Below are 71809 nucleotides of genomic sequence, written 5' to 3' on the forward strand. Positions count from 1 at the left end.
TCGGAACGAAGATAGTGATTGTCCGCTCTCAGGCATTTCACTTTGGCGGTCAATACATCCAACTTTGCATTCATCCTCTGCAGCGCAGATTAAGATTCGTAGGCGTGGGTGGGTCCGTTGTCGGTGTCACGAACTGATTCGCAATCGGTGTCAGAACCAGACGCATCCGTTGTCTCTTCGCCATGATTAGGCTTATCATCGCCAGCGCAGCGATGTCGCCAGGTGCAGTCGTTACATTTGTATGTGCTTTTGCCGGATGCCATTAGCACGTTGTATTCTTCGAGACCAACTTTTATACAGCCGCAGTGAAATTTGCGTTTGTATCCACCTGAACATATGATGAATTGCTGCTTACCGACAAATGGTTCGGAGCAGCTCCCGCACACGACCTTCTTCTTCGGCGGCAGGAGAGACAAGCAGCCAGAAAGGTGTAAACTCTCCCTCAAATCTTCCTCTTCATTCGAGAAAGAGGGAGACCCTCCTAATTTTCGCGGAGAGTAACTCCGAGACCCACTCCTGTGCGGAGTGTAGAGAACCAGTGTAACCAGAAGCTTCATACCAGCCACACTCGAGGCTAGCGCTTAAAGTGGCTGGCTGAGCATTAAGTGCAACGCTGGCTCCACTCGGTTCCATCAGCTCTGCTTCCAAACTTTTGCATGTTCCAATTCTGCACATTGGTAGTGACGATGTCATGCAGAGGCGGCCAGGGTGGCTTGCACGCGATGTCTCACAAGTGTGGCAAGCTGCCCCCCCCCCCCCCCCCCGATAAGGTGCGCAGACCACTTACCGATACTGATAGCGTCGTCACTACAGAGCGCTCGACGGTCGCATGTTCATCTTTGCATCGATCAAAGATGTACAGCTTGTGAAGTATGTTCAGTAAAACACTCTTCTTGAAGTTGGATAAATCTGTGGTTATGTGAATGTGTTGTGTACTTGAGTGTATGAGCGGTTACAAAAGCAAGAAAGAAAAACATCACTTATTTAAGCCACCAGCAGACATCCAGAAAACAAAAACCTTGGGACCTCGCGATACTACTCACACGCCAGCCTCTCTCGGCGAGTTACCATGTGCAATCTCCACTTTAACGGTGGGCACGTTCCGACAGTGTACAAACACAAAATAGGCAACGGCAAAAGCGCAAGGAAAATGGGAGCTCGTTCGTGGTGCCGTGCCTCGCATCTCCCCTGTAGACCCAACTGACCATTTTAAACCGAAGCAGCGCCAACGGGCATGGCCTAAGAAGTACGAACGTAAGCACAGTATCTCTAACCCTGCCATGTCCACGATGTGTGAGCGTCGACAGCTGCTAGAGGAAGCATGACAGGTTGAATCTTGCTTTCCCTTGGAGGGGTGGAAAGAAGATTTGTTTTTGAAGGCCTCGAAACTAAACGCTTATCTAGCATGCTGCAAGGGCTTGATCGTGGACGGCAAGTTCGAGGCGTCTAACGCATCGTCTTGAACGAAAGTATAACCTTCGCAATTGTCTCGAATAAAAACTGGTTATCTCAAAAAAGCAACCCGTGCATGCACAGCATGCAGGACCTAGAAATCCTACTGCACGAACTGGAACATTTAGGATCTGCAGTGGATGACCCTACCAAGGTGTGACGACTAAAACTGTCGATTTCATTGATGAGATTTGTCCTCGCAAGGACCGTCTCTGATTTTGCTAACCGGAGAGATGCATAAACTGTGCAAAACTTCAGCCCCACCTAACCATCAAGCAAGTGGCAGAAAGGATGACTAAAAAAAAAGCAGCGGCATCTTGAAAGCAGGTAAGGAAAAACCTAAAGCTGCGACTGAAATGTGCAAAGGCTGCGAAGTACAAGTTCTTTTTTCATTTGCAGAAAGAAAGAAAAAAAAAGGTGGAGTCATTAGACATGATGATAGATGATAGAGTTCAAGATCTCCTGCGCATACGTTGGCGGCGACCCGCCGGCCGCTAGGCCTAACCCGTCGGCGATCATGTTCAAAATGATGGACGAGACAACGACGGCCACGTCAACAGGAGAGGCTGTAGCTCCATCGCTACGAGTCGGCAACGTCGACGGGCGCACGTTCATCGAGGTTCCCGGGGAGCGTATCGAACCGGAAGAGGTCGAGGAATGGAAGGTCTCTGGCAAGCGAATCAAGGAGATCACGAACGGCACAGAAAGCCGTGAGTTCGCTGCGACCAACCGGTCGTCCAGGCCCAGAACTAGGGCCAAATACGCCAAGAAAGTCACATCGGCAATCACGAAAGGGGCACGGATGCCAGTAAGCATGCCGAAGGAGGATATCAAGATAGTGGTCAGGCCACGTGGCGGCCTCAATATAGCAAAGATGGGAGGCCCGGCTGCCATGGCGGCGGTCACAAGGGCGGCGAAGGTCACAAGGGAGGAGGCTGGCGAGGATACCGTTGGCATAAATACGCAGCAGAACATTATAGTGATTAGCACCCCAGACGAGCGGCGAGCTATGAGATACGCTAAAATGACGTCCATTAGCGAGGGAGGCAAGACGTATGATGTCAGCGCCTATAGAACGGCACCTGACGGAACAGTCAAGGGAGTATTCGAGGCATAAACATAGAAGAGACGGCGGAGGATATCACGGAAAACATAGTGAATACGAACAACCCCTCGGCAGTGGAGGCGCATAGAATCGGAGAGACGACCGCGGTCGTAGTGCTCTTCGCGGGGCAGAAGGTACCGCATTACATCAAGTACGGCATAGTTTTGATCAAGTGTGGATTATATCGCAAGCATTTCGATGTTTGCAAGACGTGCGGTAAACTGGGACATAGACGAGACGTGTGCCCGAATCCCGGAAACAAGTCCTGCTTCGGCTGCGGCATGGCGAACCCGGAGGAAGGGCACGAGCTGAAATGTCAACCGCAATGCAAGCTATGCGGGAGCCCACATCCAACAGGGGAGAGGGGCTGTAAAAACAAATACAAGATGCCATACATAGTTAAGCGACGCCAATGGGAGCGCAAAGCGGAGGCCGCGGAGCAGCAAGTGGTAGCCGCAGACTTTCCACCGTTTAGGTCGCGCTCCATCGAGAATCCGCGCAGCATATCAAGACGACGAGCCGACAGTCGGAGAAGGAAAGTCAGTAAGGAAGGCAGAAGCAACAGTCACCGCCGCGACGTAGCGCGGCCGAGGGAGGGAACTTCCTGGGCAGACGCTGTCAAGACAACTAGGTCCGAGAGCAAGCAACCCAGTGTGAATAGTTATTACGAGAAGAAGAGGCAGGAGGACCTGGCAGCGATGAAATCCCTCAAGGACGAAAACGACAAGCTCAAGCGCAGAATCTCGGAGCAGGATGATATAATCAAGGAAATCAATGCGAAGCTGGCAATCTTGATTGGGGAGCGACAGCAACAGGCACCACAACCCGTACCAGAAAAGACGACGGGGACCATAGTCGAGGACGAATCAGAGACCGAAGTGGACCCCAGAGCCGATAGGCCAACGGAACCAGCCCCCAAGAGGAGGGCCATAGAAAGCATCAGGGATCGAAAGATCATGGATAAGCTCAAGAGACACGATGAAAGATTGGACAGAATGGAGGAAATCTGCAAGGATACTAGCGACCGCCTCACATCGCTCGAGGAGAACATGCAGAGTATGTTGGCGCAACTACAGGTACAGTTACAAGCACAAATACAAGCGCAGATACAGAGCATGGAAATCGGCATCATTACCAAACTCCAACAATCATGGACGGGACAGGGCGTGCAGCAACAACCACTCCGCCAGTAAAAGGCCTCCTAGTCTGGCACTGGAACTGTAACGGTTTTGCACACAAGAAAGCGGTACTACAACAGCACTTGCAGAAAGTAGATAGGAAACCAGATGTGATCATGGTACAGGAATCTAATGCCACGGAGACACCCAAGCTCGCGGGATACCGATCGCACAACAGGCCTCCGGATACCTGCGAAACGCCCAAGGGGAAGGGTAGGGGAGTCTGTATCTTCGTACGAAAGGGTATCACATTCGTAGAGCACGAAATACTAGAAAAGAGCACCATAGAACACTGCACGGTGGAGGTTATCACGGAAAGGAAGAGAAAAGAAAGTACCTTCTTAGTTAATGTGTACAGCAAGCCAGCTCACACGCAACAGAAATTCAAAGCACTGTTTCATAAAGCATGTAGGGTAGCGGGAGGAAACATGCTGATGGTATGCGGCGACTTTAACGCAGCGAACCAAGTGTGGGGGTACCGCAAGACAACAGCCAAGGGAAGAGACTTATTGCAGGACGCGCTGGACGCAGGGTTGAGTCTCGTCACAGAACCCGAACAACCCACTCGAACTGGAACATCGGTTTCCCGGGACACCACCCCGGACCTCACCTTCGTCAAAGTGGCGGGGAGGAAGAGAGCGGTCACTTGGAACAACACGGGCTATGACCTAGGAAGTGATCACTACATACTAGAAGTCCTCATCCCGCTGGAGGGGAAAGGTGGTAACACTGAGAAGAGAAAGCACCGCGTCACGGATTGGGACGCCTTCAGGACGGCACTCACTAGCTGGCAATCAGAAATCACGGATATCGATCAATGGACGGATAACGTTAATAGGACGATGGAGGGAGCCACGAAGGAGATAGAAACGGACGAGGGTATAGACAGAGTGGACAGCAGATTAGCTCACCTACTGGAAGCTAAGCAGTCAATCAAAGCAAGATGGAAGGGTCAGCGCACAAACAGAAAACTACGGAAGAAGATCGCGGAACTCAATCAGTGTATAGAAGGCCATTGCAGGCTCTGCGAGCAGGCTCTGCGAGCAGCAGTGGACCGAGGTATGCAACGAGGCGGACGGTCAAATGAACAAGAGCAGGACCTGGAGCATGCTCAGACATCTCCTCGACGAGACCAAGACTAAGGGGTATCAGCCCGACAACCTTGCGAGGATCCTACACAAGGCCATTAGCAAGGAAGGGGAAGTCGAGATCAAGAGGCGTCTGGACGAGAAGTATCTACCGTCCACTCCTACAACGGAACACCTGGAGTACCAGGGTACCGACAACGCGACCTTGGACAAGGACATTGCAACGTGGGAAGTCAGAGCAGCCATGCAAAAACTCAACAGCAGATCGGCAGCCGGTCCCGACCGAGTTACTAACAAGGCGATCAAGAACCTCAGCGAGGCGGCTATCGAGAATATCACGAAGTACTACAACAAGTGTTGGCGAGAAGGGAAACTACCAAAGCAGTGGAAGACGGCCAAAACGATCCTCATCCCCAAGCCGGGCAAGCAACCCAGTGTAGAGAACCTCAGGCCGATCTCACTTACGTCGTGCGTCGGCAAACTTCTCGAGCACGTACTGCTGGACAGGTGGCAACGATATCTGGAGGAGTCGGGCCTCTACCCGGACTCCATCACCGGGTTCCGGAATAAGCTGGGGACACAAGACGCAATGATTCTCCTGAAGAATGAAATCATAGACGTATCACTTAGCATAGGTGGCAACAGGGCCATCCTGGGGCTGGACCTACACAGCGCCTTCGATAAGGTGAGCCACTCTGCCATCCTTGCCCAGGTCTCGAAACTTAACATGGGTTGGCGATCCTACGATTATATCAGGGACTTTCTAACTGGACGAACCACTAGAATCTGTGCGGGGGACTTACAACTAGACGAGAAAGATTTAGGCAGCGTCGGAACTCCACAGGGATCGGTGATCTCCCCACTGCTCTTCAATCTTGTTATGATAGGGGTGGCTAACCGATTACAGGAAGTTAGGGACGTCAGACACACCATTTATGCTGACGATATCACATTATGGGTCAAAGGAGGCAGCGATGGTCACATAGAAAACCAATTGCAGGAAGCGGTCGAGGCCATAGAGGAACACCTAGAAGGGTCCGGGCTCGTTTGCTCCCCGACAAAATCAGAACTGCTAGTGTTACCACCTAAAAGGGCAGGCAGGAGAAGAAAGGACGCGCCGATCACGGTGGAGAGACCTAAGATCACGGTCAAGACCGCGGGCAGGCGGTTAATCCCGGAGGTAGACAAGATCAGGGTGCTCGGTTTACTACTCGAGCGGAACAGAGTAAATGGAGAAACAATCACTAAGCTCAACACCAAGGTCATGTCTGCTACGAAGCTCTTACGGAGGATATCCAATAGGAAAGATGGCATGAAGGAAGAAAGTTTAATCACGTTAGTGCAGTCCTTTGCGATCAGCCACATTGCGTACGTGGCTGCCTTCCACAAATGGACTACAGGGGAACGAAACAAAATAGACGCCCTCATTCGCAAGGTATACAATATTGCACTGGGACTCCCAGGCAACGTGAGCACACAGAAACTCATGGAGCTGGGGGTAAACAACACACTGGAGGAGATTGCAGAAGCTCAACGGTCGGCGCACCTGGAGCGCCTCTCCGGCACGAAGACGGGGAGGAAGATCCTACAGGACCTTGGCATAAATCCTAATGGCAGCGGCTCGGCGGCTACCGAACCCGTTCCGAGCAGCTTAATGACCGGAATCAGAGTATGTCCAATACCGCGGAACATGAACCCCACGCACAACACGGAAAGAAGAGCAGCGAGGGCGGGTGAACTCGTGGATAGGCACGCGGAAGACGAGGGAGCCGTCTACGTAGATTCGGCTGAATATCAAGACCGCGTCGAGGCGTACACAGCAGTAGTGGTGAGCGCCTCGACGGGAGCAGTCAAAACGGCGGCCAGCACCCGCACCAGGGACACGCATCAAGCAGAGGAGGTGGCCATTGCCTTGGCCATCGCCGACCCCGGCTGCAAGACGGTGTTAAGTCACTCAAGGAGGGCGGTGTTGAGTTACGCTAAGGGCAGAGTATGCAGTGCGGCAGCCCGCATTTTGCGGGCCGCCGAAGAAGCAGGGCGACAAGGGGCGGTGGTGATCAAGTGGTTCCCGGCCCACATGGGCAATGATGTGTCGGGGCGGGGCAACACCAACCACAACGAGACGGCCAACGCCGTGGCGCGAGGACTCACCAACCGCGCGACGGCAAACGTGGCCCCCTCGGAGGGCGGTGCGTGGTATAGTTCCAAGGACCGGATGACTACGTACAACGAGATTGCGAAGTGGTATAGGTTAAGTAGAAGAACTATGCCTCCCCCTCACTCTGGACTCAAGCGGGGGGAGGCTGTGATCTTTAGGCAACTACAAACAGGGTCCTTACTAACACCAGTGTTAGCTAAGTACATATACCCGGGACTTTACGCGGACGATACGTGTAGAGTCTGTAGACTGTGCATGAAGGCTAGGGCCACCGCGGTGCACGTACTCTGGGACTGCGAGAAGAACCCGAGAGAGGCAACCGAGAAGACAACGATTCCCCCTCAGTTCGAGGCTGCGGCGAGGAGCTGTGACTTGGAGACTCAACGTAGGGCCGTCCAACAGATCTCGGCTGCCCTGGAGAGGCAACGGGCAGACGATAGTAGGGGGGGTAAGGGAACGCCCGGAAAACCGGGCGGCTCTCCCTCCCGATCCCGGTTAGCTAAGGGGAATGCTCGGGGCCGGGGAGTAGAAGGCGCGAGATAGACGTGGGGGCCGCGTCGCGTTGTGGTCACCACCCCCAGCGCGGGGCGAGGTACCACCGACTGCTGGCATTCAAATAAAGTTTTTCCTCCTCCTCCTCCTCCAAACGAACGTCTCGAGTGTGCTACAGTTGAGACCGGCTTATGTATGGCTTAATCTTGAGATTTACTAGCCCAAAGGGTTAAGATGAGAAAAAGAATGAATCTCCTTCCCCTGTCGTCCCAGCAAACTCTCACAGCTCCTTAGCGGAATGCCGTCAGAGTATGGGTTCAATGCACTTGCTTTGGCAAGCATCTCGAATCAACTCAAGGACAAGTCTGACACCTACAAAGTAGGAACATTATTGATAAACGAAATCAAGCTGCGTAAAAGATTGAGCTTTGGCAAGTTGACAGGAAAATTTGACATCTTGTACACCCGAAGATGGGGAAGAATAAAAAAAACGACGAAGACTACAAAATTTGAAACGCAGCTGCATTTAAGATTTTGTTCCCTTCGTCCGTTTTTTTTATTGTTCCCCATCTCAGGGTTTACAAGATGATGATTCATTACCAGCTCGCCTGCAATCTATCACTGCTTACAAGGCAAATTTGACGGTTTTGTCAATTACAGCGAGTTTACAGATGACGACGCAACAATATAGCTGGCAGATAATGCGTTGCTCCTAACGTTTACTCCCATCTTTGAGAGTCGAGTCCAGCCAATTGCTGCTTTTACAACTGAGGAAGCGGCACCTGGGTGAGCACTTCCAAGCACGTCTTAGAAGCCGTAATACAGTTACTATATAAAAATAATAGAACTGTTGTTGCGGTCATCAGTGACGGCGCTCGAAACAAGAAATCGATGTAAACGCAACTGGGTGTATCAGAAAAATTGAGCTGAACCAACTGCAAACTTCAGCACCTGTGCATCCCTGCAGGAAATACCATTTACATTGTATGTATGCATGCACATATGTCTATATGAATACATTTTGTATATGCATCTATTTGGAAATGCAAGTATAGTAGGAATAGACATTTTTGGTTTACCATGAACGTTTACAGGCGGCTACACTTTCCCATGAAATGGGTATCCCTAGTAAATTGAGGCAAGCATGCATTTCCATCACAGACGCTTTTGATGCAGCTATCAGGACAATAGAATCGCTCTGCCTGCATCACCTACGGTGCAAGTGCTGGGACAGCAGCACCTGCACCATAGGTGACCCAAGAGCTGCAACACCCTATTTAACGTCCGTTTAAGGGGCCCACCAGGATTTCTAAAATGTTCCGACGTGCCCATTAAAAATGTTGGATGTTAGAAGTGCTTGAGATGACCGTCAAAGTTTTCTAAGGGGCCTGAAGTACCCTTTAAGAATTCCTGAGAGACCCATCATAGCTTTTTGAGAGACCTGTGGGGTCTGTCCCAATCCTTTCCGTGAAACTACAGCCCTTATCAAAAATTATTTTACCGGGTCTCTAGGACAGATCGTGCGACCATTCAGGATACATTCCGTCGGGGAAGCCACTCGGCCATTTTGCACTGGATTGTGCAACGAGTTTTAGAAATTGAGGAGATGTTCCCCAGCCCCTTCCCGTCGTGGCGCGGCCCCAGCGAAGGGAAAACGGGCATACACGAAACAACCCGTTGTGGAAAGGATGTTGCTCCTCTCCACTTCAGCTCTTAGTTTCCGCCATTTCCCCCTTCGCACGTTTGGCTGTTTGATTGTAGAAAACCTGTTTTAGTCAGTCAAATTGCAGCCTTTGTCAGAAGCTGATCGTTCTGTTTTTTCTCAGTTTTTGGAGACCAAGTGTCGCGTTTCCCGGGTTCAGGGTCTAGTTGGAGGAGTCCCGCGCACGCTTATGACAGAGAGCTCTGCTTCCGCTGATTGCTTATGGGCTTGCTTCGGTATCAAGGAGGCAGCCGGGCATGCTGCCTATATTTCGTGTGCAGGCTTTTTTGCCCCTACGTGCCGAACCTTCGTTTTCCCACGAGAGGCTGTTTGTTACTTCCAGGATTGCATACGTCTGCTCCTTAAAAACCGACGACCAGTTTGCGCTTGCCACTATTCCCTCGCTTCCTCCTCTCCCCCTTCTACACTGCCCACCGTTGCCGGTTTCCTCCTCCCCCATGGTGAGGAGGGTATTCTGCCTTGCAGAACCTCGAGTCTGGTCGTCGGCCTTTAACCCCGAAACACAGGGCCAAACGTAAAGATTTACAGAGGAAACCAGGTCCAGGAGACAGATGAGTCGATGGCCGTGGTAGTTATTCAGCATATGTAGCAAGGGCTAGTGCATATACCCAAAAGCTAGCGACTGGAAAACCCGTGAACTCGTACGATTCCGTACTCGGCGGCCGCCGCCGTGCCTGCGCTATGCCGTACTCGTCGCTTGTATACCCAAAAGCTAGCGACTGGAAAGCGACTGAACTCGTTCGGTGCCGTACTCGGCGGCTGTCGCCGTGTGTGCAGTCTTCCGTACTCGTCGCTAAACCTAAATTGTCATCGGTGCTCTGTGGATGGAGCGGCGTTGCTCTAGGCTGCGCTGCCAGTGACGTACAGTACTGGGGGCCCTCTCACTTTCGCGCTGCGGGTCAGTCCCAGACACGAAGCTTTGAGGCTCTACGGCGCGAGCTGCGGCGGCCGAACACACGAGTGCTGGGCTGTACAATTCTGTTTTTTCGTTCTTTTTTCCTCGGGCGCATAAAAGCCGAAGTCCAAAGTCCACTCATCGAACAGCGTTCACCCACACTTTCTTCAATTTCCGGTTTGTTGGAAACTTGTGAAGAAGCACCTTCGGGTTGCGCAGCGGGTTGTTTGAGCAGCCCACAGCGCTACAAGTTGTACTCGGCATCTTTCGAGGAACATCTAGGCAGTCTTGGGCGCACCGAGTTGCTCGCTAAAACGAGTCTTGAAGTCCTCACAAGCAAATAAACAAAATTCTATACCGAAGCTACACGGGCTAAAGATAAAAGCAACGGCTAAACACGCCAATCACAAGCCGAAGTAGCGGTGGTAGTGGCTCAAAGAAGCGCATTCCGTGCAACTCCTGGACCGGAGGAAAAAAAGAGAACGATACTGACGTCACGGCCCAATGTTCCCTTGGCGATCGGCAAACCGCTCGCCGCCCGCTAAGGAGCAGTGACTCGCGGCGAGTCACATTTTTATTATCGGCATTAGGTGAGAATGCGGCCTCCCATGGATGTAATATTTTGGCTCGGGTCGTATTTTGTGTCACTACAGCGATACCAGAAATTTATTTCATTGTTAGTTTTGGCCGGAGTTACCCTTTAAAGAGGAGGCGACATTCACTCCAGCACTGGCTCTGCTAAAGTGGAAAGAGGTGGGAGCTGCTTCCACTTCGTTCTTGACCTGTCATTGACCATAGTGTTGAGCATTGTGTAACACCTGGAGGGATTGACTTAAAGGATTAAGAAAAAGATATTAAAACATTCAAATTTCGTTCGGATATGAGTCAAGCATGACGGATAATAACCGTAAATGATAATCGCATGTTTGTATTCTGAGCGAGCGGCTATATTTTTCGTTCCGAACGGTGCACTCGAGCTAACGCTCGAAGAGAAGCGAACGGAAAGCGCGATGCGTCGGGGGATACCCGGCGCAAACAAAAACGAAAAAAAAAGATTCCCCGCATTCGTGACATAGCAAGGCTGGCGTGGTTATGGGCTTGGCCATTGCCAGCATTGTGACGGTGTCAATAGCGTCAACGCGTTACAACCGAGCCGTTCGAAGCACCCGTGGGGTGACACCGTGTGGCAGGCCCAAGGAGCACGTAGCTTCCACAGCACTGTCAGCTTAAAGGTGAACGGGGTGGGAAAAGCAACTTTTGTCCGAGTTTTGAGCAACAAGCTAATCTTCTAGGGGGAGAATGGCTGTGTCCGGGTACACTAATGAGGGTCTATCTTCTTCAACTGTTTGCTACAAGGTGCGATTTCTGGGTTGAGGAGGAAAGCTATGAAGGAAAATGTTGAATTCCAAAGAGTGGCACTGCTCCGATGGAACTTGCTAAGTCATGACTTAGACTACGATGCAAGTTCCCCAACGATGCTAGATTACCTCCCAAATAGGCACCATATGCAACCACTAGGTGCACATTGAAAGATTGGTTAATTAGCATTAAAATTAGTTTTCTCGTGCCTTTCAACAAAAGTGGTATTTTTGAGGTTATGCTGCAACATGCAACACATTAAAGCTAAAAAATTAGCACTGAAATTTCGTTTCCGCACCACTTTAATCGTGCAATGAGCCTAAGTTATGCTTGACTCCCAACTTAATATTTCTTTAACTCTCGCGTGTCGTATGTTGGGAGTTCATGTTTTAGACCTCAGTGCAAATGCATAATGTAGAAAGAGCTTTTCTTCCCGTCTTTATCAGAGTATAGTTCTTCCAAAGCAAGGGTTTTTTGGTGATGTGGAACAGCCTTTGTATTACTGCTTTCAGAAATGTGGCACATGTACAGAAAAGGCTTGCTATTATTGTTTTAGATGTCATTCACATAGCTTGTAAGCGCATGATGAAGCACCTAGACATTATACATTACTGACTTTGCAATAAGATGGTTTTCCACAAACCCGGATTTATGTTTCAATGCAGTAACAGCTGCTACACCAACTTCATGGTTTCATTGCATTTATTACACCTTAAGGGCCCATTTAGGAACTACATAAGGGAGGGCGGGGGTCATTCCCATTATACACTCAAATAAATACAGGCTGTTAGTCAATGATGGCTTGTGGAAGGAATGATCGGTTGAAGGCGTTGAGCCAGAAATGCGTTTGATGGTACAGGCATTGTTAAGGCGAGACAATGTTCGGTCGGGAGATGATAATGAGGTTGCCTTGAGGTCGGGACAGTGAGAATAGATTTCACGAAGAAGGCAGAGCTGCGAGACTTTTCTACGAAGTTCTAGGGGGAAAGGGTTACTTTACTTTATAAGGCGGAAACACTGACAGAAAGGTTGTAGATGGATAGAATGAACCGAAAAGTCCTGTTTTAAACCGCTTCTAGATTATTGATGAGGTAGACTTGATGAGGGTTCCAGATAAAGGCGGAATATTCGATTTTGGTTCAATAAATTTGTCGTATGCCAGGTAGCAAACAGGTGATGGTACAAATCTAAGGTTTCATCAGAGAAGTCCAAAGGTTAAGGACCTTTCGCTGAACCTATCGGCAGAAATGGCTTCGATGTGGTTATTCCAGGAAAGGTCTGATGTTAATCTGACGCCCAGATATTTATACGACGGAGCGGCATCTATCAAATCAAAATCTAGGTAGTACTGGTAGGATAGGATTTTTTCCTAGTGAACTGGATTAGCTTACAATTAGATATACTTAACGGCAGTAGCCATTCTTTGCACCATTTGTTCATTTCTGTTAAGTCCTCCTGAAGTTTAATGTTATCATGCACACATGTTATCTTGTTATAGACAACGCAGTCATCTGCAAAGAGATGTATATTAGAGCAAATGGCGGAAGGTAGGGGGTTTATGATTATTTAAAAAAGTGGTTAAATAATTAATGATCACGATTACTTAAAAAAGATTCATGATCATTATTAACCACATACTAAACGCGGAAAGAAAGTCACATATCCATAGAAAAACCGAGGGTTCAAGAAGAAGGGATGCAAGTTTAGAGAGCAGTCGATGATGAGGAACACAATCAAAAGCTTTAGAAAAATCCAAGAAAGTGGCATCTGAGCCGACACTCAAGGTTAGTGTGCAAGTCATGAATGAAGTCACAGAGGTGCGTATCACAGGAGACTCCCTTTCTAAGTCCATGGTGCTGTTTACAGAAAAATCTATTTGTTGTTAGGTGAGTCATGATAAGAGACTAGAGTATATGCTTAAAGGTTTGAACGGGAATGGAAGTTAAGAATATTGGACGATAGTTGGAGACAGATGAGCAACTTCCCTGCTTGAAGACTGAGATGATTTTGCCAACCTTCTAGTCAGAAGGGAGGCAGCTTTCAGGGAGGATTTCAAGACCTCACCAAAAATTATGATAGCATTTTTTTAATTTTTTTGTTGATGTTGTCAGGGTCAGCGGACAACGATAGCTTGTTTAGAAACAAGATTTTGAATACCAGGTGTGTTTATATTGATGGGAGGCATGGGCTTGTAAGGCTCTTCAGAGAAAGGGAGAACAGTCTCCAAGCACTCGTTATTAAAATGGAAGAAAAATGTTCGTTAAAAACTGCAGAGCAGTCGATTTCTTCTATGGGATCGTCATTGTCGCGGCTTAGTTTGATGGCAGTTATTGCTTTTTGGTGATACCAGGTTCCAAAACTTGCTTGGGTTACCATTCAGAATAAACAGCGAGTCATGAAGAAAAAATTTTTTTAGCCAATTTCAGCTTTTTATTGTAGTTTTTACGGGCAAAGTTATAAGCACCCAAAGCTTGAGGTGTTAACACATTTAGCCTTTGCAAAAAGCCTTTTCTTGTTATGCAAAAAGAGCAGCATTTTGGTCAACCATGGAATATTTGAATCGAAGATGACAATTTAAATGTAATGGTCAAACAAGATTGTCAACCCATGATCTATTCATCTATAATCAGCCTCATTGTAATTGTGAATGATCTTGGAAATAGAATGTTCGATCAGAATGGAGAGTGACAACTCGACATGTTGTAACCTATAATCACCGAGCCCGTCGCAGTACTGAATGGACTTGACAAGATCCGGTGACGTAGTTAGTACAGGGGTGGAACTCACGAAATGTACTTGGGAACAGCCACGGGAGCAGCTGAAAAAGCTGTTTCGGAGCAGGTTGGGAGCAGCTAGAACTACATTCTGGAGCAGGCTAGAAGCAGCTCAGATCAGCTTGCGTCTTAGACACGCACGGGAGCAATTTCAATCGCGCTTAGCAGCACAGATGAACATGAGTGGCTAGGGACCTAGGTAGATGGGATAACAGTGTAACAGATGTGAAAACTTGAAACTTTGTGAGCCTTAATGAAAGCCAAAATGCAAGTACCCTATGTTTCTGAAGATAACGTCCTCTATACTTTCCAGACTTGTACGTAACGCGTTACAAGATTACTTGTAATTGACTATTTTTACTTTAATTTTGTGACGCTTCAATTACTTCCTTTAATTTAAGGGGTAATGATCTTTTTAATTTAATTAATTTTTTGCTGTACTCGATTACAAAATTACCCCCCATTACAATCTTCCTCATTTCTTTTTTTTTTTTAGGGGGGGGGGAGGGGGGGGGGGGAGGGAGCTGGAGTCATTCAGCTCCGAACAACGGTCTTTTTCTTTTTTTTTCGAAATTATTAAGCACGAGGCTGTGAGGATTAGTAGGCCACTTCACTATGCTTCTTTTTCCTGGGTACATTCTTTTTTCTTACACCGGAGACTACTTATCGGTATGAAAAATTACTTTATCCAGCCTCTTGTGAGGGATTAGGTGTGTGCCATCACTCACTCAGCTTTAAGCAAAAACAGTCGAGGCTTTCTTCTTTTTTTTTTAACAACTGAGCGCGGGATTCCACGGATTATGCTATCATAAAAAAAGTTTGAATGAAAAGTAACGTGGGAAGTAATTCCTTACTTTAGAGTAATTTTTCGATTACTTGGTTGAAGCTGTAATTGTAATTGTAGTCGGGTACTTTTTACAGCAAAGTGGTTGTAACTGTCATTGGTTACTTTTTTCAGTGACGGTTACAAGCCTGATTATTTTCTTAGTGGCTTTCAGCTGCTCAAAATGCAAACCAGCTCTGCTTATCACACAACCCACACATGCTCGACATAGTACTTATGTGTGCGAACCACGTGACGTGCGTAAGCAACGGACGCGGAGTTGCGCGGAGGAACAGGGCACCAAGTTTCGAGTTTATCCTATTGTGCAACTGAATATCGAAGCAGCAGACTACAATTAACGAAGTTATCGTATTCGAAGCGACAAGCAGGTGCAAGGTTAAAGTACGCCGAAGAGATCTACCGATCACGTGAAAGCTGCTGGCCGGCAAGGTTTCGGATCGGACCCCGTTTCAGTTCTATCAAATCACAATTTGTCATGCGGGAATGCGGTTCCAACTTCTAACGATGAAGTACTAAAACAAATCTTTTGCTCGTTTGTTTTCAACTGGCCGACGTCCGGATCCCGGGCCGCAGAGCTCCAGGCAATGCGACGCTTAACGACTCAACCTCACCTCGGCCGACTTGCTTAACGGCTTATGGTTGAAGAATAACAATCCAGTCGCAGGTGGTGTAGCACTTGGAATTTGACCCCCAAGTTTTTTTTTGCGCGCTTCCGACTCGGAATACACATGGAGAATAAAAAGAACAAAAGATTGCAAGGCCGATTAAGCTAAATGCGCTCCTTGCTGCCAATCAAGTCGATAAAAAACGAAACCAAGATAAAATTTAAAAAAATTGGCGCACGTTGTGATTTGGTGCATAATGGCGCAAGGTATTGGCTGTGGCACAGTTTCCGCAACATGGTGCAGAATGGCACAGACAAATGCGTCTGGCGCAAAATGGCACAAATGGCGCAGCCGTTCCACCCCTGTAGTATTAGTTCAAGGATGTTTCTCAAATGAGTCGGTCGATCAACTAGCTGCGTGAGGTTAAATATAAGACATATGTCTAGAAACAGTGCAGAAAGGGTTGAGCCTTCGGTTGATAGATTCTGCCAGTTCATTAGAAAAAAATTGAAAGTGCCAAATAATTGCATATCAGCCCTAGGAAAACAACCTTATATATCAGCTAGGAAAGATCAGTATGGAATGTTAATGTACCTTTTTGTGGCCTATAACACACGCCTATTATAACCTTATTCGGTGGCGTACAAGCACATATGCAAGTAAATTCTAAGTCATGATTTGCTAAACAGATATCAAAAGAAGATATAGAAGAGAAAATATAGAATATATAAAAAAAAAGAGACAGGGGTGGTGGTGTGCAATGAGCACACCACCACCCATTCCGAAAAACATTACAACATGAATTCTCGGAAAAAGGTCCTCATCTTCAAGATGCGGTTTCAACCAAGTTTCTGTTAGGATGACTATGACTAACAAACTGTCCTCTAATATGCTCTAAAACTCCTTATGTTTTGGCATGAAGCTGCGAATATTAGTGAAGAGGACAGAAATACTTTGATTTTTATCGCACACAGCAGTAGCTTGAGGGCATGGAGGTAACAGTTTATTTTTATTACAAGCATGTAGCCATGACACGTCAACTACAGTCTGAGACACGAGGTCAATGACGAAACATTTGTAGCCAACATTTGTTGAAATGAACCTTAAATTGTACGTTCATACTTTTTCTGTACTCAAAAGGTTTGCTGCGGGCAAGTCGTACAGACGCAGAAATATCCTTGCATAGGGAATAAGGGGCGTCTTTCAATTTGAAACCGGAGGCCAAAATGCTTTCTCCGTCTTATAAATGGGCAAACTTAACGATGATCGGCCTAGTTTTCTCGGGCTGGAATTTCCCTAGCTGGTGCGATTTCTCCAGATTAGAGGGGCCCAGCTGTACACCTAACATATGCGCACAGAACTCGACAACTTCTTCTTCTGATTGCCCCTATGCTTCAGTGCAAGTATCCGAAAAGCCAAACTGCTGCATATGAGTATTTCGCCACCAGGGGGCCAGCGTCTTCCGATGGACTTCCCGCGCACGCCGCGCCATTCCTTTTCTTCTTGTTCCATGCAACTGCCATGAGGTCTCAACATGTAACCTAACCTGTTAATAAACAATATGTGACTACGTGACAAGAACATTTTTTCCTCACCGACACAACACAAACAATAACAGATTAGACCTCCTAAGCCTATTTTCATTGTCATCATACTGTTTTTGAATATGCAGTGGTGGAACTGACAAGAGGTGATTTGGAGCAGCTCTTGTAGCAGGGAACAACACATTTTGGAGCTGACTCCCACTTTTAGAGCAAACAATGTGGAGCTTTCACCTCAAAAAGTTTTATGCAATCTCTTTAGGAGGTAGCCTGCGGGAAAAACTGTAGTTGTTGGTGTTGGAAAACTATTTAAGGCACCATACCTACAGGGACCTGGCCACTACAGATATTTATTTATTTATTGAACAATCATACACCAGTAACTCTCCAGATGTCTCAATTAACCTGTTAGGAGTACCGATGTCGTCTTCGGTTTGTGTTTGACGCAAAAAATATGTTTGGCTACTTTGTAGGGTTTGTATCACGGTGAGGTAATTGCCACAAGTTCGACAACAAACGGACACTTTTGTGTTGAATGTCACGCTGCCCTCGCTCGTATTCAATCTACTACTGTCCATAGAGCAGCTAAGCAAAGCACATAGTTACTTTAACTGATAACAATGAGTAGCGCTACCTATTCATTGCGATCGATGTGAGCACCGTTTGCTCAAAAAACAACAACTCTTCGTTAGGCACGTGCAAATAATGGGTGTTAGGTTCAAAGCGAATTCGAATTAAATAGAGGTTTTGGCCGAATATTCTTTAATTGAATATTGAATAGTTGCTGCGTCTTTCTCCACGCTTTTCACTACTAGTACACCACGCTAAACAAAAATTCAGCTGTACTCACAAAGCTTGTTCCCAAGCTTCTAATTGCCCGCTTATGAGCTCTGTTAAATTTAATCTAGCTATATTTATAGACTGTGGCCTCAGGCAGTCCAATACCTACATTGGGGTGGCAAGTAAATGACAGATTTGAATTAAAATGAAACCTATAAGAGAGCCCAGCCACACCTAATTGAGGGGATTTGTAAATATTCTTGCCGTATACAAATATATGTTCTTCATACCTGAATTAAAACAAAACAAGCATAAATAATGGACACAGGTTGCTAAAACATTGCTGCCTAACATATACACTTGCATAACAACCACAGTTAAATTTTGAAGATTTTACTGTGATGTAAATATCAACAATCACAACTTTTTTCTTTTTATTACACCAGGCGCACGCATGCGTTATACCACTTTTAACGTGTGTTTTTCGCCTCCGTGTGCGGCTGAGCTGCGGCAAAGCGAGCCGGAAGATCGTGGTGTCAGCTCCGCAGGTATTGCTTCTCCGCAGTGCATCAATTCTTGAGGAGAAGTGCACTCAAGGAGTTAACCCACCACAATAATTAAAATATTCGCTCAGCCCTACTCTTTGCACATAGTACTGGCACATGGCATTCTTGGCAACGCAAAGAATGCCACCTGCCAGACACTTTCAGTCTCGCTTTCAAGAACAACCTTTGAAACAGCATGTAGCAGGTTATTTGTTCTGGCACAGTTTGGTGCAAATGGAGCGGCAGTTCCACCACTGAATATGCATTCATGCATTTGCTAACACGTACCCAGCTGAAATGTTTATCAGCGCATAGTAACTTCCTGTCACCGGTAGGTCAAGTTGGTAACTATTCCAAACATCTGGAATCAGTTGACAGACATTTTCACCCCAGGGTTCTATCGAATCAATAAGGGCTCTCAACATTACATAGTTAATTTAAGCACTGAAAGTATTGCATTTTCTTTTTAGGGGGGGATGGGGGGGGGGGGGGGTTTGAGGACACATGCAAAGTAAAAAAACATTTTTTTGTAAACAGACCAGGTGGAAAAAGAATGTTATAAAATAAAATTAGAACGAAGAAAAAAAACATTTTAGAGCTATATTTACGGCACAAAATGAATTTGTAGTTGCGCCCGTGGGAGCCGCCGCAAGTCATGTGGTAGACCTGTGCGCCGTCTCAAAGTCGACTCAAAGTCACGCCGCCACTGTACGCTGAGCGTGGTGCACCGCCGTCAACTCACTTCTCCACACCGCCACCGCCGCACAAGTTCGTCTACTCCGCAGCGCTGCCGCCGTCATCTGACCGGCACACAGGTCTATCCCGTCTGCTTCCGCTTTTTCAGGAGCTTTCTTTGGGTTCGAAAAGTTACCTATTAATCTTTGTGTTTTGTTGCACTTGAAATAAAGATGAATAACTAACTTTCAGAGACCATAGGAAGCTTCCGATAGAGCGGAAGCACCACGTGACAAATAGCGGCCAGTCACGTGACAACTAGCAGCCACTTTTCCACAGCGCCCGCCGGCGCCAACTACAAATTCGTATAGCGCCGTGAATAAAGCTCTTAAAATTTTTATTTTTCGTTGTAAATTAGTTTTATGACTTCCTTTTCCCAACCAGGCTGTTTAAAAAAACTTTATTTGTCCTTTGCATGTGTCCTTTAAGAAGTGCTCGAACTTCCTTAGTCTTTCTTGCTGGAAATCCTTTGTATTCCTGTTACTAACAAGTGCACCAAGTGAGACACTTCGGCCATTATTGAACACTTTGAATAAACAAATATGAATAGTTGGAAGATGTTACAAAGCAGTGTACATTGATAAAAATTCCTTCTTTATGCATGTCAAGTTCTCTTGTGGCATAATCTAAGATTACTACAACATACCAGTTAAGGAAAGTTGGTCTTCAAACGCGGACACCACACGCGAGCCACAGCGAGCTACAATGGGGAGCAGCGCCACGCTTGAGAAGCCCATCGAGGCACAGACATTGTTTGGTCTAGCCACAGTTTACAAAATGGCCGCTGCAGCAAGAACAGCGGGACTGCGACTCCGTCTCGCTCCTAACAATTCTGCAAAGCGGACACCTATGGCAGTTTTTCAACTGAGATGTTCAAGTAACGGTGGTGTAACCCGTGCCAAAAATGAAATGGAGCATAGAGACCCACTTTATTCGGCTGACGGATGGAGATTCTGCACATCGACGAGCTGGAGCACTAGCGAAGTCAGTGCGGACGACTGGTGCACACTTGCTGCTGCTTGTCCCTCTACAGCCTGCAGGGAAAGGGGAGGGCATTATGCACAAAATACAAACTGTTACACAACACATTAGTAAAGTTAAAAACACGCCAGAGGTTTTCAGACGCGTTGCAAGCAATACTATAGGAAACTTTTGCCAAACAACTTTTCACCTTGGTAAGCTCTGTGCAGTCATGTTGCTGAGCAGTTTTCACCATTCACCTTATTAGATTACTCGTAGACAATGAGTTACTGGCATTTTAGGCACTCCTAAAGCGCAGAAGAAAAGAGAATGGCTGTGTTAACGAAAGAAGTCGAGAAGTCTGATCAAAGGCGTATGTGGGGCGAGTAAATCCACCCTTACTCGGTTCTTTTTCCATTTTGGAGCCGCCTTGGTGGCATCCTTGCCTGCGCTTGCGAATGATGCATTTTAGTTACACTGACGGCAGAATTGCCGCGTGACAAGTCCTTCAGTAACGAGGCCAGTTCCCTATAATTACACAAACACACGCTGGTGGCGGAATATTATTTATTTGTTTCTTTAGTTACTTAGAATTACCCTCAGGGCCCCGAAAGGCATTAATTACAGAGGGGAGTGCATGGTTAGTACAGTTCTGATTTTAGCGTTATCGGTGATGGTGACAATATCATCTGGAAGGTCATTCCAGTCTACAATAGCTTCTGGTAGAGGGAATGTTGAAATGGTCTTGGGAAGGGCAATCTTGCACGAATGATCGAGTCTTGCAGAGATATAGCTGGGCTGGCTGAGGAGAGACTGTCGTAATGGTTCCGAATAGTACATTTTATGGAAAAGGCAAAGACGGGAAATTCTGCGACGAACGGAAAGATCAGGAAGAGCTAATTGACATTTCATTGCAGTGACACAAGAAAAGCGAGACTAATTAGAAAAAATAAATCGAGCAGCACGATTCTGGACAGATTCGATTTGCGTTAGTTAAAAAAAGACTGATGTGGGTGCCAGATAGCTGAAGCATACTCTAGTTTAGGGCGAACAAGCGTCGCGTAAAGGAAACGTTTCAGGATAGAAAAGGCAGACTTGAAATTGCAACAAATATAACCCAGTGAGCGGTTTGAGGAGGATATTGTCTCGTTGACATGAGCATTCCTGGATACATTAGTGGTTAAACGAACGCCAAGATAGTTTTACTGTGTAGCAGTCTGAATGGTAGTGCCATTGAGTGTTAACGAGCTTAAGGGCTGGAAGCAAAAATGTGTAAAGCAAAGGTGTGTGCATTTGCTAATGTTGAGACACATCTGCCATATGTGACACACTGCTTCAAGAGCTTTTTTATATAACTTGTGATTCAATTAAAATGAAATTTACATGGCTTATTTTTGGCATTACAATCTGACTACAAATACGTACTTCGTTTTCACGTAACCTAATTAGATTTATTAATATTAAAAATTTAATTTGCAAAGATTACGGGAAGGATTAAGGCAAATTAAAATACTGAGCTAAGAAAATAAACATAGATCAGTGAACTGAGAGGTATGTGCAATCCAATAAGATATAAATGAAAGCTCTAGGATGATTTATAAACTACGTATGACACTTTTGAACTATCCAGTTTCAAAATTATTTTTTGCCGGATGCCTAAAAGGCACCTACAAAAAGCCTGACAGCCTACTTAATATATTTGTACCCCGTATTGCATACGTCACACATACAGCTAGCAGCGAAAGATATGCAAATGAGATATGCGCAAGTGGAGATATGGTTCCGTAAAATAGTAGAGGGTGTAAATAGTTCACTCAGAAATAATATTTTTAAAAAATCCACAGACCCATTTTACTTTGTTTCCAAGACAATACTTCAAGATAAGAGAGACTTATTTAACAAAAATCCTTCAGGACAAGATGATAAGTAAGTGCTTGCCAAACTTCAAAAAACACATTTTTTAAAATGTGTTTTCTTAGTAAAATTTTGCTTCAAAGAGCAGTGTCTCCCCTTAAATGCCATTCTGGAGTGAAATATGGTCATATGGGGTTTTTATTAGTCTATAAACAGCACAGGTCATCAGTGAAAAGATGGACAGAAGACGAGATGTGAAGAGGGAGATCATTAATGTAGATTAAAAAGAGCAAAGGCCCAAGTACAATTTCCTGTGGAACACCGGAAGAAACGGGAGAGAAAGAGGAGGATGTGCTGTTAGTGAAAACGAAATGAGAGCGATGAATAAGGAATGGCTCAATCCACTTAGGAACATGAGGATCTAGTTTTAGTGAAGAAAGTTTAAAAAGAAGGCGATTGTCCGGGACTTTAGCTAAAACTTTGGCGAAATTAAGCAAAACAGCGTCAGTAGGAAAGCTGGTGTCAAGATTTTTAAACAAATCGTTAGTTAGAATAAGTAGTTGGGTCCCAATAGAAAGGCGTTTCCAGAGGCCATGCTGCACATTGGTGAAGAAATTGCAGGAATCCAGGAAGTTAATTAGGTGCCTGTAAATGACATGCTCGAGGATCTTGTAGAGGCAGGTGAGTGATATTGGCCGATATTTTAGTAGAGATGTCCGACTGCCGGATTTCTGGATCGGAATGACCTTACCAATTTTCCGGTCAGAGGGTAACACCCCTGTGTCCACGGACTGCTCAAATATCTTTGAGGTAAAGACCGGATAAACATTTAGTGTTAGTGAGAACCTTCGTAATGATTTCCTCTATGCCACACGATGGAGATATTTTGAGGGTTTCTATACCGCTGAAAACACTCTGAATGTTTAGAACAATTGAATCCATTGGAAAATCATTCTTTATAACAGGAGGAATTCCAGTAATGGGTGTAGAAATAGTGAAAGCATCAGAAAACGCACTACTTAAATATTCACACATTCACTATTCAATATGTTATTACAAGAGCTATTCACTAGATTAATTTCAGAGTACAGATCTCTAAAATTTGCGAGGGTTATTTATTAACATATTAGGTAGAGTTTGCAGAAAGAATTTGTGCTTAGAGTTATCAGAAAGAATGTGTGCTAACACACTTTTAACATAGTTTTTTATTTGGAAGAGCAAGTGCCATGCTTAGGCCAAGTATTTCCTTTTTTAGCGCTCCTGAAACATCTTTTCTTTTTATGAGATAAACGATGAAGTGGATTATTGAACCATGGTTTAGACGTAGTAGCTCGGATCACAATTTGCATTTTCATTTCAACCATTAAGAACCCAAGAAACAAAATGAAAGTTTTGCACATGGTTCATGCAAGACATTTGTGCATGGCATTAGGGGATAGATATTTGAATACTCACAGCTCTCCTAGGTTTCTCATATGTTGGGTCAAGCACGCACGTAACATTTGTTTATTTTAATAATTGCAGGAACGCTGTTCTGTGAAACTCTCGCAGCTCCTGTCAGGATGCCAGCCAGCCCCTCGGTTGGGGCACCTGACCCGCTGCCAGGTCACAAGAGTCATGCTGATGTAGACGGCCTGCTCTGCGTATGATCTCTTGTCAACGTGTCGATCGAAACCGAAACCGTGCCACAATCCTCCCTGGCTAACTAGTTCCATGGGTGCAAAATGCGGAGTGCTGCATGCTAGAATTTTATAAAAGTAGCGTATTTTTTTTAGACGTTTATATTCTACGTCGAATTTTTGAACGATGGTGTATTCGCCCTTAGCAACATCCCTAGCAACGGTTTGTTGTGAAACATCAGACTTGCGGCTTGCAATCCAATCCAGTGTCGTAGCTGTCTTTCGCCGTGCCCGCGGTAATAGACGCTTCGCACCATGCTTCGCACTTCGCGGTCGCAGTTATTTTGTATTGTTCCTGCGTAGTCGTGCGACGTTCTACTCGCACAGTTCATAGGCCTTCTAGTTCCATGTCGTAGACACCAGCTTTACGACACACCCCGACTCCGAGACAAGACGGGCCGAAGGGCGACACTTTCCCATCACAAGGTAGGCCCACCCGCGCTCGGTTTGCTTTTGTTGCTGCACCGAAAAACTGGCTCCCCCAGCCATTGGGCCGAAATTCTTTGTCGTGACATCCTGACAGCGTGTGCTGTATGCCATAACTAGCCGCTGTATTTCGTTCATCTTGCACAAGGGCGACTTCCACTATAGTGCTCCCTTACCATAGGTTTTAAAGTCTGCGTCAGTTGTTTTGTGGTACAGCCTCTAGATTTTCCAACAATATCGCGCGAACGTCGATTGTCCCGTGGATCAGCGCTTTATCGCGGCGTGAAACACCAGGTCAGTGGGTCTACTCGCATGTGGCAGAAGGCACAGGCTAGCCTCGCTGACCTGCTGTTTCACGCCGCGATAAGGCGTTGATCTACCGGACAATCGACGTTAGCGTGACTTCCACAGCACTCAAACCGTGCACTTGCCGCGAGAAGAATGTGGCTTCGTCTTGCGTTTCATTCGCACCCGGTTTCGTGCGAAGGATAGGCCAAACGAAGCCACGAGCAGCCGCGCTTCGGAGAGCCGGCCCCTTCCCTTTGTGCGATTGTGGTAGCGCTGGTCGTCGAGACTTTGGTCAATAGGAGGGGCAGAGCCAGGGCGTGTACGAGACGCAGATAGAAGGCTTGACACGCCAACCAGAAGCCGCCAATAATCTCCTAGCGGTAGTAGCGAGGAACATTTTAATCAGTGCCAAAGAGTTAAATGGAGTAACTGCTTATGGCTGAAAATATAGTCCACGTGATGCTTCGATTATGATCATCCAAAAAGGTGTAAGAATCGAATGTGCTGCTTGAACTCTGTTTTGCTGGGACGGAGTCTGACCGCTCGGACGTGGCTCGGACGCCTGGCGTAGAGATCATGTCGACCATTCTCCTAAATATTGATTTTGTATGACCGTGATAGTATAACCACGTGCATCATGTTTTCATTCGCGAAGGGTTACTTCAACACACTTATTAATTTTGTTTCTCGCGACCACTGCCAGGGTATTATTTGCGGCTTCTGGCTGGCCACGTTTAAATCTGTGAAGACGCCCTGGGACACGCCTAGCCCGCTTTCGGCCAATGGCGCCTCCTCATTTGCTTCCAATACTTTCCAATGAATGGACAAACTCTTTCTATGTATAAGGATGGCTAGTTGGGCTAGTTTCTTTTGCATCATGGTGTAATACGCCAAAACAACACCAATGAAAAAGAAGGGGGAACTGGACAGGACGCGGTATATTACACCATGGTTTCTATGTATAGCTTTGCCCGCCCGGTCAGGAGGTCAATATCACGAAAACTTGATCACGGAAGTGACATCAGAACTCTGCAGTGCGCACGCACGTCCCTTGTTATCTGCTGGCTTGCTTGCTTCAAAGTGACGTGCTCCTGTCTCATCGAAACGGCGGTAGACGTCGCTTCGGCAGCCGTGATTCCACAATCTTCGCTCATCACTCTGGACAGCGGCTGAGCTCACGTGCTCTGCGGCACGGGCAGTTCAAGCAACTCTCGCGCGACTCGGCGAAGTGTTAAAAACAGTTGTGTGCAATTCCGCAACTAAGCCTCGGAGGTTGCGACGAGGAGGGTTGCACGTTTGCCTTTACCGGACTCTGAGCCACGGGCATTTGCTGCTTGTGCTTCAAGCATTGTCATGCGGCAGGAACCTGTGGACGTTTCTTCAACTGCTGCCATAGTTGGCCATAGGTGGCTTCTAAGGTGTGAAGCAGAACCTAGAACTTTAGAGACCGTTTCCTCAGAACTTTACTTTTTGCTTTCCGCTCAGCTCGTGGAGCTGATATCTTGGCTACCACTTTGAGCATTTTTGTTCCGTTTGTTTTATTATACTCTTTGAACTATGCTACAGCTCATGACATTCTTATTTTTTTAGATTATTTTATTTTTCAGTTTAGGAGGGGGTTCTTTGTCTGCATGCCCTTTGTTCCTGTCCAAACCAGGTGACAAAAATGAAAATTAAAAATAATTATGACAAAAATAAAAACAAAATTAAAGAATGTCATGTTTTGTAGGATACATTTGGAAATATTGTTGTACAACCACCCTTCTATTCTTTTAAATTTTGCAGGCTCTCCACAGACTGAAGCAGAAAAGTTTGATAAACCCCACCATGGGAGTTGGATTGAAAAAGACAAAGCTCCTATACTACTATATGTGATTTTCAAGGGGATGTTTGGACTGTTTGATATCAACAAAAGTTAGAAATACCTAAGTGCGATACTAAAACCAAGCTCGCATGTATTCATTCTTAAAACAAAAAAATCTATTTCCTTTTTTCCCCTGACCAGGCTTAGAAGTTTTCCCGGATTTGGTTTCCCCGAACTTGGCGTGTATGCCTGTGTAATGTTGGAAAGTTAGGTGTGTGTGTTTCTTTGTTGTCTTGTGATACTCCACTGGGAAGGCATGTCGCTGTCAGTGTGCATGAAACCATGAGCATAAAATGACTTACTTTGTCTTGTCTTGAACACAGACCCCTACTCCATTAAGCGGAACCTGACCTACTCCATCCCGAACGAGGATATGAACCTGTTCCTCAAGCGGGCAGTCCATATACTTCCACGAGCCACAGGTCACTGTGGCCATTGACCTCATCCGTGAGAACATGCGTGCGTGTCCCTGTTGGTGCGCGGACAACTCGGAGTTTGAGGCGGACTCTGATTCGGACCAGGAGGAGTCCCAGGTGAATTCATCTATCCTCTACCACTTTGGGATTGCCCGCGTTTTCCTCAAGGTTGAGACAAGCTCGGGAGCCGACACGCATACCTGCCAACTCTCCCGAATTGTCCGGGAGCCTTCCGCGACCTGAAAACTCCCAAGAAGTTGTCGCCGTAGTTATTGTTTAAATTTTTTATGACGCCCTCCTGCTATAATCGTCCGAGTTACTCGGGAGTAGGTTTAGGTTACTCCGGCAAGTTACCACGTGACAAATCAGTTAGTGCAGCAGCGTAAAAAGAGGGTAGACTTTTAAACGCCAAGGTAGGAAGTCTCTACTCTGGAGTAAGTTTGAGCGCATTTTGGAAAACGGCTTATATGATCGTAAAAGAGCACTGCGCTAGGCTCTTTTTTTTGCTAGGTTTAGTTTTGCTGAAACTGTGATCACCCGATGCAAAGGGTTAAAGGGCATTTCCGCTCAATTCCAAAAAAATTTAGGCTTCCATGTGAATCATATTTACAAAGCACTACTAAACAACTCTACGTCTTCGGATTCGCGAAATGTGGAATATTATTTGTGTAATCCTAATTTAAACATCAGCAGATACCAAAACCGAAACTTCGGTTGCGTCAGGCAACATTGGTCTCGGGTCGTCAGAGTCATGGCACGTCACGTCGAACCACGTGGTCTTGTGACATTCGGGAGGAAGCAAAAAACCGAGCGAGGTCTTTTTTTTTTTTTTATTGGAAGCAGGCAGGTCGCTCTGCATGCGTGGACAGTGATGGCCCGGGGGCGAGGGGGAAGGGGAGAAGACGAAAGAGGAGAAAAGGAGCGGAAAAACAGACCGATAAGCGCGCAGGGCAGCGCATCCCAGGCGCATCCGTGTTACGGTGATCACGTGAACGCCCGGTCAGCCAACACCGGGAGGAGAAACTCATGACGTCATCGTTCAATTTCGCTCTGAGAAGTAAAAACAAACAAAACGTGAGAATGGCGTATGCATGCCTCTGACGTAGTGGCTCAACGTTGGCCGCTCCATCTCCGTGGCATTGACTGCACTGGTGATTGCGCCACGCGCAGCACGCTAGAGTTGGCAGATTTCGGCGACTTAGCTCGCTTGAAGGTTTGCTGGCCAGTTTTTTCAATATATAAACGGAATCGGATCGTAATATTTGACATGGGGTCTTTCTATATGATACTGAAGAGGGCTACATAGTTTTCTAAATATCAAAAATGAAGCGGAGTTGCCCTTTAAGCCACCACATCGGTATCCAGTTGGCTTTGCCAGGTCGGCGAGTGAAGTGTGGAGCGCTGAACTACTCTTTGTGTTTCCCCGAGTTAAGTTGGAACAATCGATGGCGCTTTCAAAAGCCAATAAGTACTTGCAAGTATTTCTGAGATCATACAGGATTGAGCTTCCGTGCTTTGTCACTTCGCGGAAAGATGACAAGTATGGATTGTGCACTACTTGCTCCTGTGATGCGAGCATTTCGCGCGGCGGCAAGACCGACGTCAAGATGCACATCGCTTCACAAAAACATCAGAACAATGTTTGTACCGCAGGAGGTCAGGGCACCATCGGCATTTTTGTCAAAAACAACTGTGACGAAAGTGTGATCCGCGCAGAATGCCTCTTCACAGAATTTCTTGTCGAACTAAATAAGCAGGGTTGTAAGAGTTGCTCATAAAATGGGTAATTAAGTTGCTGCTGTTGTTGCCTTTTTGCGAGCACATGTAGTCAATTACTCAAACCTAATTCTAACTTAGCATTTAGTGACTGATTTTTAACGAAATATGTTAGGTAGCACTTCCATAAGTATGGTACTCAGTTGAGTTTATGAGTTCGCTACTTAGTTCACTGTCCGGTTGGTACTTGGTTGACTGTCAAGTTCGTACTTGTTTGAATATGTGAGGTTGGCGCTTAGCTAAGTTAGGGAGGGTACAAAGGAGGGAATCCGAATTTTTTGCTAAATTTCCCGCTAGATTTAGCAAAAATTTCCCCGCTAAATATAGCGGGTAAATATTCACACTAATTTTAGAGTGAAATTTACCAACACTTTCCCGCTAAATCTAGTTAGAAATTTAGCGAAAATTTTCTCACTAAATTTAGCGGGCAAATTTACCGCTAAATTTAGCAAAAACATTTTTCCGCTACCTTTCACATGACGTCACGCATGATGTCACGTGTGACGTCACGAGGCTAAAGGTTTCCCGCTAAATATAGTGGAGAAACTTTGCCGGTAAATTTAGCGGAAAAATTTCCCGCCACATTTAACTGAACATTTTTACCCTCGTGACATTACGCGTGACGTCATTTTGGGAAACGTCCTATTAGCCCCGAGAAGTTCGCGTGGCGCCCCCTTACGGCAAACCGGGGTGACGTCACGGCGAGGAGAGAATTTTTCCCCGACTCGCACCGCTCGCCCTGTAGAGGCTGTGACGACGCTAGCTGTCGGCGCGCTCATTTCTATTTTGTTTTTGCGTGTATTTCGTAAGAAGTGTACATTTTTATATGTGCCTTTATTGAGGTATGGCCTGTAGCTACAGGCGAAACTTCAACCAACATTTTAAGCATGGTTGACAGGGCAGGCAATGCATAAATCGCAGCTGGTATATGAAAATAAAGAAATATGGCCACCATTGCAGGAGCATCCCTACAGATTTACATCTCACAAAATAAATGCTGCTGATGGTCTGAATAAAAGATCGCTGAAGCAGAAAAGCTACATGCTGCTCGAGCAACATGCTAAATACAGTCTGGGCCATGGGGAGAGAATCACAAGCAAGACAGCCCAAGTGCAGGGGCAAAGTAAAAAAACAAGGAATATTTATTATATACCTAGATTTTTCGCATTTGACCTTTGCTGGATTCGGATAGTATTTCAAAGAACTACGTGGGTGGTATCTGTAAACTTGTTTATATCAACCCTCAAGTAAAGTATAACAAACGTAATTGAAGGTGTCTAGCTCGTTATTAGTCCCTTAAGCCCTAAAATTGAGATTTTACTTAAATCGAATTGTCCTGAAGCTAAAATATTAGAAAGCTTTTCTCATTTAAACTGTTACCCTTCACAGGTTCCACATTTTCTGCTACTAGTGCTGAATCTACTCAGACACAGAGCCTTTAAAATATTTGCGAACCAGCGCATGCAGAGTGGCAGCGCAAAGTCGGGGTCGCGAGCTAATTTGCCGACCACCCAAAGGCCCATGATATAAATGCCACTTCAAATGCCTTGAAAGCAGGATGTAATATCGTCCTAAATCATGAACATGCAAGAAACAGAATTCCAGCGTCTCAAACACTGGCGCCACTGCTTCACCGATCCCTCGCAAAATTGCCTTGTGTCGCGTGGACGGACGGGGAGGCTCATCTGCGGAATTGCCTCCGCCGATAGCTTTCGGGATTTGTAACCCAATTTTAAAAGTAAAAGGGACAAGCAGGCTTATAAAATGTACGGAAGCACGTCGATATCGGCCTAACTCAACGTCTTGTAGATTGGGTAAACGAAGTTCCGCTCCTCGAAAAGCTTGCGGCACACAACGCCACACCAGGAAACTGGCGCTGGGAAGTGAGCCGATGCGAGATCGCGGAGCGGAGTCCTTCCCCTGACGTCACAATACACCTCACCCAATCAGGGCGCGGCGACCGCAGCGACGCTTGTGTTCGCTCTCGGGGCTAATAATGAAATGCGCGGTTACGCTGACGGCGATGCTGCTCAACCCGGAAACGGGCGCTGAAGAGCTTTGCTCTAGAAAGGGGCGGAACTCCAAACTTTTTTGTCCCCTCCTTTTTAGAGCGCAGCTCTTAGGGGCCCGTTTCCAGCCTGAGTGGCGTCGGCGTCGCCGTCGGCGTAACCGGAGGGGGGTCACGTGACCCCCCCCCCCCCCCCGAGGTCACGCGACCCCCCGAGGTCACGCGACCCCCCGAGGTCACGCGACCTCCGAGGTCACGTGACCCCCCCGAGGTCACGTGACCCCCCCAAGGTCACGTGACCCCCCAAGGTCACGTGGCCCCCTTGAGGTCACGTGACCTCAAGGCAGGGTCGTAACCAGGGGGGGGGTTAAGGGGTTCTGACCCCCCCCCCCCCAAAATTTTTTTCTGGGTACGGCCCTGGTCGGTGCACTGCAGCCAGCCGATTTTAATCTCCACCTCTGCGCACGCGCACTGGCGCCGGTCGGCTACCGGGTACCAAACCGGGACCGGTTCTCCGGTTTGCTATAACTCTCCATTATATGCCACCGATGCACATGATTGATAGGCGAAAATAAGACAATAGACATTTTCTAAATGGCCGCCGTTGTCCCCGAAAACCCCCCCCCCCCCGAAATTTTTTTCTGGGTACGGCCCTGCCTCAAGGAGTCACCTATCCCTCAGTACGCTTCCATCTTCCTCCTCAAGAGCTGCGCTCTAATTGGCGTTACAGGGAATTGTAAACGGCTTTCATTTTTTTGTCCCCTGTTTACCTGCTTTAAGGGGGAACACTTGTCTTGGAGCTTTTTTTCTTATTCTATGACCGAACCCATTGAAAGTGCACAAGCTTGTTCAACTTTTTGTGCTGATTTCAGATATCTGGTCGTTTTCTGAGGCAGTAGAATTGTCCTCAAGATAATTAAAACTTGCCTGCCTTTGTTTGGAGGAATGATAGGAAAAAAACTGCTCAACGAAATGTCCTTTTTAACAGATGGCTAGATACTACGAAGTGTAAAGAATACAATGTTGGAAGTACTTTTAAGATAAACCATTAGTGATTTTACCACACATTGAAGTTCAGTGCTCAGTGCATGGCTAACAAGTAATAACACAAAAGATAAAATAGAAAATATTTTAGACTTTTATTAGAAAATCTGCTCTCAACATTGTACGCTTCATACATTTAGCTACAGATTTCAGGAAAGGTTATATTTCTATCTACTCTGGATGCTGAGACATCCCTCCTGCAAATTTTCAACAAGTCCAAAAATTGTGTGTTGTAAAAACAATGTTTTAGAGTCCACTTTAAAGCACATTCAGCCCGCATAGACATTATTAACTGATTTATAGCCCAAATATTCATCCACGAAATTAGAAGTCTGGTAAACTCAGAAGGACAACAGCCATCGCCATTTTCAAAAGAATGCGGGTTTAGGGTGTTCTTGGCTCCAGAGACCCATGTCCCCTTTTAGCTTGAAGTATGTTATGGCGAATTCGGGTGGTCAATCGTCGGCAAGTTATTTTGCCGGAAAACTGGCGATAGCGTTCGCGTGGTCAGTTTTCAGCCGGTGCGCATTATGCGGGTGGTGGTTCCTCGGCAAGCACCAGCAACTTTGCGGCGCTTTTTCCGCCCGAGCTCCAAACGGCCGGGCGACTAGGCGCCAGACTGTATCCGGTGTCGTCACTTCCGAAATGGGAGAGAAGGACAGTGAGAAAAAAAAATGAACGAACCAACGAAACTGACCTGAAGTAACTTCAGCAGTCACTACTCGAGTCAACCCAAGCCGTTGGGACATGAGTGACGGCAGCTACGGCGGCGACAGCCTCTTACTAGTGGTGTCGCGTGGGTAAGAGGCGAAGATAACTGCAACCGTCGACGTTTCGTGTTCGGGTGCTGAAAGTCACATGGTGTGCCGCCGGCGCGTTACTGGTTGCCGGTTTTGCCGGCTCGGTCTCGCCGGCGATTGACAACCCGAATTCGCCATTAGTTTGCTACTTTGCACGTGCAGACCCTGGACGACGAGGGCGGCTCGGAGTACGGGTTCAAGAGCCCATCCGCAAAACCCCACAGGCGGAAGGAGGCCTCCACAATCGCTGGAGCATCCCAGTTTTTCCGACCCGGCCCCCCGATGGCCCAGCAGAACATCGAAAAGTTGTCGAGGCTCTCGAAAGAGGACTTAGACTACCAATTCACCCCCGAGACCCTCTCAAACGGGCGGGTGAGGAAGGTTAAATGTTGGGGACGGATAAAGGAAAAGACCGTAAGTCATTCACGAACGATGGCCTCCCAGCCAGAGTTCCATTTCTTTTTTCTTTCTTTTTGATCGCAGTTTTTCAAGTTTTGCATACTTGACGCTACTTTCCAGGTTGCAAGCACGGCAACGCCGGCTTTCAAAGGAAGCATGCAACGATTTTTTTCTCACTTTGGCAGGCTAGTAGAGGCATGCGAATGGTTGGGTTTCGTGTTCAAATCGAACAGCGATCGACCGTATATTTCACGAGACATTCGAGGCTTGGAATGGTTAGACGCACTGAATAGCTGGACAAAATCTGAGTTTATTTGAAGACAAAGCATAGATCTTTCTGGAAGGGGTAGGACATGCTATTGACCTCGGCGAAGCCTGCAAATAAAGACTGTCCACTAAACTAACCCCTTCGATGGAAAGCAGTTTGTTCCTTATGGTCCTCCAGTGCTTCGCAGCTCTGTGTACTACTAACCTTATTTCTGATTTCTGCGACCATAATGCATAGGCCTTAGTTTATATATTTATGCATTTTTTCCTATTTAGTTTTTGCACATTGCACACATAAAGTATGGGTATTCAATAGTCCGGAAGACTTTCAGGCCACCGTTTGGCCCTCTCCGTTTCGAATTCGATTTAGTATGAAATGTCACTGTTCGCACGCCTCCACTAACTACCTAGTACTGATAGTAAACCATACAGGTTCCTAAGGCGTGCAACAAGTACCGGTTTTCGCACATTTTTTGCAGAAAAGGTTTTTGAGGACCGTAGTTATTTTTCTTTGACAGCAATTTTTTTGCAGGATCCCTTATGCATTTAGGTGTTAGTTGTTTAGTTTCTAGGCTTGGGGTCCGAAAGCTTGGAAAGTCCGAGTCCAGAGCCGATGGGAGCTTACTTTACTTCGTTACAGGTTTTGGTGCTCCATGCTTCGCACCACCAGCACATAGGAACTACAGACGCGAGGCGGGAGCGTCACGTTATTGAGGGTCTACTGTAGTTTGCTAGTTTCACCATTGACCGAGCGTCCCAATTTGTCCACATCGGCTTTTTTGGGTTCATGAAAAGTCCGATATTATGAAGCTCGTAAGGATTACAAGTTTTCTCAAGTGCGGACCGTGTTAAATGAATATTCCGTGCGTAATTTTAGGGAATATGCTGACGCCGAATTTTCAGGGAATGTACTGATGCTTAATCTTCAAGGAATGCGGTCATCCGGTGTCTTTAAGGAATGCCATAACGCTGTATTTTCAGAAAACATATCGACGCGGAATTTCCAGGAAACATACCGGCGCATAATCGCCAGAGAATATGCCAAAGCAAAATTTTGAGCGACCGTACCGATGCAGAATTTTCAGGGAACGTTCAAATGAACAACTTTCAGGGAATCTACCGACCACTTTCCTAGGTATTCTTGCTCGTCATTCTGGGGGAGAGCTGGGAGAATTTATGGAAATTAGGGATGCAGTCTCGCTACATATTATTTTCATTGTTGCAGGAGCCTCAGATGATCTGTTCCTTTTGTATAGAGAAAGGGCACCTGAAGGAGGTGAGTAACATTATCTCCTGAAAGCCCAGATCATTTTCCTATTATCTACATGAAAACACACAATCTCAGTCAGGGAATGACATCCATGATACGACGTGATGAATGTTAAATTTGTGCTCACGGAACGACACCTTGAACGGAAAATGCACCCGGTACCAGTCGTAAGATCACTTAAAGAAATAAGCACCGTACATGATAACGTTCTCGTTAGCCAGTAGCTTGCGTCGTTACATGAAACTAGCGTTTCCACGGAATCATCACATGTCTCGGGGTGTTAATGAAATCCCTCAAATTTTCTGTCCAAATAATGTGGCCACACTGCATGAACAATGGTCATATACTGAAAGGCTCAAGCATGCTTCTGCACGGTTTATTTATTTATTTATTCAAAGTAGCTCAATGTCCTGTTGGCATTATTTGAGGGGGGAGAATACAGTCTAATTAACATGAATAAAAAATGGCGGTGAGCCCGCCGACTTCATACAAAAAATAAGCAGCAGCGAGGCAGCATTACAGTGCACACCTGGAATCGCAAAAGAAACAGTGCCAGGAAAACTCGCAGCAAACAAAAAGGCGAAAAATCGTGGAAGAGGTTGAAGGCGTGCAGATGAAGAAAAAGAAGCTTGAGGCAGTTGTTGCCGATTTAATGGCCTCTGCAGATGAATATGCAGAAAAGGCTGAAGCAACTGCTGACATCAAGAAGCTGGTAAAATCAAACAGCCTAAGAAAGACCGCAAGAGCCAAGGCTGAGGAACTCAGCAGCGTTAAGACTCAACTAGCTAATAAACTAAAAGACCTGACGTGAGCTTTCGCCCTTTATGTAGTCGAATGAGACTATGTACAATCTCCAGAACTAACTTCACCTAGTCGAATGAAACTGTACGCGCAATAACTTCAAGTGAAGTCAGTTTTCTTTGTTCTGTGCAATAAAAATAATGTGTGCGATCTACTGTAGTGTTCTTTATTTTTTGAAAGGTCCTTGAAAAGTCCTTGAATTTTTTTCTTGAAAACCTGTACGAACCCTGCTGTCGATGCTCTTGCAGATTAATGGGAGGGGAGTCGTCGAGGCTGGCTAGCTGTTGGTGTTCCATTGCAGGGGCACTGCTCGGCTCTGCTGGCGCTGCAGTTTCTTTCACAGCAGTACTGGTGGATGGCTGCCCTGGCGGCTCTTTGAAGGCTTGGAAGAGAGCCACAGGCTGGCAGTTGTCTCCCAGAGACAAGAGCCCGAGCTGGTGGCAGTCATGGGCCAAGAGAAGAGAAGCGTTGGGGAAGGTCCCTCTGTATCGATGATGAACAAGGGCCTGATGCTTGCAGAAGGCACCCTGCCATCCACCTCCACATTCCCACATCAGCGTAGGGTTGGATTGCGTTTTTATGGTGCAAGGGCTGCTGAGGCCAAACAGCACCAAAGAAAAAACTATTTTATTGAGGGTAAGCAAGAAGAAAGAACTCTAGTGGTCAGGGTTAAAAATAAAGGAATGAGACATGAAACCGGATTATGTCACAAACAATAATGAGCATGAGTGAAAAGCTTTGGAAGCAGAGAGGCCGTCATGAAGAGAAAAAAGCCCGACAGCGCACAAGTTGATGCTGACAACTCGCATGACAAGCGCTTAAAGAAGCAGTTGGAGGAAAGGGTGATCTCGTGCCGTGCGTTGCTGAAGAGGGCGGAAGAGATTGTTGGCGCAGGACTGCAGTGCCAAAGCTTGGAAAAAGTAGAAGGTGGCCAAACTATGTTAGCTGAAGCCAATGCTACTTTGTCACACACTCTTTGCGAGCTGGACAAACTGAAAAAGAAATGCAAAAAGCATTGAGTCAATATTTTTTTTTCACCTGTGATATATAGCCTACAGTCAAAAGGCAAGAAGTATTAAGCAATATTTTAGTTTTCATCTGTGATATTTTGTTACATAGTTAAGCTTTAGCTGCAAGAATGTTCTGTCATAAATAAAATGGTTTTCTTATGGTGAGTTCTTTACTTTGTAAATTACTATATGAAATTCAGATGTTCGTGACACACACAGACCTATATATATATATGGGGGGTGAGGAAAGATTGACAAGGGCCGCCGTAATATATATATATATTAATAAAGACATGGCACAGAACTGCTCTATGTTCATGCTGCTCCAAAATGTTTAGTTTTCCTGATACCAAGGTGCTCCAAAACGAGCTTTTCCCTGCTCCAAAAGGGGAGTTTATGTGATACGAATTGCTCCAAAATTGGGTTTTTCTTGCTCCAAAAATTGCTCCAAAACCTAAAATGGCTGGGCCACCACTGCTTCTGTCTACCTCTGTTGCGTTCGTTTTTCGTTTGGGACGTTGGAACTTCGAAGTGTCCGCATTACGATGGACAAGTTCGCCCTGTACAGGTTTCCGGACGAGAGCCTTTCAGCTGATTCAGAGAAACTCATTCAAAACTTCGATCCAATAGTGAAGCACAATTCAAAAACGTGGCCCACTTACACCGGGCCAACCCAGAAGAACAATTGGGTAAAAGTGAACTGGCCGAACGAAGACAAGAACAAACGGGCTACAGGGACAACGAAGCTGCTGACAGCTCAGGTCGTGAAGTTCAGCCGTAAGTATGGATTTCAAGTTAACTTCGTAATGTAGATATTACAGCGAAGGGCTATGAACCCGTGCTAGCGCGTGCGCCGCGCACTGAAACGGGCATTTCTAGCGCGAGCGCTGTCAGCTAAAACTTTCTCCAAGCTGCAGCGGCCTTGTGCCTGTAGCCTTCGCTTCATTTTCGGCTTAAAGGAATACTGAACCAAACAATTTAGTGTCCATAATAAGTGGCGCACATTCTTTTCACGAGCCATGTGATCTCGCTTGCCGGGTCGTGCCGAGCATTTAGAAAGCGAAAAAGGCATAGAGTTTCGGTTGTATACTGTGCCTATAAGTTCCACGTGCTCCGCAGAAGTTTACATGCTCCTAAATGGCAGAGGGCCTTAACCAGATGGCCTCATCATGACTTGTGTACCACGTCAATTGCCAAATACATCATCGCCGTCTGCGACACAGTGTCGTTCTATGAAGTCGTCAAAATGGGAACTACCCGATCCCGATACTTAGGACAAAAATGAGTGTCGCGGGCTCTGAGCTGCGTATGTTGACATGTGGAAATTTCATGTTTGATGGCATTCGGAAGTTTGCGCATGTCCAAGAGGGCGTTGCTCACTTGTTTCTGAAGGGTGCAAATTACTAATAATTTTTTTTTAAAATTTGGTAAAGTGCCAATACAATTTTATCAGTGCCTTTACCCCACCATGCTTTTCTTTTCTTTTGATTTATTTAAAGGCTTTGTTTCCTTTTCGTCTAACGCGCTATTAGCTTAGAAGTATAGTGGAACCCCGATTATTGGACTTTCAGGGGACTGTGCAAAAGCGTCTTTTAGTCCGTGAGAATCCCAAAAACAATAATTACGACTTTGGGGCTCGGCCCCGCAGGACTAAAATACATGTAACTTCTATATTTATTTCTAAGCTAAATAGTCCGCTAAGCGAAAAGGGAACAAAGCCTTCAAGTGATTGAAATGAAATTTGCAGGGGAGATTTAACATAAGATGTAGGTGGATTGTGCAAACTTTTAGCTCTTTAGGACAATTTTAAGTACCTGCATAAGATGTGCCACTTTTCGTTAAGAAATCTATGATATGCAAATGAAGTTATTGAGCACCGTTTTGATTGCTTGAATGTAAAGTGGGGGATGTGGTACTTCAAGCTATCTAGTCTTTCAAACTCAAATGTAAATATTTCAGGAAGAGTTATTACTTAAGAAAATTAGATGCATATATGTCTATGTAAATTTTTGAAAAGATAATTTTTTCTCTATGAGGACTTCAACTTAAAATTAAGTAGATAACCTGAATCCCCAGGATATTTCAGTTCATCTTGATTGTGGTATCAGAATACTTTTACCTTCGAACAAAAGATTCCTTCGTATCAAATAGCAGCAAAAAGTGGAACTGAGAAGAAGGCATTCAAACATTGAGCTCCTTCACTTTGTTACTGCCTCACGTGTTGAAAATATTTTATATCAACGTAACTATTTAGGTTTAGGTTAATGTCCCCGTTAAGTAAATAGTTCTATTACAGGAAAATATTTTTATTGAGAACTTCGAAACGCATGCCTCGTATGTCATATGTATTTCCTTTCTATCGCAGATGCGGTTTGGCACCATCATTTTGGCCGAGCACAGACTGCGGCGGCTGAGCTCCACCCCGTCCATATACACGCAGGAGCGCGCCGCCATGGTGTTCGGCTACGACACCCTGGCCAACAGCTGTCTGAGGGGCTCCCTGGCAGGGTGTGGAAAGGAAGTTTTGTGCAAAGACGCTGTGAGAGACGTCATCGGTGAGGGTGTTTGTACCAAGCAGGTCGTTGCTTTGTTGACTAACAGTGCGGACGATGAAACTTTCCAATATGACTCGACTCGAGGAATTGATGTACTCAGACATTCGTAAAGGAGGGGGCGGCTACTCAGAAATTGTGTTGTTCCCACATCTGTCTCTTTCGGCCTTTATTAATTGGTGTTCATATTCATTCTTTCATCAGTCTAGCCCAGGGGTCTCAAACTCAGTTGACTATGGGGGCCAGATATACTACCCCGGAAAGGTCGAGGCCCATGGTAAGGCCGGGGGGGGGGGGGGGGGGTTTAGAGAGAACTTGTGCTTATTGCGCGTGCAATTTTTAGGCTTCATTTGTTTATATGAATGCTTGCGACAGTTACTTGATGTGATAACAAGAAAAATGACACCGCCCAGCCACCGTGCTAAGCATGCACGCTTCATAGTAGTTCCAGTTGCTCAATTCACTCGGGAATTAATTAATCTCTCTCTACATGTATCGAAAAAAGAAATTATTCGTACGACGGTTTTCGTTTTCTGACGATCTTTATAGCAGCAGTATGATTGAACACTTATATTTTAATATTAATATTTTCTGAAGGCGAGAATTTTGACCTTTGTCTTTGGCTGTTGCTTCTGCTGAGCGAGAGTTTGTGCAGCCGAGGTGACAAATAGTTGGAAAGCAAGAAATAAAATTAAACACAAGACACATTAAAGCAGTATAGAATACACTATATGAATATGTTTTAGGAGCAGACTTACGTTTTGGGTGGAAATGAATCGGGGGGGGGGGGGGGGGGTATTAGCGAGCATGCCATTTCTACAGTCCGAGTCATGGGAACAAAAGCTCACAGCCAGTTGCTTGCGGGCCGCGCCCCCAGCGAGTCGTGGGCCGCATGTTTGAGACTTCTGGTCTAGCCCCTCTCCTTGATAACGCAGTAAATAGATAAATGAAAATGTGCCAGCAGAAGTCATGCTGTGCTAGATATATTTGTGTATCCCTCTTTTATTGTCACATTTGGCTGGAGCACACCCAGTACCGAAAAAATGCAGCCCCCACTATTCTAGTGCGGCATACGCCACACAATCAAGCGAACGGGAGGCACATCTTGTATGTTGTGCCAGAAACCGTCACTTTAAGGTCAAAACATGAATGAGTAGTTGCTGAAAGAAAAATCAACTAACGTCGGGCAGTAGCTCGCAGCAGGTAGCAAAGAAACATGGCGTACAAGATTTGTTTCAAGTGGTTGCTTGAAGCTTATAGTACTTGTTGACTAAAACTTTTGCCTCCTGTTTCGAAAGATGAAAACATCAACAGGAAACAACAGGTTTATTTGTATTTATTCAGTGGTATTCACTTGTGCACCAATATTATGCAACAGGGATTGGTCACTCCTTGCAACAGGGATTGCTCTCATTATGCAACCGGGATTGCTCACTCCCAATAGCCCTTTTGCGAAATCTCCCAAGCACCCCGGTCTGCGCGCGAGGAATTGTGGGAGAGACTGTCCCTCGCCTCTGCCTTGAGATCGCATTGCCTTGTCGCTTGCCTCCTCTTAATCCTCTGTTTTTCGATTCCATTACCTATTTTTATCTATTCCAGTTTTTGCTATTGCTTCTAAGTATTTCTATTCTGTTCTGCACGCAATATTTCTTGCATATATATAGTATTTGTGTCTTTATTTTCGTTTTTCGACGGGAGTGCCGACAGACAACATGCCGCTTCACGCGTCGTTCCCCGGGTGACTACTACCGTTGCTACCAATTCCTATCGGCTATCGCGCTGTTAGCTGTTAATTTTGGTTCAATTTGACCCGCATGCAGTTGAGAGGAGCCGTTTATGAACACCCGCGCACATGTCATCGGGGTAGGCAGAGGTCTGAGTCAACAATCACGACGCGAGAGCCGAGTGCACTTTGTTTTGGCCGTCCGCGCTTGCTCCGTTGACTTGCACTGTAGCGTATGCCTTTGAGTGCCGCTTACTTGACCAATATACAGCACGCAGCTTTGTCGCCGCAGATCATTTGTCCGAATGCTTCAGAAGCTGAGGCATATGCAACGCTGCGGCGCCTGACAACTGCGTGCAGCGGTGCGAGCCTTTTGCAAGCACCGGTGGCCCAACGTCACGGCTTGTATGCGCTTATGGTATCCCTTCTTAATCTATCTGCTAAGCGGTTGTCAGTTGCAAACACCCTTTTTCAAGTGCTGACAACTGCGCGCCACTGAGTGCAGTTGTCAGCCGCCGCAGCGTTGGATATGCCGAACGGCGTTACGGTTTCGCAGACATTCGGACAAATGATTCGCTGCGACAAGGCAGCGTGCTGTATGTTGGTCAAGTAAGCGGCACTCGAAGGCACACGCTACAGTGCGAGTCAACGGAGTGAGCATGGGCGGCCAAATCACAGCGCACCTGGCTCTCGCATCGCGATTGTTGATTCAGAGCTCTGCCTACCCCATATGACGTGTGCGGGTGTTCATAAACGGCTCCTCTCGACTGCACGCGGGTCATATTGAACCAAAATGAACAGCTAACAGCGCGATAGGAATCGGTAACAACTGTAGTACTCACCCCGGGAATGACGCAAGAAGCGGCGTGTTGTCCGTCAGCACTCCCGTAGAAAAAGGCAGAATAAAGACACAAATACTATATATATGCAAGAAATATCCCGCACAGAAGATAATAGAAACACTTAGAAGCAATACAAAGTACACTGGAATTGATAAAAATAGGTAATATAACCAAAAACAGAGGATCAAGAGGAGACAAGCGACAAAGCAATGCAATCTCAAGGCAGAGGGGTCAGGCGAGGGACAGTCTCTCCCACAATTCCTCGCGCGTGGGTCGGGGCACTAGACAAAATAGCAAATCGTCTATTGTCTGTAGTTTCTTCAGAACTGTAGGAAGCGTAAAACACCGACTGACTCTTTTAACCCATGGCAAAAGCAGAAAGTGATGAAATAAGAGACTTTGTCGTATCTGGCCCATACCTCTTGGTCAGAGTATATGTGAATGTCTTCTATACACCAACTCATGTTTACAAACAAACCGGAGCGCCCGGAGCGCCCCTAGCGGACGCCACCGGCGCCGCGCATGCGCGATGGAGGTGTGGGCAAGAATCTCGCCGTCGCCCATAAACAAACCATTGAAACGCGATGTTGTCGGCGTCGTTGTGAGTCCCCCTGCCCTTTTTCGCATTCGAATTGTTGGTTCTACGTCTTCCTGGCGATGTCTAGCTATCTTGAGCGGCGTCAGCGAAATTACCGAGGCTCGTTACACCACAAAACTTCGCGTGAATAATGTGACATGTGGCGATTCATTCCGCGTGGACGCCGCAGATTGTACGCTAAAGCCTGATTCGCACGATCAGATTTCGCTCGGAATTTTCAGTCGCGACTCCGCTCGGGCTGCAAAAGTGTAAACCAAAGCTGAGATGGTCGACGACGATACTGAAAATCGCAAGCAGAATCGGACCAACTGAATTAGGCATAACAAGTCGGTGTTGGCCACTGGTAACAATGACCAACATCTCCTTGTATCTTCTGTTTACATCGAGCCTGCTAACCAACCTTCAAATTTAAGTCTTTTGAGGCCTGCACTCACTTCTTATCGCAAGTACCGGGCCAACATTTGGTCTACGGACCGGCGTCGTCTAAGAGAGCAGACGACAAGCAGAAACGTTTGAAAGAGCAGACGACAATTCGAACGATCAGGCGGCCGTTTGAACTTGGAGACGTACTGAACATAGTCAGGTGGTCCGCACAACTTGAGTTTTCTGGCGTTCATGTTGGAACAAAACAAATAAATCTGATGACCACAAGAATCCGTGAATTCAGCCCAAAGTGCTTCCCGCCCAAGCAATCATTGTCCGGTGGCGTCTGCTTTTTTCTTTTCACGGCACATAACCATATTCTCGGATGAACCGAGCACGTGAAAACTGACCTTCAAACCTTTCTCGACACTTTTGGTACGGCCCCAGTCGCGGCGTTTTGACGAGAAGGCAGGTTTTCGTCTGGTTCCTTTCAAAACAACGCAGGAATACACGTCTCGCATGGGGACTTCTGCCCACAGCCCCAGACCGGAAGTGCGACCGACGCGCCACCACCGCGCCGTGACGTCACAGAGATGAGTTTGTGTATATATTTCACAATCTTTAGCCTTTTTTGGCAGCAGGAACAAGTTGTCAAACATTTTGGTGCATACGAAGCGAGGTTTTCGGTGTCGCTAACCAAGTCGTCGCTCTATCGAAGGACTTGAAAGAATGAAACGAGATACGGCGACTTGGTATTTTTGACAAGTTTACTTGGGGAGTTTGAGGATGGTGGCAAGCCAAGCGGCTGGCAAAGAAGGAAAGAACGAGGCGAAGTAGGCTTAGAGTATAAGGTCATGACCACAGCCTACGAAGCTGCACAATCTCCTGACGGTGCAGCTGGTGCAACATGGCACTGGTGTTGTGCGCCTCAAAAGCTCACAGGTAGACGTAGGCAGCCACACTCCACGACCAGGCGAGCGGGAAGCGTCTGCCAATGCAGTGTGTCGCGAGCCAGACCTATGTGGCATATGAGTTTACATTTTATAGATAGGAAGAAACTTTAACATCTATTTTCTAGATCAGGGGTTCTCAAACTGGGTTCCGGGGAACACAGGGGTTCCACGAGCTGGTCTCATGGGTTCCGCGAACACTCGAATTGCAACCCCCCTCCCCCATGCTGCAGGCTGCACGGCAGGACTATGCAAAGCTCGTCATCTCACTTTGTACTGACATCGCGATTGATATGGTGGGGATATATGGGAAGCAACTCAAGCAAAGTTGCCTACAATTGTGCATCTGTTTCTTCTCGGTCGGCAAATATAGAGGGGAGGAGGGGAGGGTTTTGCGGCAGTTTTTGAGGCTTCCTGGGGCGAGACCAAAATGTTTGAGAACCCCTGTTCTAGATAACTGGCATGTGTAACAATTTATGACCTTTGGCAGGCCCCTTTACTATTCAGAAGAGGCAAATGCACAATTGATTCATCTCATTGCTTTAGGGGTTTGAATGAAACAGCGAAGGCGCCATGCCAAGCTTTTACTTTATTAAAAAAAAAACAGTGATCTGCACTTCCAATAGACTACTTCCATAAATTTCTGACTTCATGTATTGCATTCTAGGATCCTAAGGGCTAGTAGTCAAGTGCGTATGGAATTCGCTTCCCACTAAATCCCACAATGCATAATGTAGCATTACGCCTAGACCAGGTGCTTCGAGTTTTGGAATATGTTTATTGCACTGTGAACCTGAAAAGTGATGGCAACCTATTCAATTCAAACCAGTATTTTTCACACTCCTGCATAGTGTTTTCAAGAACTGAAAAACCCGCTTTTGTTCACTTGTTGCTTGTTTTCTTCTTTTCTAGCCCACGTGGTGGCCAAATTTCCAGACCAGACGGAGTCAAGTGCCCTCGCTTACTTGCGGCGCAAGTGTGATAATGCTTCGTCAGCACTAAAGAAGGATGGAGGCGGGTCCCAGGTCAGATTATCCGAGGATGCCTGCGATTAAGGAACCTCCATTCTTCTTTAGTGCTGTAAAAACTGCCCTCGTATTCTTTTGTTTGCTTTTCTGCACCACACTCGGGACAGTCATTCATTCTGATTTACAGAGAGAGCTCAGTGAATGAGGTGGACAAAAATATGATTACATATAAAATTGAAGTCTGTGGCAGGACACTGGGCATGATGTTTTGCATTGTGCAATGTCCCACCTCGGACTTCAATTTTAGGTCTAATCATATTTTCAGCCACATCATTCGCCAAGAGCTCTTTCTGTAAATTGCGGTGATTGGCTATCCTGAGGGTTGTGCGGGAAAGAAGACAAATGAAAACTCGGGATATTTTAAGGGCGGACACAAGCTTAAATTTAAAATATTTTAGAAAAAATTCACTTTTCAAGTTTGAGGTTTTCGGTTTTAGGAACCAGTTATACACCCTTATATTAAATTTGATAACCATATGCAAACAGTTAAGTTGATATAAAATATTTTCAACAAGTAAAGGAGTTCGATGTTTGAATGCATTTCCTTGGTTCCACTTTTTGCTGCAAATTTCATACATTAGGAATCCTTTGAGGGTAAAGATATTCTGATACCACAATCAAGATGAACTGAAATATACTGGGGAATTGGGTTATCTACTTTATTTTTTTTTTTAAGTTGAAGTCCTCATTAAGAAATAAAACTGTTTTTAAAAATTTACATAGGACATTGAAATTGACATGCATCTCATAGTTTGAGGTAATCACTCTTCCTGAAATATTTACATTTGAGTTATAAAAACTAGATACCGCGAAGTTCCACATCCCCCACTTTTTATTCAACCAGTGATAATGATCCCTAATAGCTTTGTTTGCATATCATAGATTTCTTAATGAAGAGTGACATATCTTCTTAGGCAGGTATATTGAATTGTCCTATAGAGCTGAAGGGTTTCACATTACACATACGCCTTTTGTTAAATCCCCACCAGTTTCATTCTTATCATTTGAGTAGCTCAGAAGTTAAGTCTCTAGACAGTGTCCCTCCTTCAAAGTCCTTAGTGTATGGCAGTTTCTTTAGAAAGTGTGTTACGGTGATGTCTATTTGAATAAATATTGAAACTTTACTATGCCTGAGTCTGAGTTCAATGAGTGAGCACTTTTCAGTGCATTTGGTTAATATAGAACATATTCTTTTTGTAGTGCTAAAATGTATTTTAATGCATTTGGGAAGCAATATTTAAATATATTTTATATCTACATAAAGTGTGCTCCAATACATTTCCAGAACAGATTTAAATGCATTTGGGAAATACATTTAAATGTGTTTAATATATGTATTTCAAGCACATATTATATTTAAAACAGATTAAAATGCATTTGGGAAATACATTTAAATATATTTCAGATGTGTATTTTAAATGCACTTTAATACATTTTTTGCTATTTTTTATTACGTCTGGGGGTATATCTTAGTATATTTAAATGCATTTCCAGTGTGGACAAAAGAATATGAAATAATATGTGTATTAAATGCATTTGAAATGCATTTAAGTACAGTCTTTTTTTGCTAAGGGGGTGCTCGCAAAGCTTGACGTTCTTCCAGTCATCGACTACATCGCCGTCGACGGCACCTTTCTCTCCGCACACGTGTCTGAAGACCAGTCCATGTCTGTCTTTGGAGCGGGCAAACCAGCCTTCTGATGCTTTCAATGAAACAATCTTCATCTTACACTGCATACTTCTCTGCTTCACGTGAACTCACTCTTATATCAGCTGCAGCAAAGGTGAGAGACTGATGGCGAGTCGGTCCGCCGAAAGCCAAGAGAGTATCGACACTTGTGGGATTTACGGCATTCACGTGGGGAACGAAATAAGAAACTTGCCAGCCTGCCTCTGAAATGAAGCTAAGTTTCAAGTGAACTCACTTTTATATCAATTGCATTGTAAAGGTGAGAGACTAAGCAATTCTCAATCTTCGGCTTCGGAATAGGAACCCTGTATCGCTGCTTTGGGATGTGCATTAGACTCCCCTTTATGTGCGCCTGTCAGAGGGGATGCTTCTGCAGCGGCGTGAGTGCGGCAAGACCGAGAACAGCAATGAAAGCTTGCACTTCGATATGGGCACTGGCGCCAAAGCACTGCCTTGCATCACTGTTCACCGTTGAAACAGCTGTAGCTGATGAAGTTCAATGGCGGAAACAAGAAAACCTCTGCAAGGGTTCTGCAAGAACTGAATGTAACCCCTGACCCATGGAGCATGAAGCGGATGGCAGAGAAGGATGTGCGTCAAACAGCAGCATCTGCACACAAGCGTACATCAGCCGAAAACTTGCAGCAAGTCCTCAAAAAACGACATTTGCGTGCCAATAGTCAAGTGGACTATATTTTGGGTGCCAACTAGTTGGACGGCCCTCAAAAGGTGACATCTTCTTTCCCATAGTCAAGCTGACTATTCCTAGACCATATAGTGGCAAAATTGTGCTTGCACCAGTGTGTTTTTGTCCAGCTTAAATTTATGTTTTTACCCTCTGTGAGAGTTCATTTGCTAACTTGCAAATTTGGGACCCCTTACGGCTGTGGAGGACTTCGGCTTGCCCACCCTTGTTTGGATCCTTGTTTGTCGAGTTTGGCTGTGGTCGGGGCACCTGCTGAAGGTGTGGTCAAGGAGGACGGCAGGGGAAGTCACCGAAGATAGAAGAGTACTGGCTCTTTTTTCCTTCCAACCCTTCACGAACATTATTGGTAACACTGATTATGTTTAATCATAGTTTCCAATGCTTGAATCACGGCTTTTGCAAGTGCCACCACCAGCTACATTTGTTACATAGTTTGAGTGGGCATCTGTTACATTAAAATAAAAACATAACTGTCTGCCAGACAGATAATTTATGATGCACGTTTCTACAGCATTCAACAATATATTTAGTGTATAGTCTACTAGTTTTCACCTGAAGAACTGTAATAAAAAAAAGACCGGCTCCTTGCAGAGCGTTGCAAGTTTCCCCTTTTATGTAGAGAAGGGATATGTAAAAAAAGCCTTGAAACAGCGCTGAAACGGCGCTGTTTCAAGGCACTTTAGATTAGATATATGCTATTTTATCAAGACGTACATATTTCAAACACCAAAAGCATTGCTTTTGCCTCTGACAATCAAATTTTGTGAGAACTTCTTTGTGCGACATATGAAAAATGTTGGTGTTGCAACTGGTTTCTCCAGCATTGATAACATTGCAGAGACTAGCCACAACTTTGCCTTGTGACTGTCATAATTACATATTTTGAACATAATTATGAATGAATAAATTCCATTTAAATTCTTATAAATAAAATAATCCAAACAAATTATTTTCATAGGACTCCATGCTGAAGGACTTTGAATCCTCAAAGACCTGCGATTTGCTGCTACAGCTGGAGCGAAACCACGAGCTGCCGACCCCTGTGCAGCTGGTGCCAGCTCGGCCACCAGCTTCACAGCTTGCTCCAGTGCAGCAGCATCTGTTGCCTGCCCAGGCAGCTGGTCAGCCGCTGGCCAAGAAGCGGGCAAGGAAGGTGGCGCGGGCCTACTCCCGGGAGGAAGAGAGCTCCCTTCGCCGCATAGTGGAGGAGTCGACAAGGCAGATGGCGAGTCGGGCCAAAAGACAAGAGTAGCGACCCTTTTAGGATTTACTGAATTCACGTGGGGAATGAAATAAGACACTTGCCAGCCTGCCTCTGGAATAAAGCCAAGTTTCAAGTGAACTCACTTTTATACCAACTGCATTGCAAAGGTGAAAGACTGAGCAATTCTCAAGCTTCGACTTCAAAATAGGAACCGTGCATTGCTGCTTTGTGATGTGCATTAGACCCTAAGCAAGCAGTGGTTTTTCACTGACTAAATTTCAAATCTACGGCTGGGACACCAGATGACTGTCTATACTCCGCTTACCCTTATGGTGGACTGCAGCAAATGCTATGAGCCAGAGCGTGACCTTTGGGAGAGGTGTAGTCAGGTGAAACATTCACGGTGCTGGAGCGGCTGCAATGGCTCCCACATATATCGCTTTTCACATTACTCCGTTGGTTGCATATTGCAAATATTAAATAAGTAGAAGTCTCTAAAGAGAATGTTGGTTTCCAGGCAGTGCAAGAAAATAGTTCGGAATTGCTCACTACGTAAAAATTTGTGCATCACAAAACGAAATCCAGGCAATAGCAACACACCCTCTAAGTCAAGAGTGGCCGTCACGACCCGTCCTGGTGTGCTATAGCCATGGATTACAAACTCCAAGTGTCAATGTCCTCAAAAATATCTGAATAACGCAGATTTCTACCATGCTTTACCAAAGGTTACCAAATTTTGTACGAAGGAAGTCAGGACTATAGTAATGTTGGGCTAACGTTTCATTGAGGTGTCATAAAATGATGATGCCAGCAGAACTCACCATTGTAGGGGAAGAGGGGGGTCAGTCAGTACTAGTGGAAGTACCCAAAGTCTCCATGGGATGGTGTACCCGAACTGGATTGCATGCTAAGGCAGCTAACGGTTAAGGCTCTCCACAGCGAACCATGTAGCGCAAGCCGTCACAATGATCACTGTCTCTGTTCACCACTCATCTTGCATCACTCTCTCGAGCTTCTTGGCCTGTTCGAAGTTTGTTGAGCATGCGAGAGTCTCAGACACATAACACTCTGCTGACATCTTCAGTGAGGGTACCAATACTGGCAGTGAAAGTGACCAAGATGGAAAAGATTGCACAGCCCCAAATGCCAGTCTTTCAGATTCAGTCGTGCAGCTCTACTCTAATCACGGTGAACTGTAATGGCGCGGGAGGCTCGCCATATGGCGTTTTCCGTACACTAGCCACCGCACGAGGCAGTTTTTGATGAAGAACGGTGAGCTTTCCTCAAAGTTAGACGGATGGCTCCATGCACAATCTGCAACGCACCACAGGGAAGAAGGGCCAATGAGACGTGGCGTATTCAGTGATCTATTGTGCCATGGCAATGCGGAAGCCCACTCTGCAAGCAAGAGTATGGTCTAGCAGTCAAGCTATACATCGTGTCTGCCAACTGTGGGGCCATTTCGTTTGAACAGAGTTCGCCATGCGTGAAAGGCGACCAAAAGATAAACCTGTACGCCGTGAACATCTCGCTGAGACTCGGGGCCAGACACAATCTGATGCAGACTCCAGCTTTTTGGATGAACACGTCCCAGTTGTGCTCGACCAGTGTTGACCGGAGGTAAAGCTGGAGAAGTTCCAGCTTTACCTCCGGTCAACGCTGGTCGAGCACAACTGGGACGTGTCCATCCAAAAAGCGTCTGCATCAAATCGTGTCTGCCCCCGAGTCTCAGCGAGATCTATCTCTGTGGTGGACCGAGGTATCCAGCAACATCTGCAAACCAAATCCCAAGACTGCGAAGTGTTCAGGTACGTCGATGATTATCTAATCATTCACCATAACCACACAACTCCAGAGGCTATCATCGAGGCATTCAGCGCTTTGCATGGGCATTTAACATTCAAGAGGGAAGACCCCACAGAAGGCGAACTGTAGTTCCTGGAAATTCGCCTCCAACCTTCCGAAAAAGAAGTGTGCTGGTCTTTCCAACAGCGTACAACCAAGCCGGTGCGCTTCCATTCTCAAGTGCACACTCAAAAAACGTAAAATCCGGCATAGTCAGGTGCCTGCTTTCCGCGGCATACACAAAGTCTTGCGCCCACCAACGGGAGGCCAGCTTAAGCCAACAGTGCGCACGGCTTCGGAGGGCAGGCTACCCTGCAGATTTGATTTTGACTACCTCACAAAAATTGGCTACAAACCCCCTGCCAGGCCAACCGCCGAGACTTCACCCGTCTTCAGAAGACCAGCCTGTATTCTATACATCCACACAACATCTCACAGCCTAAGAGCTCTTGCCTCAAAATACGACACAAAAGTACTTTTCAAGTACAAATCGAGACTCAGTGACATGTGTAGGGCCGTCAACAGAGAGGGACCCTCACAACCCCAGCTGTACCAAAAAATACGCAAGGAAGTTCACCGTTAGCATGATGAAGAAAGTGTACGCGATCCCCCTGTCCTGCGGGGCCAGGTACATCGGGCAAACGGGGCGATGCCTCAAGGACCGACTGTGAGAACATCAAATGGACGCTGAAAGAGCTGCTTCGGATTCTCAGCACCCGATCGCCATTCATGGGAAAAAATGTCCTGGCTGCGCTCCTAATTTTGCCGGCACGACAACCATGGGAGGCCACTGCGAGCGAGTCAGGAAAGAAATAATTGAGGCCTATTAGATGGCGACAAGCCCACAGACCATAAGCACCCCTTCCATTTCGCTCTTAAGAAAGGAGATTACCTTTCTGAGGCCCACAATGGAAGCCGAACGCTGACAGACTAGGCAACGCGACAAGGTCACCGGCAGAAGCGGCCTTTCCTTTCATTCTGTTATCCCGCACCTACTGTCGAGCCACCCTCCTCTCCTCTCCCTTCTTTGTTTGGCAACCTCCTCCCTTTCCTCTCCTTCCCCCAAGATTTCCCTTTCCCGTACTCCCACGAAGCGGGGCGGGCTTTGAGCTTGAAGCCGAAAATAAGTGTTGTTGAAGTTGAAAGATTGTCCTGCCCGTATCGTCCCTTATGTGGCTCCACTTTCTAAATGGGTATTTGCTGTATAAAGTTTCTTGGGGGAACACACATATATATAATTTTAAAATAGTTGGGTTTGTTTGCTTTCTAAAAGTTATACGACTTGTGGTATAATTTGCCTGTGGCGTTTTAAAAGTTAACGGGGTTGTACCGAAAGGGGAAACCTAAGAGTGTCAGGGAATTTTAAGAATCTGCAAAATGAAGGTGATGTTAATGAAACCCTTGTGTTGGCCAAGCCAGGGAAATTCACAAATTAAAGCATTACGACAGTGTGCCACAACGCACTGATCGTCACATTACTCAAAGCATCACAAGACGTCGCAAGCTACTATTAAACAGACGGGAAGCACCACTGTGTTTCCAGCCTCTAGCAGGGACGATGAATAGAACGATCTTCTGGCTCCTGGTTTGTCGGACCTCGTCGGTGGACACTTCCACCTATGTGTGACCTGTGCTTCACACACATAGTTGCTTTAGACCTTCTTTTTCTGTAGTTGTGTCTTCAAAGTGAAAATATGTCAGTCAAGTCTCCACTGGAGGCTTTTTCCCCGATGCTCCTTCATTTATTTTAAAAATGAAATTATTAACAATATTGTTGTTATTATTACCATCAATATTATTATTGTGATATTGCTGTCGAAGAAGCCTTTTAAAGGGAAACTCCGCTTCATTTTCTGCTGTGAGAAAACAATGCAACTCTCTTTATTATCATCTAGAGAGACCGCATGTCAAGTATTAGAAAGTAATTCAATCTAAAAGACCGTTAAACCGGCCAACAAAGACTATGATGCCCGAAGACACCAAAATCCGCTAATTTAGCGGGCGACGTGCTGCGCAGCAAACAATGTATTTCCGTTTCCGTTGCTGACGTCTGTTACATACGTTTTGTTTTCTTGGTATTTTCTTTTCTAAGGAGCGCCTCCGCCGCTACCGGTACCGGCGCGCTGCGCTGCCTCGGCTCTGGCTTCGGCCCACTGGCTCGCTCTGGCTCCTCTGGCTCGGCGCAGGCAGGCGGGCAGGCCGGCAGGCAGAGAACAGAGAGCCGCGTGCCTTTTTACAGTTTGCGCCGTGGTGTGTGCGGTTTCGACTGTCTCCGATGCCTGGGGCGCAAGCCCCCGCGGTTGTTGCCGCGTGGGAAGTCAACCTCCACCTGCTCGTGGTGCGCCCTGCCAGCTTTATTGCTGCAACGGAGGCTCTGGCGAAAACCCCCACACCTGGGATGGGGAACCCTAGCACTGGGGTTCCGCATGTGGACGGGGGGGACAAAAAGGGCCTGGGAACCCTAGCTTACCCCATGGAAGCGGAGCCACTGAGGCGGGGTCCATACCAGGGGAAGCTATCATAAAGGTGGTGCCCCTCGTAACTTCCCACGTAGGGAGGTGCCCCCGCATGGTGGCGGGGGTGATCTCCAGGGGAGCCGAGGGATATAAAAGTGATCACTGATCGGCGGGGCTGGATGGTTCATGGTTGCCATTCAGTGACCGTCGGACCCGCTGTGAGACGCACTCATGTCTTAGTAGCGGAGCCGGACAGTGAGTCGAGCAAGTGGGTACTTTTAGTACCACTGGTTTTCCCGGGCCGTTCCACTGGCTGTACAATACAATAGTTGGTTTCATTTATAACCCCTTAATTCCAATTGGCTTTTTCCTGAAATTTTCACTTGATCACATGATCCTATTCATTTTTATTGGAATTGGGTTAAGCCTGCGGTGCGAAAGCGGGAGCGGGCAGGGGACAAGTTTTTCTTAAATTTTTTACAAGAGCCCCGACTCAAAATCTGTCTCCGATGCCTGGCGCCTTAGGTGTGATGGCCGGTAAAGGGCGGAAAGGCAGGGGCACGCGATGTTGTGTCGCCGCCTGTTCTCGCTGCCAGCTGAGCAGCCCGGGAGTTATTTTCCATTCGCTTCCTGCCGACACTGAACGCCGGAAACTGTGGACGGACGCCGTGCACCGATCGGGTTGTGAGAAGCCCCTGTCGCCGACGGCCCGGTTATTAATCTGCTCCGATCATTTCTTGCCGGAGTGCTATGAGCGAGATTTGCGCTCATTAGCGGACACTGGCTTCTCGACAAAGTACGCGAAGTTGAAGACAGACGCCGTGCCATCCATCTTCCCTGGCAGAGCATCTTCCGAAGACAGCTCATGCGTGAAACGTCGTCGGACCCGAGTACGTACATTCGTCGGTTACTTAGTGCGTACTCAGTGCTCTCGAAAGCGCCAACACGTTGCATCGTTTCAGCAGAGTGCGAGAGATGACTGCGCGCATTGCCGCACTGCGCGCATTGCCGGCAAGATTGGAAGCGCAGCTCGCTTTTCATCTCTGGCTTCGCTCGCACTTCCGCTGAAACCGCACCGTCTGGCATGCGTTTGTACCTGTTCTATAAAAACCATGCGCGCTATAATCAGGAAACACAGTGAATATCCTCTTGTGAAACAGCTGTGGAGTTTCAAAATGAGCTATATGGAGAAACTAAAACGGCCAAGTTTTGCTAAAACTGATTGTTTTTAAATGTAAGGAAACTAAAGTGGGTAGGTTATACGAGCAATACCACTGTAGTACATGAGGCAACAGGCCCAAGGCTAATCTGTTGAGCAAACAGTCGCTTTTGCCTCGTTTTCTCTTGAGGTACATTTGAGTCATGAAAACAACAAAAATAACTCCGCACTTGAAACCAAAAAACAAAATATGGTTTTCAAGATCCAGTTTTACGAAATTTCTTTTATCAAATAAGGGATCTACAGGAATTCTCAATAGTTTTATGGCTAAAAAGTTCACACAGAAAATGCATTGAATTAGTACTGTCTATGTTGAAGTTTATTTGAACTGCTTCTGCACTTCCTATAAAGCAGGCTTTTATAGGATTTTGAGTTTCATGGCCAAATGAAGAGTACTAAATATTGTTTGATTGCGTTCACAGAGTGGAGACCAAGATACAGCTAGGCAACTCAGCAGCACAACCTTGGCACATGATGGTTTGCTGGCAGGCACTACACTGGACGACGCCTCTGACAGAGGCCCAGAAGCGCTGTCGTCGCAAAGTGAACCTGCTAGCCTCCACCTGGATCCACTTGGTGTAGAATGCCCAATCCCAGTATGTATTTTGGCCTACATTGTTAGTGGTGTTTGGTGTGCCTGCAGATGCTATCACTTGGTGCACCACTCTTACAGGAAAGAGACCGAGCATGCAAGAGCCACACATTGGCCACGGCAAGGGAAACTCTGCATTTGGATGTGTCGCCCAATGATGCCTCCGAAAAAGACCGAGACCATGAGGCATCACATAGTGGACCTTCTGTCATCCAAGTGGATCCAGCTAGTGCAGAATGCCCAACCTCAGTATGTATTTTGACCTACATTGTAACGTGCTGTTTGGTGTGCCTGCTATCACTTGGTTCACCACTCTTACAGGAAAGGGACCGCACATGCAAGAACAGCACGTTAGCCACAGCAAGGGAAACTTTGCATTTGGATGCGTCGCCCAGTGATGCCTCCGAAAAAGACGGAGCCCACGAGGCGTTGCATAGTGGACCTTCTGTCGTCCGAGTGGATCCAGCTAGAGCAGAATGCCCACTCCCAGTATGTATTTCTGCCTACATTGTTACGTGCTGTGTTTGGTGTGCCTGCAGATGCTATCACTTGGTGCACCACTCTTACAGGAAAGGGACCGAGCCACTTCAGTGGCGTCGCAGGTTGCAAGCTCGAGTGAACTTACGTGCGTGTATGTCATCCGGCCACCCACATGCAGTACATGGAGCCAGACATGTTCAAAAAGGCTAATAAAAGGTGCCTGCACAGTAAGAATTTTGAAGAATGTATCCTAAATATCACGATTTTCATGTTCCAGGTACACAGACGCCAAAGTCTTGGTATGTCAGCAAAGGCATACAAACAGAAAAACCTTCGCAAACATTGGTTGAAATTCAGGCGTCGACCACATCCTCCGGTATGTGATGCAGTGTCTTTACATAGGCTTACATTTGAGAGAAGAGATCATAACTGAATTTCATTTGCAATGCACTTTTGTTGCAGATGCATTGCACAGCTGTGTTCGTTCCGAGGACGAGTCCGTTTCGGAGGTGGCAGGCCCAAGTCCCCTGGGAGATGAGACCGGTGCCCCAGGACATCTACAAGCAGCAGAAGGAACTCAGGGTGAGCACTTACACGAAATTGGAACAAAACAATGAATAACTGTCTCTATGCTTATTCCTACTGTGTAGCAGAAGCAACCTTCGCACAACACGAGCAGCCACTTCAGCGGTGCTCTACGCCTATTAGTGGCACAGTCCCCAGCTCTTTGGACTTGGACGGCACTCCTCAGACTTCGCAGCCCGACACCGATCCTGTGGACATGAGCGATGAGGAGAGCGACTCTGAGGACATGTACAGCGATGCCCTGGACACCAGCTATCGGCCAAATGATTCGATCGACTCAGATGAGGAACTGGATTCTCCAGACACCAGTCCCTGGAACGACTCCGTGACCTCGGATGATGAAGGACCTGATGCGTATGTGCTCACTGTACCTTCTCGAAACCATAATTTTATGCTACAAATAGGATATAGCTTTGATGTTCTGGATTTCGAGTGTTAAGTCCTAAATGATCACCTAACACAGGGGCTTCAGAAGTATATCTGATGCGTGGGGGCAACATCCGGGGGCTCATGTTGCATCGTGTAGTTCACCTCTCTCTCTCTCTCTTTATATATACACCGGGTGATTCAAGGAGACGGCAGGCTCTTTAAATCGACCGGAAAATTCGGTTTCCTAACCTATCGCGCTACGACTTTGTGCAGCGTTGCCCACAGATGGTGGATTTTTTTTTGTAAAATTTGCGAAGAGCGAACTTACCTGAGGAAAAAGTCAAGAAAGAAAAACGCTTAGCTCCTATGGAAACGCAGCGACGCCACCGGTCTTCAAACAACACGGTGCCGTTTCGCACGGGACACAAGAGATGACGCAACGAACGAGCGTTCGGCGCCAAGAGCCGGCCTCTTTAGCAGACAATCTTTTCGACTCAAAAGCGGCGCGCGTTCCGCGGGCGGCAGTTGGCGTCGCGACCGTTTGCGCCATCTCTTGTGTCCCGTGCGAAATGGCGCCGTGTTGTTTGAAGACCGGTGGCGTCGCTGGGTTTCCAGCCTTTTTCTTTCTTTACTTTTTCCTCAGGTAAGTTCACTCTTTGCAAATTTTACAAATACAATGCACCATCTGTGGGCAACGCTCCACAAAGTCGTAGCGCGATAGGTTAGAAAACTGAATTTTCTGGTCGATTTAAAGAACCTGCCGTCTCCTTGAATCACCCGGTATATCAACAGCAACTGACGAAGCACAGTGCAGAAAAATGAAGGCTGCAGTCTGATAGAATCTTTGGAGATTGATTAGTGAGAACGCACATATTGGACAAACAATGAATGACAACTTCAAACGAACGGATTAACAAGGCTTCCAAAGAAAGAATACATGTCATTAACTACTGATTAGCTTGCTTGTGGCACCTCGTCGTCTATGGAGTGCAGCCTGCTTCAACAGCCTTACGGGTGGTGAGAGGGGGGGGGGGGTCGGAACAGCTTTTAGGGTGGGGGCATGCCCCCTGTGGTGTAGAACCTGTGGGGGCAACTGCCCCCCTGGTTCCGGAGCCCCTGACCTAACAACGAGCGAAAGCGTAGAGGAAATGGAAAAAACACAGCTTCTGAAGCAAGTTTTAAATGCACTGCTTGTTTTGTTTTGCAGAGAGTGCAGCACCTCTGCCACGACCACCAACCCCGTGAAAGAAAGGAAGCTCATCGTCTGCGCTTCAATGCTCCTACAGTTGCTTTCGGTCTGTAGGGAATGCTTGGCTCCTACAAATACAAGTTTGAAGGAACGGGGGACCTTGCTGCATGCCGTGACTGTGTGTGTAAGGGGCCACAAGACTGTCTGGGAAAGCCAGCCCAGGATTAATGGGAAGGCATTGATGAATCTTCTCCTACCCGCCGCCATTACATTCTCTGGGGCCAGTCCTACACGAGTTATTCGTCTCCTGAGCTCTGTAGGTGTTGCCGTTCTTCAAAAGAGCCAACTCTTCCTGATTCAAGGCTGTCTGGTGTTCCCTGCCGCTGCAAGGGTGAGTTCACCTGCCTAGAGAATTGTTGGTTAAACATGTATCTCTTTGTGTTGAGATTGATGTCATATTTCTGTATTTCAAAGGTATGGAAAGAAGAGCAGACCACCCTCCTTACAGCGATGCGTGGCAGCAAGCTTCACCTGGCAGGCGACGGCCGTGCCGATTCTCCCGGCTACTCGGCGAAGTATGGCACGTACACGCTGCTGGAAACAAACATCAACAAAATCCTACACTTCGAGGTTATCCAGGTAAGAACTGGCTAAGTAGAAAATTGCCTACTTCGATTGAGTTATTTATCTTGCTACCTTTCGTTTATAACTAAGTAGAATATTTGTTTGGGTATTGTTTTATGTAGAGTTGTGCGAATATTTGAATAGTAGTTTCGAAAGATACGATATTCGATATTCGCTTCGACATGAACTGGACTATTCGCGTTTTTCGAAGTCTTGATTGCGGCGGGTTAGCTCCGTTGAGTGCACTTCTTACCGAGCATCAGTGCACTAGCAATGCCCGCGGAAGCGAGCTCCGCAAGTAACGCTTCTCTGCATTGCATCTGTGCTCGGTAAGAAGCGCACTCAACGGGGTAACCTGCCGCAATAAAGACTTTGAAAAGTATAAATATCGCAATTGCGTGCTTGGAAGAAAAGCATACATCAAAGCGGGATGGTGCACGCGTGCCGGCTGTATTTGAAAATAAATGGAAAATTTGTGAATGTGTATATCTACATTGTAGTAAAAATTTCAAAATTAAACAGACTGTTGTGCAAGATTATAATATGTTAGGCAAAGATGCCCTTACAATCTGCATTCAGCATGCGCGATTCAGTATTTTTAACCCGAGATTAACGAAAGAACATTTTATATAGCAAGATTTGTAAATTCACTCAATTGGGTATAATTGGCCATCTCTATAGGATTCATTTTATGTCAAATCCGTCGTTTACTTGTCATCCCAAGACATCAGACCTTCCGAGGTCACAGTTCATAAATATAGATAAATTAAACTCAGCTTTTAAATGAACAAGTGTTCTATATTTTGTTACCTTTTCTTTTTATATCAGTCAACAGAAGTCAAGTCCAGCAACAACATGGAAACCGAGGGCCCCAAACGTTCCTTCGACCATCTCCAGGGCTGGGGGTTCTGCCCGCATGTGCTCGTCACGGACCGCCACTTTGGGGTGAACGCCCTGATGAAGAGCAACTACCCCAACACCAAGCACCGTTTCGATGCATGGCATGTTGCCAAAGGTAACATTATCTTACCAAACGGATTACGCAGTACAAGTGATGCTGAACTTAGTTTTTAGTTAGCTTGGTGCTGCCATTTGTTTTAGTCTGTTGAACATATATCTATATTGTCATTCAAAATGCATTGTTACTTTGCTTGCCATGCACACACCTTTTCTAATTTTAAGGCATCGGGAGCAAGCTGGCCCTCGCGGGGAAAACAAAGCGCAACAGCCTGCTAAACAAGTGGGTCAAGACTGTCCGGGCACACGTTTACTGGTGTGCCCAAACCAGTGATGACAATGGTGCACTGGTGCTGGCCAAGTGGATGTCCTTGATGCGCCATGTGGACAATGTGCACCAGCATCCCGACCCGCTCTACCCTGCTTGCACGCATGCCCAATCGTTGAAGAACGCTGGTGGCTTCATAAGGGTAATGTTGACATATACCAGGGAATTTACAGTGTGCATCATCCTTACCATTTAACCTGGTGCTGTTTCTAACTGCAGGAACTGAGCCGTACGACGCCCTCGAAAAGGTGGTAATGTCACGACAGCTGCTGAAGGACATCCCTAAGCTGTCTGGAGATGGCCAGACGTACCGGCTCGAGTCCTTTCACAGCCTGCTGCTACGATTTACCCCGAAGTCGAGCCACTTCAGTCTGGAGGGCATGGTGGCACGGTAGGTTGAGATTTTGAAGTATTCTAGGGCAACGAGGTTCCCTTTTATGTTTGTAGAATGGTGAAATATGCTAAGGACATATTCTGCCTATTTTGCGTGGCCTTCACAGGACTGCCATTGCTGTCCTTGATTACAACGCCAACTCGGACCGAAAGCATGCCACAACCAAGGATGGCAAGGACTGCTTTGTCCTGAAATTCCCCAAGGCGAGGAAAGGCGAGTGGGTCGTCAACCGAAAAATGGAGCCTGCGTCCTACGGTAAATGCAAACGTTTTTATTGACACAATGTATGAGACTTAATTCTTATCATTCTTGACCTAGACTACACCCAGAAGCTGTTCGGCTGCTTCCTGGAACTGGCAGAGGGAGTCCGGACCTACCAGGAGGCCCAGGCCACCTACGTTCCCCGCTCACGAGGGAAGTCTCTGTGCAGCGTTTCCCAGAGGCCAAACAAGGAAGCCGCCGTCCTGGCCCACAGGTCCAGGTTCTCGACTTAGCGGTATTGGAACCCTGTGTATGTGGCCGACGGAAACTGTTCCCTGATCCTTCCGACCACACAGCATGGGAGCCTGACACGTCGGCGACGGCCCAGCCTGCCCCAAATCCACCATACAAACTCCTTGTAGGCCGTGAACCTGTATTTTCTGAAAAAGGTACATGCCATGTAGCATTTCGGTAAAACTTGCTTTACCTGAACTATCAAGTTGAGACACTCACGAACCAGCACCCTTTCATTTCAATAACAACGAGCAAGACTAGTTTATTTTCCCCACAACTTGTGTCTTTGGGGTCTGTCAGTTGCTGCACTTCGGCAACTCAGTTTGCCACAAAGGGCTTCCGTCGGTTTGCTGCCCCCTTGACCCAGTACGTTGGCACTGTGGAGTCCGTCCAGAGCCGCGTGGAAGCACTTTTCAGGTGTAGAGCTCTCGTGATTTGTGGGATAGGTGCGCACCAATTACGGCTTCCATCATCTTGAGTCGGAGCAGCAAAAGGTATTTAAGAGGGGCAACCCCGGATTTGGACATGAACAAGCTTGTGTTCACTTTCCCCGACTGAGTCTTTGTTGCCATGTATGGCACGGCGCTTTAGGCTTTTGGACTTCGTCTTGTCGCTTTTAAAATCTCGGGTGATTACTCCGGGGACAAACACGTCTCCAATGCAGAGAAGCTCCCTGCACCAGTGCTCCCACACAGCCTGCAGCGACTCCGGCTGGGGGTCATCTCAATTGACTCCGAGCTCCCGCAATCCCTGAAACATTATCTTGACGATTGCTGTTGTAGGAGCCACATAAATCCAAACGGATCTAAGATTCTCGCCAACACTAAAAGCATGGACCTCTAGCTGTCCAGTCTTGATGACAAGAAATCGATGAGAGAGCTTATCATGTACTGAAACTGGTATGTCTGAGGATTCCAGGCCACTCCCAGGACCTCTCCGAGTCCCGAATGTCCAAGGTCGGCATCGGTGTGTTGGGTCTCTCCATCTTCTAACAAATCTACCAGTTTGAGGCCATTCGACATTCACTTGCAGGTCGCATATTCCGGCTTGATTCAAGATTTTCGCTGCCTCTTCATAGAGCCCCTCGCCTCCTGTCCACTATCAACACCAGTGACGGGGTCATCAATGTACAATTGGCTCCGTATGGCGTCTGCCGTCTTTGTGAACTGCTCTAGCACGTTTTTGAGATGATGCTGTAATGTTGCAGCTAGGAGAAAGGGGCTCGACGTCACGCTGAAGGACACGCGCATCGCCTGATATGACACTATTGGTTGAAGCTCTTCCCCGCATATCGGCATTCTCTTACACCGTAGGAACTGCACCACACTTCGATCGTTGTTCGAGAGAAACACTTGCAGGAAGGCTTTCTGAATGTCCGTGATGATCCCGATGTTCTGAGTGCGGAACTTGATGAGCAGGTCGATCAGCTCCAAATTCAAATTCTGCCTGCTTTCCAGAACTTTGTTCAGTGAGAAACGACCTCCAGCGCTCGACAATGCGTCAAATACAACCCTCAATCAGGTCGTTCTGCTTTCATGACGTGCGACCACATGGGTGCGGCATGTAGTAGGCTCGACTGCTTGCAGAGCCGTTTCCTTTTTTACCTAGTTCGGCATAGCTCTTTTTTACATAGTCTCCGATGCAGGCATAGTGATCCTTGACTATCTGCTCACTCTAGCAGGCAAGTGGTTCGCTATCTAAGATGCCTTACCGCATATCTAGGTTGTAAGTTCCTCGGCCGTTTGAAGCGACACTTCGTACCGAGTCTTCGTACTTGATGATTTTGTTTCTGATGCTGAAGTATGGCTCCATAGTGAGAGGTTGTCGTTTGCTGTTCTTAGATTCCAAGGTGCTCCAGTGCCCAAACGAATCTGAGCTGAGCGGATATTTTTTTTGTCGGTCTCCTCCCTCACAATGACCCCCATCACGCTCGTGGCCGACGAAGATTGTCGTAGACTTGGTTGTTCCGACCTGGCCCTGCGGGGTCCATTTGAATACCGTATCCACTGCCATCAGTTTGTGGCTCGGCACATCACGCTTCTGGTGACGACATCCCGGTAGTGATTGGCCCCGACCAGAAGTCCAATGTTATCCTCGACGGCTTTGCCAGGTAAGATGTCAATGATGTTCTTGCCCTCCATCTTCATCTGCGTCGTCACAACATCTGAGGGGGGCCATCACAAGGTCAGCGCAGATGCAGGGCATTTCAGGAGCCTCCACCCGGACTTCTCTTCTGTCAAGCCGACTTCTAGCCAAAGCTCCACTTGGCGGCACATCACTTGATTGGCTGTTGCGTTTCCGTCGAAGGTGAAAATCCTGAGGTCCTCTTCACCCAGCACGCAGAGTTGCAGCCTCTCAGCTATGTCAAGTCCGACAAACGTGCGCCGATTGCCACCATTCAAAAAAATGTCTAAGGAGCGTGTGCCCCTGACGACCTTCGGCCCACACATATGCCGTTTGCAGGAACACCTGGTTCTTGCTTGCTCCGATTGTGTTGTCTTGGATTCTGAGTGATGACGGACTGCAAAACTGCTCCTTCTGCCACCTCCTTCACCACCATGATGGTTGCGCTCCTTTCTGCTTGTGTACTGCGTAGTGTCACATTGGGATTGCACATAACAGTGACGTGTCATCCACCACACCATGCACAGCTCGGTCATCTAGTGCCTCTGCATTCTCGTGATAAGTGCCTTCTTTTCGTGAAATGGAAACGGCGGTTTTCTCGGTGCAGGACGTCTCTTCAGACTCCCAGCGACATCCCAGAAGCGCAGGCGTCCGGGCCGTGATTGTCCATGCGACGAAACACGTATCTATTGTCTGCATCGGTTGTTGTGGTAAGCGCCGCCGCCGTTGCAACTCGAGGTTTCTGCACTGTCGATGTCGCTCCGCCAGCGGATACATGCCCTCAGTTACCGGTGGCATCCTTTCACGGCATTCCACCTCATTTCTCAAAAACCTCGCAGCTCATCCTCCAGGTATGTTGAATGCGCGTTTACCCTATAGCTGTACTCCAGGCCCACATCGGCTAGTATTGTTTTACGCAACAGCGTTAGGAGCAGCACTCCATACATTCTCTCCTCGGCCTCGAGGCTGTGAACTTTTTTGAGGCTGTGAACGCCCAGAAACGTTGAGCCTCTCAATGTTTCTGGAGTCGTGAACCGCTCGGACAGCCATCGACTGCGACATGATCCTTGACAATTAGGTCCGTTTGGCCGAATCTTTGGGTAAGAAGGTCGAGGGCAACCTTGTAGTTTTTGGTTGTCAGTTGGAGTTTCTCGATCGCTACGGCGCAGCCCTACCAATGAGGTAGCTTTTTATGTGCTTATATTTCGCAATGCCGGAAAGAGACTCGTTCTGATGGATCGTTGTGTTGAATTCGCCCCAGAAGCCAGGCCATAATCGAATGTCTCCTCCGAATTTCGCAATCTCCAATTTCAGAAGCCTGTCGTCAAGGTATGGTTAAATGAGGGCTGTCCTGAGTTGCTGCCAGGTGTCGAAGAACCAGATGTTGTATTGCTCCTTGTTTTGTGCTCCCTGAACTTCCGCTTCACCCGCCCTTCGGCTACGCTCATGAGTTCCACATACCCTTCCATGCCACTCACTTCCTCTTCTAAAGCTTCATCTTTGATTGACTGCTCGATTTCTCTGTCAATCTCCCTTAGGTAAGCCTCTTTTAGAAGAATATCAAGCTTTTCTTCCAGCTCGCATATTTTAGTTTGATCTGAGGTCAGCAGGGTGCCGATCTTGTTGATCACTTTCGTTGTGGCAGTGTGCAGTGTTGTTCTTTGTCTTTTGAGACACTAAACTCCGTTTCAAACATCGCGTGCAACGCTGGGAAAGCTACTGAAGTAGTGCGCATGAAAAAACACACAAAATTGTGTTACTCCGCGAGATTTCGTGGACGAGCGGTACAAGGCGCTGCTCTGGCGATGCCGGCCATGCCGACATCTCGGTGACGGTGGTTCGAATCCACTTAGGGCGCAAAGGTTTTTTTTTTTTTTTTTTTCCTTGACTGATTTTTTGTGCAAGATTGTGCGTATTGCGGAAGTGCATATTTCAATTCCTCTTTTCTTGTAGATTTTTATTTATAAGAAGGCAGACCAGGGGCTGGTGTTCCGCTCGAACTTGCGCCGGCCTCGTCAAAACGGAAGAACGGTCGAGATCCAGGGCGTCTCTATTTAAAGCTGTTTATTTACATGGTAGCGTGAAAATCAGAGAGTACCTTGAGAGTGTGGTGGACGGTCCTTTATATAACGAATATTGTGATTAGGGGACCGCACTGCCATTGTTCAGACGGCTTGGCATTCCCTCACGTGATGTGACTTCATGGAAGTTTCCTTCAGAGTCAGAATACTCGCCGGTGTATGGAAGAAGTCATCCAGACGGCAGTATCTCGGTGCTCTGGTGCCGGCGCCCCAATGAACCGGGAGTGATTCACAATAGACGCGTACACAACACACGGCACTCGAGATCAGGATCGAGTGTTGTTTCCTTTTCGAGGAAAGCAGGGGCCTCGGAATACAGGCACGGGCATGTGCGTCGTTTACTTAGCCGACCAAGGTTAAGCTGCCTCAGGCAGACGGAGCCGACCATGGTTACGGTCCCGCAGGCAGAAGAACCCAGACACTTCGGAATGCAATCACGGGCACCGCCTGCTGTAAGGTCCCGCAAGCAGACGGAGCCGTAGGCACGATTCATCACCGACACAGTTCCTTCTTGAGGCTTGTTTCACTTTGAAGATTTTAACACCAGAAATAACAGGTGGCAGTTCACAAAACTGTCCGCGTGCTCGGAACTTTCACGTTGCGAGGTCTTCACTTCGGGGACGCCACCTTGCCAGACACTCCGGTGTCGTTACTGACCGTCTCCAGGACCTCACGGACCGACGTCTCCGGGAAACACGTTCTTGAACTCGCGTACACGTTGGCGATCACCTGCTTGCACTTTTGCGAGATCTTTACACAACGAATCTTCGAAAATATCCGAGCAGGAAAAGAAAGCTTCCCGCGTAAGACGCCATCTTCACGAAACCGGCGAGGCAGAGGCAGCCGCACAACCCGAAAACCCGAAGCGAGTGCGAGTGCCGCACGAACGAAAACGGAAAATAATTTGGAGTAGTTTACATTATCTTTTCCTTTTTATTGAAAAAGAATCGGTGTTCCCTCGAAATCATAACGCCACTATTAGTTATTAGCTCCAAAGATGTACACTTTTCTACTTTTTGTTTTTTTCAGGGGCCGCACTATTTTGTGGAGCGAACGTAGTCGCGGTCGGCTGTGCAAACCGGCGCGCTAGCTTTGACTACATTGCACGCTATGTTTGAAACGGAGTATAGACACTCTCCTGGCTCGTGGGCAGCATGTCCTGGTTGTAGTTATTAAACCAAACCCACATAATCACGCAAATTTCATGCTCACACAAACACACAAATAGAGCAGCCGAGACATGCCACTTTCTTTGTGCAAATATTTGCATACTGCGCTCTCTGTCAGAATCAGATGCACAGTGGCGTACTCCACATGACCCCAAGCTGGTGTGCGTTAGCCTAACTAAACACTGATTGTGTCCTACTACCTACACATTACAGGCTATATCAAATTGAATTTGTGGTGCCTCAAACATCTGTTTTAAACAGCTGGTCTTACTTGTTCCGATCCCTCGCCACTGGCTCCAAGTATGCCGGCTCATAGATTTTCAGCTTCTCGTAGGCTATATCGAGTAGCCTCTCGTCCAAGCAGACGAACCCAAACACCTCGTCTATAGTGATCCAGCGACCTAAGCAGTTCCGTGCGACACGTGGAACATCGCGGCAGCATTGCCTTTCTTGTAGGGGACAGTTTTCACAGGTGCATCTGGAAGAATGTACAGTAACGAAACATTATATTTTTAGCATCCTTTGTGTTTCAGCCCTGTATTTACTAAACTATTTCAGTTGTTTGCTTTGGTATGTCTATCGATCATGAATATTGGTGTATGTAATATGTATGGACGATTAAAACAGTATTTGTAGCATATGCCTCTGCCTGTTCTCCCCAATTTTTAGACATATCACTTGCAATGAAATATTGACATAAACAAGCGTCCAGATTCAATAATGAACTTCACTGGACTTGTGACTCCTCGCTCTCGTTCCTTTCTCGTTGTTCCCTTGCTGGCAAGGGAGGGTCGTAGGCATAAGGATCTGGGACGTATATGGCCCCTTGCCTCATAACTCCAAAATCCACTTCAGGCGGCAGGCTGTCGTCGTCGGACATGGATGCTGGAAGTAAAGCATCTTAATTGGACATGAAGGCTGATTGAAGAGGTACAGATTTAATTTATCATGCATGCCTGGCAAGTTATTATTAAATGTACCACATGTCTGGTGGCAGCCTCAATGGGGTACTAGAAGTTTTCTAAAATGGTGCTAACATGATGCCAGGTAAGCAGGAAAAAAAACTTGGTGGGCTCAACATTTCGCAAAATTACGACATAAAAATATTTGGTGGGCGCAATATTTTACTAATTTGGTGGATTCATCTGTATTCAACAGCATGGGTAGTTTAGTCGCGTGATAAATTTTCCAAATTGAGAAATTCGCAAAAACAGTTGTCTCTAGTATGTGCCATAATTCTGCATGCTGCTGGGAGTGCTGGTAACAAATTTTTATGCGAGAATGTGACCAGTAAAATACATATTCGAGGCAAGGTTCTAATTCACACGTCGAGTCCCTGATTTTTGCAAGCCATTCTAATTTTTTTTTTTTTTGGGGGGGGGGGGCAATTGCTCTTTACAATTGCTTACAAGCTAATCCGTTACTTGTGCGGCGACGGTATCTGAACAATCTGCTAACAAAATTAAAGCACACATACCAATTTGTTACCTTACCTATTGCACCCCGCAGTACGTACGCAGACTGTTGTATATCATAAAGGCGCGCTGTATCGGGCATTGCAAAAGCATAGCGAAGGCTCCTTTGAAAGTCTAAACCGTCTGTCAGACATTCCGCTCTCTCAGTTCTTGGCCGCTTCGCGAGAACGAGAAAATCGAGTGGCTGCCGGATGACATCGCAGTTTGACATGGGAGCGACTTATAGAGCACCACTTTTTCAAGCTAAACGCGATAGCTTGCGACCGCGATCTTTCGCGACATCTTTCGTCATTGTCAGCTTACACGATGAAGAGGCCAGATTTTTTTCACGAAACGCTCCAACGAAGTAATTAGCTTTGATGAATGCAGCGAACTATTTATCGTCTTTTAGCAGAAAATGAACGAACTTACGAACGAACTCACCACGTCTTTGCTCAGGCAAAAAATGAGCACAATAAATCAGTTTCCATAAACGTTGCTACACTCTTTCCTTTCTCAGACTCATCACAACATATTCTCGTCTTCAGCTTCTACAAATTCCTACAAAGTATACCTGCACAAAAACTTGCCTTTTGTAGTAGGAGCCGGGGAAAAGGAACGACGGGTGATGCTTCGACGACGCTACGGACGTTTGTGCAGCACATGTCAGCGTGTCAGCATGGTAGATCACGTGATTCCTTGTATCCCACGTGGGTGCGTATGCACCTGACGTCGAGGCTACAATGTTGCCCGGCTGCGCCGAGGTTTCGGTTTCGGTTTGCGATTATGGTAAATGACAAGATTGCACGAAAAATATTTGGTTTTCACGAGACAAACGCTCTAGGGTTGTTTTGGAGCATTTTTCACGTTTATGTCACCCACTATCTCAAAATTTCCGAAATCGAGCGGAGTTGCCCTTTAATGGGAACTGAGACTACCTGGACATCTTCTAAAGCACAAGCTCAGTTATACCTGTGCCAGACAGTTTGAACGGTGCTCAGTATGACATGCTCAAAGAAGTTCTCTTTGAGCAACTTGGAAAGCAATTTCAATACCTCAGCACAATTGCCAGATTGCTGTCACCCTTCTGTAACGGCCAGCGAGTTCAATCGAAGTAGTGCGTGAAAATCTAGAAAAGTAGGGGAATTTGAGAATTTGGAAAAAAAACCGATAAGACGGCATTCTAATATTTCTAAATTTGGTTGCTGTAGTCTGTTGCAGGTTAAGAATAGCAGGAGGGTGGAGAGGAGGAAACCACCCTCCTTGGCATGATTTGTGGTTTCATTTTCTCAAGTGTCGGCTCCACTAATTTGGAGAGAGACTTCTGCTATTCTTGACCTGCAACAGACTATAGGTTCGCTTGACATTTGAAAGGGCAGATGTGCTCTTGAAAGGGGGGGGGGGGGGTATAGCCTTCTGTACTGTGCTTGACGCGCAGATCTGCATGAGCTACTAATTAATTTATAGCTATCTTGAGCATGAATGCTTCACTGTTGCTTTTTCCATTGTTGTTGATGAGCAACAGTTTTCATTTCGCTTTGCTTGAAAACTCCCCATTATCGTGGTTAATCCACATTAACGTGGTTCATGTGGTGAAACAATAGTTGCATTATCTGTTGAATTGGTGCTCAGCACACTGTTGTTTAAACCTATACTTCTTATGTTGCAGGCTTCCTTGAACACTACGCCAGGCAGACGACAACCCACAAGGGGGTCATTGCAGGAAGGGCAAAGAACATCCGCCGCTACCTTTCCGAGAAAGTCAGCAAGCTCCGTCGTAGAGAAAGAAGTGGGGGTGCAGAAGAAACATGAGTATAGATGAAAATCTATTTATCGTTGCCGCATGTTTCACCAAAGGCTGTAAGAGCTGAAATGACACTTTTGATCTTTTCCTTTTAGGTTGGATTGAGGAAGAGCGTCAGGCGTCACCACCATCACTGGCCTTCCCCTTCATTCACTTTTGATATAATTAGATGACATTTTCTCCCCCTTAAAATTATTCTTTCTTGAATAAAGTAGTTATGACAGCAACGTTGTTAAACTTCTCTTTGTACCCTTTTTTCTGAGCAAAGCAACAGTTAGTAAACAGGTGCTCTGGTATCACCACAGCAAAGCCTGATGTCACACTAGAGGCTGTCACACCAAAGCACCATGGCCTGATGTCACACCAGATTGCTGGTGTCACATCAGCACACCAAACTGCTGGTGTCACACCAGCACACCAAATCTCTGGTGTCACAACAGATTTCTGGTGTCACCAGAACACCAGAAAACATCTCAAAGACCGGTGTTACACCTCCAACGAGCCATCATTCACACTAGCGCCGATTTTACTCCGTGCGTGACCCCAAGTCAAATTTGGGGGTTTTACGTGCCAAACCTACGACGGGCATCTGGCACGCCCCAGCGGAGGACTGAGGTTTTTAATTTCGACCACCTGGGGATCTTTTGACGTGCAACCGAAAGCTCGGTTACACGGCGCCTTCTCCGCAATAAGCCTCCGCCATGTTGCAAGCACCTCGCACCTTTTTTTTTTTTGCGATGCGATGCTGACGTGACGTCAGTGACTTTCGAAACAAGATGGCACCCTTTGCTGATGAGGTGTCCAAGGAGCTGTAGTCCTAACACTGTAGTTCTAGCTTTCGACGTAATGGTCACGTCCGTCACTTGGATCCGCCGCGAAAAGAACCGAGTCGTAATTTTAGCAGTCTTCGCACCAGTGATTAGGTTCGGGTAAGAGTTTGTTTATTATTCTGGGTGCCACAGCCCAAGCTCGCTGCCTTGTTTGTGTCTGCCCGTAGAACGTCAGAAACCGCCCCCGATCGACCGAAATGTCAGATTTTCTGCCCACTAAGATAGTCGCGTGAACTATTGAAAGCTTTCGACACCGTGCTTGACCTCCATGAAGGCCGATAGAGACGTCGTGATTTTGATTGCATAGCCAACGTACTACCGCAGAGCGGGTAGGGTGCCTGCGCTAACTCGACCTGTAACATTTACTACTAACAAGGAATAAAGGATCGAGGAATAAAGTGTACGTACCAGACGATGCAGAGGTAATTCATACGCCGTTTATTCGAGCTTAATATCAAGCAAACAGTAGACTCGATCGACGTGCGAGTGACGAGTATTCGGTGCTTGCGGGTCGTGACGAAGCCACGACCCGCAAGCACCGAACACATTCCCCAGCTGCACGGTCCATCCCACTGCTCAGTTACAACTTCGAAAATGATAAGAGCAAACAACAAGGGGGGAAAACTGGCCCTCTATCCCGATAACAAGGTCAGGTATTCGTGCGGGAAGGGTCCGCTTCGAAGGAAAGGTTGGGGGCATCTTGTTCTGAGTCAGCAAGGTGCGCCTAGCTGGGCTTTGCTAGTGGAGAAAGTTGAGGGAATAGCAGGCGAGTTTGGCGGGTCCAGGCTTCTTTTTTCGCCGCCTGAACTCGTGATGCGAGCGAATATCCCGAAAAAAATCTTCAGAGTGGCAAAACAGCAAAAGTTTGGCTTCAGATCGTGGATTAAAGTAAATTGTGGATTGTAAAAAACAGGGTTGCCAAATGCAAGTCTCAAAAGATCATGCGTGATTGCCAAGAAACCGCCAACCGCCTCTCGGTGTGTCTGAACGGGGTCGCTCGCGAACTGCATCCGCTTCGCGAACATGGATCCGCTTCCAGTGTGAATGCGCCATAACTGCATGAACTGGTATACATTTAAGTATGCTTCTCGTATTCATACTTCATTTAAAGGCAACTCCCGCTTCATTCTTGCTCTTGAAAAAACAATGCAGTCCTTTTCAGTATCACATAGGAAGACCGCACAAAAAATATTATGACCTAGTTCTGTGTAAATGTTTCTTAAACGGTCCAGCAAACTTTGCAACTTGGCAGGCTGCCAAAGTTGGCTGACTCGAGCGGGCGAACCGAGGCGCAACCAACAGCGCAGTCGAGGCTACAGTGTGGACGTAGCTAACATTGAGCTAAACATCACTACCACTGCCCTATTTTTGCATGTTTTTACTTCTCTGGGCAAGGGTAATGGGTGACATCAGGGATGTTTCCTCTCGACGTGCCTGCACAGCACACCGATGTAAGGTCACGCAAGGAGGGACGGCAGAGGGGTCTTTTACCCACAGGTTGAGGCACGGATTCTACAACATAACGAGTAAATGTTGCATACAGGCCAAAGTACATACACTGAGGCTTTCTGCCGCTCCGCTCACCACTTCCCGCCCTCCGCTAACATGCACTTCTACTGCAACGACGCTCCCACTTCAAGTGTGCTTGCCTCTGCAGTGTTGTCAATGGCCGACGTTCACAGTTCTGAGCGAACTCGCAGTAACAACTACGATGGTCGACATATAAAAACACGTATCAGAATGAACGTTTTCAATCTGTGAAGGACCTCAACATGAATCTAGTGAGGTCATTTGTGTGTTCTCACAGAGCTGGAGCCATGAAGGATACCGACACGTTTTGCCAGAATTTCTTCACGCATCTGGGTGAGAAACTTCCTGCTTCCTGTGCTAGTGAATTGAGCTCAAGTTCATGCCCCAGCGTTCTTTTCCAACACGTGCTCAAAGATTGCAATGAAGGAATCGCTGGCGGCCTATCGGAGGCGACCCCGCCGAAAGTGCCGTCGGCAATTAATCCGAAATCTGGAAAGTCCTACCAGAAGAGAAAGCAACACGAACAAAAGGCTGCCTTCAGTTGAAAAGTGGCTAAAAAATTAGCTACTGCCTATGGAACAAAACCGAGCAGCCCAACCCTCCCAGCTCCTGCTTCGGATGTGACGAGTGGTGGCTTAATATACATCAAGCTTTTGCAAAGGTGTAGTCCAACCAGGAAAGATGTCAGCTCTTGGCGCTTATTCCTTCCAGCATTACGGTTGTCGAAGCAAAAAAAATATTTCCAAAAGCACCAAATGCCTGTGACGAAAGTTGAGAAATCTGCAGACAAATTTTGGTACATGGAAATTGGCAGCTTTGAGCAGTGGGGAAGAAGGTTGGTGACAAAGTATTGCAGTGGGCCACCGAGTACAACACGAATGACGATCTTGACTGTTCGGTTCAAAGTCCCAACATGAAAGATCCCGTGAAAGTCATTAAGGATGGCAAAAAGGAAGTCATAGTGAAAAGATACATGACAAGGGCCATTCAGGAGACGTGCCTGATGTTTCCCAACCCGGGGGCTAAATTGGGAATTACTAAATTTTACTTATTCCGCCCAAAGCAAACAGTATGTGCCTACATGTCCTGTACGAATTTCAACCTTTGTTTTTCTGCTTTGACCCGTTTGCGCAAAGAAGAGATCACTAAGCAGGCGCTGATATTCATGTGTCATTGTTCAGAATCGACATCTAGTTTTTGAGATGCAAATGCAAAGAATGTTTGAATGCCCGTAATCTCACATCTCAAATTTGGGAAAATTTGTAAGAGGAAGATGTCATATTTTGCAGGCGGGAAAAACGACCGAACCACATGTCTTCCTCAAGGAACTGCAGACTTGGACCATTAGGTACATTTCGCATGACTACATTTGGAAATCATGTCGTATTACACCTGAGACTGCGGTGGAAGAAATCGGAAGAACTTTCAGTAGAAGGAACAGACACAGAAAACGTCTCAATTTGAGACGTTGCTTAGAAGGAACAGACACAGA

The 71809-nt window shown here is 46.6% G+C and overlaps 2 protein-coding genes and 2 pseudogenes across 2 annotated transcripts; 3 read left to right on the plus strand and 1 right to left on the minus strand.

Moving 5' to 3' along the window:
* Nucleotides 1-1894: 1894 nt before the first annotated feature.
* LOC121834072 lies at nt 1895-3964 on the plus strand (annotated as a pseudogene).
* A 3813-nt stretch (nt 3965-7777) lies between these two features.
* LOC121834073 lies at nt 7778-37212 on the minus strand. Its single transcript, XM_042287818.1, has 4 exons — nt 35353-37212; nt 20203-20308; nt 17095-17219; nt 7778-7845 (listed from the first exon to the last, which is right to left on the minus strand). Exons 1-4 carry the CDS (start codon nt 35678-35680, stop codon nt 7778-7780), a joined length of 627 nt encoding a protein of 208 aa, XP_042143752.1. The 5' UTR covers nt 35681-37212.
* A 1376-nt stretch (nt 37213-38588) lies between these two features.
* On the plus strand, nt 38589-54768 carry LOC121834074. The gene is made up of 6 exons (XM_042287819.1): nt 38589-38714; nt 53735-53908; nt 53986-54153; nt 54226-54393; nt 54474-54600; nt 54662-54768. Exons 1-6 carry the CDS (start codon nt 38589-38591, stop codon nt 54766-54768), a joined length of 870 nt encoding a protein of 289 aa, XP_042143753.1.
* A 2000-nt stretch (nt 54769-56768) lies between these two features.
* Nucleotides 56769-59324, plus strand: LOC121834075 (annotated as a pseudogene).
* Nucleotides 59325-71809: the final 12485 nt, after the last annotated feature.

Source organism: Ixodes scapularis, unplaced genomic scaffold (assembly GCF_016920785.2).
Source record: "Ixodes scapularis isolate PalLabHiFi unplaced genomic scaffold, ASM1692078v2 ptg000460l_1___fragment_2___debris__unscaffolded, whole genome shotgun sequence".
Lineage (NCBI taxonomy): Eukaryota > Metazoa > Arthropoda > Arachnida > Ixodida > Ixodidae > Ixodes > Ixodes scapularis.

What these genes read in the sequence shown, in the direction of transcription:
- LOC121834073 (XM_042287818.1), bottom strand. Translation starts at nt 35,680, where the DNA reads ATGTGGGAATGTGGAGGTGGATGGCAGGGTGCCTTCTGCAAGCATCAG. An exon ending in CCATCCGTCAGCCGAATAAA is followed by an intron (nt 17,220 to 20,202) that starts GTGGGTCTCTAT and finishes GTTTATTAACAG; the next exon opens with GTTAGGTTACATGTTGAGAC. An exon ending in CGAAATACTCATATGCAGCA is followed by an intron (nt 7,846 to 17,094) that starts GTTTGGCTTTTC and finishes CCTACTTTGTAG; the next exon opens with GTGTCAGACTTGTCCTTGAG.
- LOC121834074 (XM_042287819.1), top strand. Translation starts at nt 38,589, where the DNA reads ATGGTGTTCGGCTACGACACCCTGGCCAACAGCTGTCTGAGGGGCTCC. An exon ending in GTGTAGAATGCCCAATCCCA is followed by an intron (nt 53,909 to 53,985) that starts GTATGTATTTTG and finishes CCACTCTTACAG; the next exon opens with GAAAGAGACCGAGCATGCAA. An exon ending in GTGCAGAATGCCCAACCTCA is followed by an intron (nt 54,154 to 54,225) that starts GTATGTATTTTG and finishes CCACTCTTACAG; the next exon opens with GAAAGGGACCGCACATGCAA.